Here is a 72,089-nt window from a genome sequence, read left to right on the forward strand (position 1 = left end):
CCTGGCATCGGAGCATCCAGCGCTGTTGAATGACTAGATGATGTAGCAGGCGGAGCTGCATAGGATGTCCAGCTCTGGCCAGCCGAACCCATTCCTAGCAGTTACTTCGGCCTGGTGAAGCGATTTGCAAACGCGCTGCCCTAAATTGACGTTGTCAAGCATTCGGCGTGCATAGAAGGTGCACGGATGGCCTTTTCCCGTGTCAAGATGCACTGGGCTATGATGAAGGCATAGTTGTGGCGGTCCAGGGCCCACCCGAAGGCAAGGACTACTGCAAACCAAAGCGGTATTTTGAAGATGTCTTGGAGGGTGCCCGATTAATAGAGGGCCAAGGATGTCATATTTGAGTGAATTTATCCGAGCTATTCAGACTTTGTATTATAAACCAAGGCTTTGTAATATATTTATGCTCTTATCTGAACTACTTACCTCCTATGCGGCCGTATCTTATTGTTCTGAAAGTTTGCCAGTCGTCGGCTTCAGCCCCACGTAGATGCTACAGGGGTGTTCGGAATAACGTGTAATCACTCTTGACCCAACGTCTTGGTCCATAAAGGAGGTGACTTACGTAGCGAACCAAGTAATCAGACTATGCGGCTTTAGCACTTTCACTTAGCCATAGGAGTTTGACGGTGGGGCTAAGAACTAGCCCCTTGTACGCATGCGGCTGTCTGAACTGGGATGCCTTAGGCGCGTGACCGAACCGAAGCCAGTCCTTCGTATAATATGGAAAAAATCGCAAGAGATTTATATTAAGCCGACGAATAGCTGACCAGCTCTCGCCGTACCATGACAGTCAGTTTTCGGCTTTCTCTACTAAGGTGTTTGACCAGACGAACCAGAAACACAATCGTAGTAGTTCTCCCTTTACTACTAGAGCTGAACAAGCGGAACATAAGGTGGTAACCACAGGAGCCGGGCAACCCAACTATTGACCAAAGACATGATTCGGAGCCGATGCATATAATGCCATATTCGGGACACCGAAGTATACTATAAAAGTGTTCGGAATTTTTTTAAAAAAAAATATATGTGGCCGAATAGAGCCCCTGGCAATGTAAATCGTGCCAAGGTGTATATGCCAATCTGACGTAAAGAGGGAATATAGATTAGGAAATAAGCCAATACTGAATAGGGTTGGGCGAAACTATTTCCATTATAGTCTGATTGATACGTCAAAACATGTTTATACAGAGGATGCCATAAGAATCATGGCTATTTTACATGTCGAGAATTTGTGAACAAGGGAAAATTGTATACAGGTCCTAGAAAGAAAAGGTGGTCTTGAAGATCCTTTCCACACCCTGCCGCACGTCTGCGTCGCTTTCGCCTTTGAGGGAGATTCCTTGAGAGGAACGGCCCATAGCTGTCTATACGAAACCAGGCTCAAAAAGAGTCCTTGTACGTCCGTGGAGTAGCTAGGTTTTAATGCACCTGTGGTATTGAAGAAGAAAGAGAAAAAGGATCAAAGAAAAAAGGTCAAGGTCATATAGGGTCAAACCGTACTATAGACCTATCCGTATTGTGCCTCCGTTGATGCCCAAGGCATTTTGAGCGTGTAATTATGCACACGTGGTACAAATGTCGCGGATGTGTGTGGAAATCAACGGAGGCAAAACTGCTAGTCTAGCTCTGGAGTTGCCGAGCTGTCATCGTGCGGAGTGGACCGGACTCGTTTAACATTGTCCGGGGGCTTGATGGCTGATGAGGTGTGCGGCTTGATAGGGCCGCTCTGTACCTCGGCTGCGAGGGCCGTGGTGTGATGACCCACAATTATAGGGGATCAATTGTAGCTCTTTTCGATAAGTAAGAGTGTCGAACCCAACGAGGAGCAGAAGGAAATGACAAGTAGTTTTCGTTAGGTAATGTCTGCAAGTGCTAAAACTCTAAGTAGCGAGTAGTTTGATAGCAAGATAATTTGTAACGAACAAGTAACGACAATAGCAATAAGTATGCAGCAAGGTAGCCCAATCCTTTTGAGGCAAAGGACAGGCCAAAACGGTCTCTTATGATAAGCAAAGCGTTCTTGAGGGTACACGGGAATTTCGTCTAGTCACTTTCATCATGTTGGTTTGATTTGTGTTCGCTACTTTGATAATTTGATATGTGGGTGGACCGGTGCTTAGGTGCTCTCCTTACTTGAACAAACCTCCTACTTATGATAAACCCTCCCACAAGCATCCGCAACTATGAGAAAAGTATTAAGAATAAATTCTAACCATAGCATTAAACTCTAGGATCCAATCGGTCCCTTACAGAATAGTGCATAAACTGGGGTTTAAGTTTCTGTCACTCTCGCAACCCACCATCTATTTACTACTCCACAATGCATTCCCTTAGGCCCAAATATGGTGAACTGTCATGTAGTCAACGTTCACATGACACCACTAAGGGAATCACAACATACATACTATCAAAATATCAAACACATATCAAGTTCGCATGATTACTTGCTACATGATTTCTCCCGTGACCTCAAGAACTAAAGTAACTACTCACAAATAATCAACATGCTCATGATCAGAGGGGTATTAACATGCATAATGGATCTGAACATATAATCTTCCACCAAATAAACCATATAGTAATCAACTACAATATGTAATCAACACTACTAGTCACCCCCTAGCAACAATCTATAGTTCCGGTACCAAGATTGAATACAAGAGATGAACTAGGGTTTGAGATGAGATGGTGCTAGTGAAGATGTTGATGGAGATTGCCCTCCCCAAGATGGGAGAGTCGTTGGTGATGATGATGACGATGATTTCCCCCTCCGGGAGGGAAGTTCCCCCGGCAGAATCGCTCCGCCGGAGGGCAAAAGTGCTCCTGCCCAAGTTCTGCCTCGAGACGGTGGCGCTCCATCCCGAAAGCCTTCCCTTTTTTCTAGGTCAAAATCACTTATATACCAGAAGATGGGCACCGGAGGTGGGCCGAGGAGGCCACAACCCACCAGGGCGCGCTAGGGGGGCCTGGCGCGCCCAGGTGGGTTGTGCCCACCTGGTGGCCCCCCTCTGGTGTTTATTGGCTCCAGTATTTCTTAAATAATCCATAAAAACTCTGTGTGAAGTTTCAGCCCATTTGGAGTTGTGCAGAATAGGTGGCCTGACGCAGCTTTTTCAGGTCCAGATTTCCAGCTGCCGAAATTCTCCCTCTTGGTGTGTACCTTGCAAATTATGAGAGAAAATTCATTAGAATTACTCCAAAAAGCATTATTATGGACAAAAACATTGTAAATAACAGTAAGAAAACATGATGCAAAATGGACGTATCACGGTGTCCTCCTCGGTACGGAGGGAGCGCTCCATGTTTCCATTAACTGTAATAACGCCGCGGGTCCGGGCATTTTGAGCTTTAAGTAAGCGTAATGCGGGACCGCATTAAAGTGGGCGAAGGTGGTTCTTTCGAGCAGTGCGTGATAACCACTGCGGAAGGGGACGATGTCAAAGATCAAGTCTTTGCTTCGGATGTTGTCCGGTGAGCCATCCATAAGGACTCGGGTCAGATGGAATCTGTCGATGATTGGATCAAGGACCAAGGTTGCCGAACCTCCATGACGGATACTGGTCGGGTGATCCTTGCGATCGAAGGTGATCGGACAGGTCGACTAGGGGTTGAATTTTGGGGCGACCGGCTCTACGACGTAGACGTCCCTTAGCGCACGCTTGCGCTCCCTCTTGGGGATATGAGTGACGTATATCATATTCACTATTTTGACCTCAGGGGGAAATTTCTTCTGTCCCCCTGTGTTCGGTGGGCGAGGCTCTTCGTCGTCCTCGCTCGGTGGTCCTTTCCCCTTGTGTTCGGTGTTTAACTTACCGGCCTGTTTAAAGACCCAACAATTTCTGTTGGAGTGACTGGCGGGCTTGTCAGGGGTGCCATGAATCTGGCAAGGCCGATCGAGTATTTTGTCCAAACTGGATGGACCATCTTTGTTCCCTTTGAATGGCTTCTTCCGCTGTCCGGATTTAGAGCCTCTGAATCCGGCGTTGACTGTCGTATCTTCGGTATCTTCATTGTTGTTTCGACGCTTATGTTTGTTGCGTCGTGGCGTGCCGTTGCCATCTTTGGCTTCGGAGGTTCCAGGGTCGCTGGTACTGTTGCTTCTACGAGCTAACCAGCTATCCTCCCCCACACAAAAGCGGGTCATGAGTGCGGTAAGGGCTGCCATGGACTTCGGCTTTTCTTGGCCGAGGTGTCGGGAAAGCCATTCATCGCGAACGCTATGTTTGAAGGCCGCGAGGGCTTCAGCGTCCAGACAATCGACGATTTGGTTCTTCTTAATTAAGAACCTAGTCCAAAGCTTGCGGGCTGACTCTTCGGGTTGCTGGACTATATGACTTAGGTCATCGGCGTCTGAAGGCCAGACATAGGTACCTTGGAAGTTGTCTCGAAAGGCGTCCTCCAAGTCTTCCCAGCTACTAATGGAGTTCTCTGGTAGGCTGTTTAGCCAGTGCCGGGCTGGTCCCTTTAGCTTTAGTGGGAGGTACTTGATGGCATGGAGATCGTCACCGCAAGCCATGTGGATATCGAGACGAAAATCTTCGATCCATACTGCGGGATCTGTCGTTCCATCGTCTGATTCAATGTTAATGGGTTTAAACCCTTCTGGGAACTGGTGCTCCATTACCTCATCGGTGAAGCATAAAGGGTGTGCGGCGCCTCTGTATCAGGGGACGGAGTTCGGATAGCATCCGTGTTTGGTTTTCAGTCGGGTGAGGTTATGTTGGTCGCGCCGGGCCTGGTGGCCGTCCTCTCGCGTTGAAGCATGCCCCTTGATCCATAGATTGATCTGGTCTGACCGGCTCTATTGTCCAGGTCCTTGCGTAGGTCGTAGGTGTAGCCCGGAGCTGCTACCTCCTTGCCTCTACGGCGGGGTGGTGCGGGCTGGTGTTCGGCGTAAGTAGCCGCTCTGTCCCGCCCACGTGGTGGTCGGTCAAGTTCGTCAGCAGCTTTATACTTTGGCGGTATTGGCTCAAGGACCTCGTCGTCAAATTGTGGTAGTAACTTGCGCTTCGGGTAGCTTTTTGTTGGGCGTTTGAGGCCGTATTCTTCGGCTGCCAGGACTTTAGTCCATCTGTCGTTGAGCGTATCCTGTTCGGCTTGAAGCTGTTGCTGCTTCTTTTTCAGGCTTCTCGCTCTTGCGATTTGCTCGTGCCTGAAACGCTCTTGCTCGAGGGGTTCCTCTGGCACGATGAAGTCTACGTCGTCGAGGCTCACATCATCATTGGAGATTGGTAGATAGTTACTATCTTCTGAGTCCTCGTTCCCGACCGGATCGCTGGGGTCAACTTACCCGTCCTCCCAATCGTCATGTTCGGATGTGGGCTCGACGGGGGCTTCGGGGTCTTCGGCATTCTCCGGAGTGTTATTGTCTCCGGTGCCGGTATTGCCGTCTTTGTCGCGACGTGATTTTGAGCGGCGCCGCTAGCGTTGACGCTTCGGTGGTGCCTCGACGGGCTTGTCCTCGACCGAATCCTGATTGCCATCATCGCCGTCCTCTTTGGGTGTAGGGTGTATCCACCATGTACATGTCGTGTGTGGAGGTGGTTGTCCAATGTCGGTAAACGGCGGGTTTTGGCCTTGTTTGTCTCCGGCATCGTCATCCGTGACGTCGATGACTTCGGAAGCGTAATCCAGCATGTCGGTTAAGTCTTCGACAGTGGCTATGAAGTGGGTGGTGGGTGGGACGTAAAATTCCCCGCTTTCAGCCCCTGATCTGGGTTGGGAGTAGTTCGGACGTGAATCCTCTATAATGGCGAGGGATCGCATTAAGTCCAGAGCTTCGTTTAAAAGCGAGGTTTGGACGGGGAAGCGAAACTCCGAGGAGCCAGGCACGACAAAAGCTTCCTGGGCATGCTCACTTGGCATGGACCTCGAGAGTTCAGAGCTAGCGTCCGAGGGTGAGTCCAGCTTTCCAATGATAGGGGGAACCCAGTTTGACTCCGGGCTTGCCGATGACACAGTCCCCTCTAGATCTCCGGTAATAAGCTCCATAATTGCAGAGAGTCCGGTGGGCTCCAAGATACCCTCTTCGAACCCAGTGGTTTGCTTCGGATCTAAGGCCAGAGCGGTGGTTGAGGCCGTGAACCCTTCAAAGATCAAGTCTCCTCGGATATCAACGACATAATTTAGGTTCCGAAAACAGATCTGATGACCAGGGGCGTAGCTGTCGATCTGTTCGAGGTAGCCAACCGAGTTGGCATGCAACACGAAGCCGCCGAACACAAAAAGTTGACCAGGGAGGAAGGTTTCCCCGGAAACAGCATCATTGGTGATGATTAAACGAGCCATCGAACCTTCTGCTGATGACATAGTGGAACTCTCAATGAAAGCACCAATATCGGTGTCAAAACCGGCCGATCTCGGGTAGGGGGTACCGAACTGTGCGTCTGAGGATCGAAGATAACAGGAGACGGGGGACACGATGTTTACCCAGGTTCGGGCCCTCTTGATGGAGGTAATACCCCACTTCCTACTTGATTGAATTTCATGAGTATAGGGGTTACAAGAGTTGATCTACCTCGAGATCGTAATGGCTAACCCCTAGATGTCTAGCCTGTATGATTCCACTACTGCAGGATGCTGCTAACGCGACACTACAATCAGACACCCTTCAAGAAACTGTGTGCAATGCCATAATCGCAAACGGTGGTGTATGAAAACCGTCAGAAATGTGTAAAACGTTTGCGATGACGGATGCATCAAACACGGTTCAGGTTTTAGTTGCGTGTGCGATGAAGGGCATACGGTTCAGTTAAATTAACTGTTTGCGATTAGGAGGAACAAAATAAACGGGCAGCCATATGAAGGCGTGTGCGATACACAGCATACGGTTCACTCGGATGAACTGCTTGTGATTAGGCAACACAAAAGAAACGGGCAGCCAGATGAAGGTGTGTGCGATATACAGCATACGGTTCACTCGGATGAACTGTTTGTGATTAGGCAAGAGAACAGAAACGGTTCAATATAACAAGATGTGTGTAATACGCGGCAAACAGGTCTGTAATCAGAAATGTGTGCGAAGACCAATAATAACGCAGACGATTGCTTCTAATAAGATGTATGTGATATGCTCTGTCTACACAACATCTATTGGCAATTGTGGGACGGGCGATCATCCGGATACGCCATAAGGATGTGAAGAGGCATTCATATCAGCAAGGACTAGTTGTTCCACCAGTAGCTCATGTAAGAAAACTATCAAGTTAAGTGTGCTCAGGCTGGAGCAGCCATCGGATGGGTGACTGGATTGGAAGTTGTGTCGATGTTAAATTAGCTGATGGGATGGGTCATTTCGATCAAATGACCGAAATGCCCCATTCCCTCAGCTAATTTAACCTCGAGGTCCTTTTTTATTTTTTAACACATGTTAATTAAAGAAGGTCTACCCCATTTCCTTTTGACAATGTGCAATACGTGGCATACAGTTGATCCATCCGACCTATTTGTGATGGAATAGGCCGTGTGTGTTGTGGGCAAATGCTTACTAGTATTCAACTGTTTGGGATTGATGAATTCATCACCGACGGGTTCCCTAGTGTGGTCCGTGTTCATGTGATCATCATCTACGACTTGTGCTAGCTCGATGCTAAGTTTCCATTAATTGATGGCGTTTTATGAACACGCCAACGTTTCCCGCCATTTCCTCACCTGTTTCCCGCCACCCTGCTATATTGCGCATAGGGGCGCATGACGCACGAAGGCCACAAGCGCAGCCTGTAGCACATCCACCTTTTCCAAGCATGCCAACCCACCAAAGCGCCGCCTCTGCCATCAACCTCGTCGCGCGGAAAACGAGCAGGCGCCACGGCCCGTCGAGGCCGAGGCGCTCCCCGGCAACGCAATGGATGACGCTGTGATGCGCTTCATCGCCAGGGTTGAGCAGACCTTTGGCGCATGGCGCTTGAGCGCCGCGGATCAAGATAGGCATGTCAGCGCCGACAGGCTGCAGCTCGCCACACAACATGATCGATGGCGCGCCGCAGAGCAAGCTAGGCGCGTCCGTGCCGATAGGCTGCGGCTCGCCGCACGGCAAGACCGTTGGAGCGCCGCAGAGCGAGAAGCGCGGCACGCCGCACAGCAACAGCAGATCCATCGGCGCTTGCCTGCTGTCGACTCGGCATCGCAGCTGGGTACACGTCCCGTCAGTACCACCATTCCTCGCCAGGAGTGGGTAGAGGCCCTCAGCGTCGTACTTGCACCAAAGGCCGGCCGCGCCGTACTTGCACCGGACGCCCGCCGCGCCGTTCGCGTGGGTGCCGCCGTTCGACTTGTCCGCGGCTCGTTGGATGCCAACGCACTGGTCTGTAGGCTCGACCGCCTCCTTGGCCCAGGTGTCCACCTGGGCGCAGTAGAGGAACATGGCCGTCGCATCCTCGAGCTGGTGATCTCCGATGAAATAGCCAACTTGGAGCTCGAGATCGCGCTCTAGATGTACCGCGAGCGTGTCGATCGCTTGGACGAACGCCTGCACGAGTTCAGGCAGAGCCAAGAGCTACCCTAGGCAAGGGCTGCTGGTCATGGTCTCATGGACGCGTTTTATTTTGGAAAGTCGTTTCGACGTAGATAGCTATGTATTCACAGCAATCATAGTATTGCTCTGTTTATTGCTCTGTTTCAATGTGTGTACTCTGTTTTCCATTCTTATATGTTCTGTTTCAATGTGTGTATATACGCTTTCCATTCTGTATATGTGGATGATAACACCTAGATTCAAATTAGTATACAAAAACAGATAGAAAATGGAATTCATAATATATATATATATTTATTGTTAATTAGATCATCACAGAATATATATATATATATATAATATCATCACATATACGTGATGATACTTAACTACTAGGTACAATGCATAAAATTGAAAACGAACAATACTAAAACTAATAATCCCTCCTGGGGCCAGTATTCCGGCAGCCCCTCGCCAGCAGCTCCCTGGTGCGCGGCGTCTTCCCAGTGCGGAGGTAGTACTCCGACTCCTCCGCCTCACAGCGCTTGACATACCGATCGGCCTCTTGCTAGCAGACGCGCGCAGCCGATCTTGCCATTTCGTTGGGCGCCCACCGGAGCTCCTCGTCGATGGCACGCTGGAGCTTATCGGCCCACCTCCACGCAGCGACGAGGCGCCCAGCGCCTATGACCTTTCTCGTGAAGTACCCATCTTCGTACACTTCCTCGGCACGACGACGGGCCCGCCCCCAAAGCTCCGCCGCCTCCTTTTTCCAGGCAGCATCACGGGCTTCGCAGGGCACCTGGTACCTGGCTTCCTCCTCCACCATCTCCTTCTTAAACGCCACTTGCCTGGCTTTCTCAGTCGGCGGCAGCGACTTCCACAGACAAAGATTGTAATGGCCCCAAAACCAATCCAATGTTGGGGGGTCCGGCGCAACCTCGTCAGGCGGCGCGTAGGGGTCCTCATCGCTGCTAATCGAGTGAGCGTCCTCGGGGGGCGGCGACTCCTTGTCGGCGTGTGGGCAGACCGGTGGCGGCATGGCAGAGATTTGAGATAGAGAGAGAGAGAGGGCGAGCGAGGGGAGGATGTAGATGAGAATGCAGGCAGGACGACGTGAGCAAGGTAGTATTTATTGGCGGCCGGAATCTAGATCGACGGGGACAGTACACACGCTGGTCGCCGGAATTTACGAGTACTGTAGTTTGAATTACACACAATTCCCGCAGCAAATCCGTGTGTGAACATAATAGCTGACGGTTTCCAATACAGAACTGTGTTTGATTAATTATCCCCGCCAATCACCTACCAAACCTCGAGCCGCGAGATAGAGTGCCAATCGTGTGGGGGCCGGTTGTCTTGCCAGATCTTTATATTTTCTTTTTTGAACACCAGATATTTACATCGTCTGATGATTTTTTAACTCGCACACAAGTACATAAAAATATGATTTTTCAAACCGTTTTGGTTAGGCGTTGCATGTAGATGTAGTTCAAATTTGAATTACAGTCATTAAATGGTTAGAAAATCACTTAAATGTCTTTAAAAGGTCAAATGACCCCTGAAAATTTCCAAATTTTCACATGACAGTTGTATTAGTGCACGTTAAACATAGGAAAAAATTTGAAGGCCGTAAGAGGAAGCTATCTCCCGTCCGTCAGCAAACATGCATTGTTCCCTCTCGGAACCACGAACCTTCTAGTGAGTTGCTCCGGTTTGTGAGGGGTGTTTGTCCAAACTTTCGTCAGACGGGCCAATTTTTTTTACCACATCATCTTGGTGGCATGACATTAAATCAAGCAAGGTTCCATGTTTTTCTGACCATTTTTTAATTTTTTGGAATTAAAATGTCACGGCATGCACTCTATGCATGTGCCCATGCCTTGACACCAATATGTTTGAAAATTCCTTCGAATTTACTGCACATGGAATTAACTCGCACACAAGTACACAAAAATATGATTTTTCAAACCATTTTGGTTAGGCGTTGCATGTAGATGTAGTTCAAATTTGAATTACGGTCATTAAATGGTTAGAAAATCACTTACATGTCTTTAGAAGGTCAAATGACCCCTGAAATTTACCAAAGTTTCACATGACAGTTGCACGTTAAACGTAGGAAAAATTTGAAGGCCGTAAGAGGAAGCTATCTCCCGTTCATCATCAAACATGCATTGTTCCCTCTTGGAACCACGAACCTTCTAGCGATTTGCTCCGGCTTGTGAGGGTTGTGTGTCCAAACGTTCGTCAAACATGCCAATTTCTTTACCACATCATCTTGGTGGCATGACATTACATCAACCAAGGTTTCATGTGTTTCTGATCATTTTTTCATTTTTTTTGAATTAAAATGCCATGTCACTCCATGCATACGTATGCATGTGTCCATGTCGTGAGACCAATATGTTTGAAAATTCCTTCTAATTTACTGCACATGGAATTAACTCGCACACAAGTACACAGATATGATTTTTCAAACCGTTTTGGTTAGGCGTTGCATGTAGATGTAGTTCAAATTTGAATTACGGTCATTAAATGGTTAGAAAATCACTTAAATGTCTTTGAAAGGTCAAATGACCCCTAGAATTTTCCAAAATTTCACATTACAGTTGTAGTAGTGCACGTTAGACGTAGAAAAAATTTCAAGGCCGTAAGAGGAAGCTATCTCCCGTTTGTCATCAAACATGCATTGTTCCCTCTCGGAACCACGAACGTTCTAGCGAGTTGCTCCGGTTTGTGAGGGGTGTGTGTCCAAACTTTCGTCAAACATGCCAATTTCTTTACCACATCATCTTGGTGGCATGACATTACATCAACCAAGGTTTCATGTGTTTCTGATTTTTTTTGGAATTAAAATGCCATGCCACTCCATGCATACGTATTCATGCATATGTGTCCATGTCGTGATACAAATATGTTCGAAAATTCCTTCTAGTTTACTGCACATGGAATTAACTCGCACACAAGTACACAGATATGATTTTTCAAACCGTTTTGGTTACGCATTGCATGTAGATGTAGTTCAAATTTGAATTACGGTCATTAAATGGCTAGAAATCACTTAAATGTCTTTAAAAGGTCAAATGACCCCTAGAATTTTCAAAAATTTCACATTACAGTTGTAGTAGTGCATGTTAGACGTAGAAAAAAAATTCAAGGCCGTAAGAGGAAGCTATCTCCCGTTCGTCATCAAACATGCATTGTTCCCTCTCGGAACCACGAGCCTTCTAGTGAGTTGCTCCGGTTTGTGAGGGGTGTGTGTCCAAACTTTGGTCAAACATGCCAATTTTTTTACCACATCATCTTGGTGGCATGACATTACATCAACCAAGGTTTCATGTGTTTCTGATTTTTTTTGGAATTAAAATGCCATGTCACTCCATGCTTAATTGTGTCATAGCCGTTAGACCAATATGTTTGAAAATTCCTTCCAGTTTACTGCACATGGAATTAAATCGCACACAAGTACACGAAATATGAGTTTTCAACCGTTATGGTTAGCTGTTGCATGTACATGTAGTTCAAATTTCAAGTACGGTCATTAAATAGCTAGAAAATCACTTAAATGTCTTAGAAGGTCAAATGACCCCTGAAATTTTCCAAAATTTGACATGACAGTTGTATTAGTACTACAAAATTTCTCGTTCATTTAAAACACCATCCGTTGGCACTTTATTCCAAATTCGTCTTTCACAACTTATAAAAAATATCTACAACATCACACACAGTTGTTTTCTAGGAACCGTTTGCGATGAAAATATCTGGGTCTATTTAAGTCTCCCTCCTTAAGCTTCGCCGGCTCATCTGCTCTAGTGCCGGAAACCCCCGAATCCATGAATCCCGATCCCCATTCCCGCACCTCCTTCTTGCAAAGATGACGTCGTGGAAATGCTTCGTGAAGGCCCGTACGATGGCCGCGTCCCCCCCTCCCCGAGCGCCGCCACCTGCGCCGATAGCGCATCCGCATTGAGCGCAGCCGCTTCCGCCGAGAGGGCGTCTGCGGTAGCCGACAGGGAAGCTGCAGCAGCCGAGACGGCTGCAACTATTGCTGCAACGGTGGCTGCAAACGCTGAGAGCGCTCGAGCTGCCGTCCGTCCCACTAATGTCGCCCTGGCCCAGGTCGAGGCCATCCATGCCAAGATCGAGGATGCACACGCCAAGATATTCCAGGCCACCTCGGACTCCAGCATGCAACCCACGTCTGAAAAGGCGGCGGTGGCCATGGAGCACCTGCTTCCTCATGAGGTCGCCGAGTGGGAGCTGGAGATGCAGGAGGTGGCAGAGATTGAGGAGCGCCGGGAGGAGGAGTTGCGCGTGGCTGAGGTCGAGTTAGAGAAGAGTCTCTCCGTCGAGGAATCGGCGGTGGAGTACCAACGCGAGCTCTGGCAGCCACTACTACGAGTACTACAACCTTGAGGGCGGCGCCAAGGACGAGGACGAGGACGCGGTCGACTTCAGCAGGGGGGACGCGGAGTCCACCAACGGCGACATGTCGCCAGGACAAGTCATCGATGTCTCATCTCACACCGGTGATGCATAGGCCGGCGCGGTGGCGGATTATTAATTATGCGTACTTAGACTTTGTTTTTATGCTGGTCTTTTGTTAGAGCAATGTTTAGGTCAACTGGCTCTGTGTAATTACTAAAATTGCTTGATTCAGTAAGTTTGGTCTGTCTGATGTATGCTCTTTTGTGTGCCCAAATTAGCAAGCGATGTTAAATTATGCAATGACGTACCCGGGGAAATTTCCACCAAAATTTGAATTATCAAACTCATCCCATGCGCGTAAAGTAGAAGAATCGTTTGCGATGCACACAATCGTTCAAAGTGAATGGTCCGGCGGCACCGCGCGCGTTCAAAGTGAATGTGCCCATGCCTTGAGACCAAAATTTGAATTATCAAACTCATCCCATGCGCGTAAAGCAGAAGAATCGTCTGCGATGCACACAATCGTTCAAAGTGAATGGTCCGGCGACACCGCGCGCAAAGTTTCCCTCCACATTTCTAAAATTTTGGCCTACCACCAAAATATCTACCCCCGCCCCCCTTCCCCACCCCTTTTTCTCCCCGACCATAAGTCACATTTCCCCCGTTTCCTCCTTCCTTCCTTGCTAAGCTATAGCCGCTTCCTCGCTCTCGCCATCTCGCATCCGGGATCGCCATGGTCTTCTTCAAAGACATCTCCAGCGGTTACTCCTCCGGCGACTACTCCTTCACCACCCGGGTATGCCTCTCTTCTCTCTCTCGGGCTATGACTTGGAATGAAGGATTTTTACCCAAAGGTCGATTTGAGTCATTTCTTCCTCTTTTAGCTCCCTAAGACCATCAGTGGCAACGAATGGACCGGGGTGGCTGAAGATCTATCTGCTCGTTGTCACCATCAATCTCCATGCGTGAAGCTACTTGCGTTTGATTCTGTGGACACTGGGAGGAAGTTTCTGGCATGTGCAGAGAAGGTTAGACCCTCTTCCGTTGTTACAAATCATTTGTTAGATGTGATTCAGACACTGTCACGGTCCCAACCCATTCATACCACACCTTCAACCAAATGCATCCTAAGACAGTGTCACAGTTTGTACCTAGTATCTTAAATTGTTGCCATCTCATCAGCGGCGCCATTAGAAAATTATTTGGCACCGCTTTAGTAGTTTGTGCAACCAACTTTGGTCCACACATCCGAGCAGGCATGCAGTAAAATACTAAATCTTTATGGCACGAAGGAACTGGGCATCGGAGCAACTACGTGCTCTGGAGTCCGGGTCCCTGATTTTTTTTCGCTGCATCGGCTCGCCAGTTCAGGGCACCGGTGCGAGATGTAGCAACAGTTGTCTTTACACCAGTTTTGGCATACATAGTGGACGGCCTTAGTGCTATTAGTTCTATATTACTAAATTTGTGCATGTACACACCTGTTAGTATCAATTTGCTGTCATCCAAACACTGTCGCTATGCTGTTGCAGTTATATTTACCTTCCTCATAAAATGTTCAATTTATTATTTATTGTACATGAGTAAGAACTTGTAGCGTCGTTGTAGCTCATTATAGCTTCTGATGTTCCAGAATTTGGTTGTTGTCTCAGTACCAATTATTTCATTTGCACATTGATCTTTTTGAGAAGATATGTCATAATTAACATGTTTCTTCAGTTTTTCAAAATAAGCATTGGTGATTTTCTATGTTGCTATAAACTGACTTCCCCTACAATTATTACTGATCTAGTTTTAAATATTATAGGATGAACGGAAGTGTTCTTACTTGGAGTGGGTTGATCAAGAGTGGCCAGAGTCTTTGAAGATGTGCCTAACGAAACTCAGGAGCATGTATGAGGAAGTGAACACACATAGGCTTACAGAAAGTCTTGTCAACACTGAAGCATATTTCAAGATGCATGATAAAAAGTTGAAGGTGGAGAATGAGCTCAAATTTTTTTAAATCAGACTTTGCTAAGTTGGTGTTGGCGAAGGAGGAGGCACTTTCCCAGTTGGCCCGTGCAAAATGGGTTCTTACTGAACTGAAAGCAGAGGTGGATAAGACGAGCCTCGATGATCTTGATTAGGGAAATGAATATATTGTTCTTATGAAGTTGAACTAGCTATATGTTGTATTGTGCTGTTTTCATGTAGCTACAGTACCGTGATGTTATAATATATTTATGTGCCTGATATGAAATTGGCAAACAGCTGTTCGATATGAAATGTGAATTTGCGTAATACTGGAATTATTAATTGTAAACTAATAAACCTGCTAAATGTGTCATGGACCTTTGCAAACGGTTCTAGCAGTAAAAGCGCTTGCGATGGATAGCCCAATGCCACACGGTTTTCTTCATCAAATCGTGTGTGATATAGTTGATAAAAGCAAACAGTTAACCAACGCAGACCGTGTGTGATAGTTACACCTTTCACACACGATCCTACACATAAAACTGTGTGGGATGTACGTCCGAACGGAAACGTTTTCCCTGGATTGACTGTGTGGGATGTACATAAGAACGGACACGTATTCCTTGGATTGACTGTGTGTGATATACATACGAACGGAAATGATTTTCTGGGATTCACCGTGTGGGATGTACATACCTACGGAAATGGTTTTTGGGATTTACCGTGTGGGATGTACATACCTACGGAAATGATTTCTGGGCCATGTGGGATGTACATACCTACAGAAATGATTTCTGGGATTCACCGTGTGGGATGTACATACCTACGGAAATGATTGGGTTTCGATGCCTTGCCCGATCGCATACGGCCCCAGCCTGGGTCCCAGGAGGGCCTATCCCCGACAATTTCTGGGTCGTGTGGGAAGGACCCCCCTATCGCCCACACTCACTTGGCGACGGTTCCAAATTCTGTTGCGGAAAGGGGTTAAAAACCGTTTGTTTAGGACCGACACGCACCAATGTTGAGCTAGCTTCTACGCACTAGCCCTCCGGTTTATATAGACACCAGAGGGCCTAGGGTTGTACAGAGTCGGTTTACAGAGAAAGGAAACTACACATCCGGACGTCAAGCTTGCCATCCACGCAAAGGAGAGTCCCATCCGGACACAGGGGAAGGCCTTCTACCTTGTATTTTCACGGCCCATCGGTCCGGCCCATATCATATAGCCCAGACACCCGAGGACCCCATAATCCAGGACTCCCTCACATGGTTAGTCATAATCTTTGCTGAAAACCTGGGTGCTACTTAAGCCTATTTATGTAAACAACAACAAAAGAGTTCGTAAAAGTTTTTCTTTTTCACTTTCAGTTTATCAACTGAATTGCTTGAGGACAAGCAAAGGTTTAAGCTTCAGGGAGTTGATATGTCTTTGTCGTATCTACTTTTTCTAACGCTTTTGCTCTTGTTTTTGGACTCCAATTTGCATGATTTGAATGAAACTAACCTGAACTGACGCTGTTTTCAGCACAACTACCAAGGTGTTATTTTTGTGCAGAAATAAAAGTTCTCGGAATGGAACGAAACATTTTGGAGAATTTTTATACAATAAAAGAAGAATACTGGAGCCAAGAACTACCGGAGGGGGGTCCCTGGGGGAGCACAACCCACCAGGGCGCCCCCCTCCTGGCGTGCCCTGGTGGGTTGTAACCACCTGGTGGCCCCGCAGACCCTATCTCTGACGCTATAAAATCACATTTTCGAAGAAAAAATCAGGGAGAAAGAATTATCGTGTTTCACAAGACAGAGCCGCCGCTGCCTCCTGTTCTTCATCGGGAGGCTAGATCTGGAGTCCGTTTGGGGCCCCGGAGAGGGGGATCTTTGATCTTCGTCATCACCAACCCTTCTCCATTGCCAATTCCATGATGCTCCCACCGGGACTGAGTAATTCCTTCATAGGCTCGCTGGTCGGTGAGGAGTTGGATGAGATTCATCAGGTGATCAAGTTAGTTTTGTTATGGCTTGATCCCTAGTATCCATTATGTTCTGAGATTGATGTTGCTATGACTTTGCCATGCTTAATGCTTGTCACTTTGGGCCCGGGTGCCATGATTTCAGATCTGAACCGTTTATGTTATCACCATTATATCTATGTTCTAGATACGATCTCGCAAGTTATAGTCACCTATTATGTGTTATGATCCGTAAACCCCGGAGTGACAGTATTCGGGATACTTTTTGGTGATGACCGTAGTTTGGGGAGTTCATGTATTCACTGTGTGTTAATGCTTTGTTTCGGTTCTCTATTAAAAGGAGGCCTTAATATCCCTTAGTTCCCTTATGGACCCCACTACCACGGGAGGTAGGACAAAAGATGTCAGGCAAGTTCTTTCCATAAGCACGTATGACTATTTACGGAATACATATGGCTACATTATATTTATGAACTGGAGCTAGTTTTGTATCGTCCTAGGTTATGACTGATATATGATGAATATCATCCAACGAATTCACTGATCCAATGCCTACGAATTTTCCACATATTGTTCTTGCTAAGTTACTAATGCTACTGCTACTATTACACTTGCTACAAAATCATTGCTATTGCTGTTACCGTTACTGTTACTGTTACTACTGCTATCAAAACTATCATATTACTGTGCTACTGATTACCTTGCTGCAGATAATTAATCTCTAGGTGTGGTTGAATTGACAACTCGGCTGCTAATACCTTCAAATATTCTTTGGCTCCCATTGTGTCGAATCTATAAATTTGGGTTGAATTCTCTACCCTCGGAAATGGTTGCAATCCCCTATACTTGTGGGTTATCATTACTATGGAAGTTAGTCCTTTGAGAGGCTTGTTCAGGGTATCTTCACCTCAAGCGGAAGTGGTAAGAGTTGAGCCTCCACCTATTGAAAATATTTATTATGAAATCCTTCTGGTATATTGGAAAAATTGCATGCTAATCCCTATGCAGGAGATGGAATAATACATCCTGAGATGCACTTATTCTATATGGATGAACATTGTGGATTGTTTAAGCTTGCAGGTTTATCAAGGGATGGAGTTAAGAAGAAATTATTCCCTTTATTGTTGGAGGTAAAAACATTGGCATGGTATAGGCTTTTGAATGATCCTGAACAAAAGGACTAGAACCGACTGAAACTGGAATTCCATAAAGAAATATCCTATGCACTTGGTTCATCGTGATAGGAATTATATTTATAATTTTTGGCCTTGTGAAGGAGAAAGTATCGCTCAAGCTTGGGGGAGACTTAAATACATGATGCTCAAATGCCCCAATCACGAGCTCTCGAGAGATATTATTGTTCATAATTTTTATGCTCGGCTTTCTCATAATGATAGCTTGATTCTTCTTATGTTGGTTCTTTCTCAAAAGGAAGTATTGAATTAAAATGGGATCTTATTGAAAGAATTAAATGCAACTCTGAAGATTCAGAGGTCGACAAAGGTAACGATTCAGGTATAAATATTGAATATGAATGTGTTAAGTCTTTTGTAGAAACATATGTTTTTCATAGACTTAGTGCAAAATATGGACTTTATTCTAAGATAGTAGATACATATTGTGAATCTTTTGGTGCTCATGCTGATCTTCCTAAAGATAAGTGGTTTAAATTTCATCCATCCATCATATATATTCATGAAGAACAAATTATTGCTAATACTGAAATACTTGCTTACATTGCAAATCTTGTTGTGCCTACTACTTACATCGAGAAATCTCCTTTCCATGTTAAGATCAAGGAACATTCTAAGGCTACAAATGTGGTTCATAAAAGTAATATTAAAGCACCTAACCCTCTGAACAAATTAATATAGAACCTCCTATTGCAACGGTTAAAGATCTCCTGGTTGATGGGCATGTTATTTATTTATGTGATGAAGCTGCTAGAATTGCTAAACCTATTAGAAATGAACATGATAGGTTAGATAATAATAAGAAAGTTGTTGTCATGCGTGTTGTTTCTTTTAAGATTGGAGATTATTGTTATCACGGTTTATGTGATATGGGTGCTAGTATAAGTGTTATTCCATTTTCTCTCCATCAAGAAGTCATGCATGATATTTCACCTGCCAAGATAGAATAGATTGATGTTACTATTAAGCTTGCAAATAGGGATACCATTTCACTGCTTGGGATTGTTAGATATGTTGAAGTCTTGTGTGGTAAGATTAAATACCCTACTGATTTTTTAGTACTTGGATCACAACAAGATAATTTTTGTCCCATTATATGTGGTAGACCCTTCTTGAATACTGTTAATGTTGAAATTAATTGTGTTAAAGAGAAAGTTAAGATTAAGTTTGGTGACTTATCTCATGAATTTAATTTTTCTAAGTTCACTAGACAACCTGGTGACAAAGATTTACCTAATAAATATGATATCATTGGTCTTTCTTCTATTGCCGTGCCGCCTACTGATCATACAGAGCAATATTTGTTAGATCATGAAAATGATATGCATATGAATGAAAGAAATGAAATGGACAAAATATTATTTAGGCAAGAACCTATCCATAAGCATAATTTGCCTGTTGAAATTTTAGGAGATCCTCCTCCACCTAAGGGTGATCCTATGTTCGAATTAAAGAAACTCCATGATAGTTTGAAATATGCTTATCTAGATGAAAAGAATATATATCATGCTATTATCAATACTAACCTTTCAGTGCACGAAGAAAAGATATTATTGAAAATGTTGAGGAAATGCGGTGTTGTAATTGTATATACTCTTGATGATCTTTAATGCATTAGTCCTACTCTGTGCCAACACAAAATTAATATGGAGCCCGATGCCAAACCAGTCGTTGATCACCAACGTCGCTTGAATCCTAAGATGAAGGATGTGGTAAGAGCGCAAATATTAAAGGTCATGGAGGAAGGTATAATTTATCCTATAGCTGATAGTAGATGGGTAAGTCATGTTCATTGTGTCCGTAAGAAAGGCGGCATAATTTTTGTTCCTAATGATAAAAATGAACTTATTTCACAAAGAGTTGTTAGGGGTTATAGGATGGTAATTGATTTTAGAAAATTGAAAAAAGCTAATAGGGAAGATCATTATCTTTTGCTTTTCATTGTTGAAATGTTAGAAAGATTATCTAAGCACGCACACTTTTGTTTTTTAGATGGATATTCTCGTTTTCTCAAATACATGTGTCACTAGAAGATAAATAGAAAACTACTTTTACTTGTCCTTTTGGAACTTATGCTTATAGACGTATGCCTTCTGGTTTATGCAATGCACATGCTATATTTCAAAGATGTATGAATGCTATTCTCTGATTTATGTGAGAAAATTATTGAGGTATTTGTTGGTGTCCTGGACTAGAGGGTGCTTACCACGCCGGCCCATCGGTTATGGGTCGGGCCGAGGACCCACCAATGACTGATGAATGGGCCATGCAGGATCCTTGCATAGTTTTTGACATGTGGTTTAAGCCATTATAAAACATATAAAGGATTAACCATTCCTCCATTGCATGATTTGGACAGTTCCTTATAGCTTCTTTCATCCTATCCCACGCGAGCGCTAGTGGGTCACGTTCCTCCTACTTGAAACCTATAATCTGAGAACGTAATTGCATAATCTTTGCAGGTGGAAAAAACTTGGATGAAAATTTACTGCAACAATCATCCCAAGAAGTTATATTGCCCCTAGGTACAGCTAGAAGCCATTCCTTAGCTTTTCCTCTCAGAGAGAAAGGAAATAGACACAATTTCAAAGCGTGAGGGTCATAATCTTTAATGCGTGTCATGTTGCACAATCCAGTAAAATTATGCAAGTGCATACCGGCATCCTCGGAAGTAGAGCGTCAAAATTGGTCCTATTGAACCATGGAAACTAAGTTTGGTTTGATCTCATACTCAGCAGCTGCAACCTCAGGTTGTGCTATAGGTTCATGCATGAGGTTGCTGCTGGAAGTAGAAAAACTCACAAGATTACGAGCCATAGTAATCTTTTGGTTTTTCTCAACTGACAAGACTTGCAACAAAAATAAAATTTAAACTAAAAATAGAAAAGTAAAAACAAAGGCTGAAAATTAACTTTAATAAAAACACTAAACACAAAGACTAGGAATACTAAACTCCTCCCCGGCAACGACGCTAGAAAAAGGGCTTGATACCTTCTTTTATTGATCTAGTAATGGAACAGAAAAGTGTATACCACACCTATTTCCCCAGAGGTGACCTTGGGTTATCGAACCCATGAGAGGAAGATTCCCTTGAAGTGATGGTCTCTAGCAAGCTTTTTTCTAAGTGTCAAATCCAGCTTTTGACCGAAAGCAAGCAAATAGTGATTCAAACACTAATAATAAAAATAGTTATGAGTATGAGGTCTTAGTGCTTAAAACCTTGTATTTGCGCTCGGATCAAATAAGATATTAATTTTGAAGGAACTATGCCCTAGAGGCAATAATAAAGTTTTATTTATTTCCTTATTTCATGATAAATGTTTATTATTCATGCTAGAATTGTATTAACCGGAAACTTGATACATGTGTGAATACATAGACAAACAGAGTGTCACTAGTATGCCTTTACTTGACTAGCTCATTGAATCAAAGATGGTTAAGTTTCCTAGCCATAGACATGAGTTGTCATTTGATTAACAGGATCACATCATTAGAGAATGATGTGATTGACTTGACCCATTTCGTTAGCTTAGCACTTGATTGTTTAGTATGTTGCTATTGCTTTCTTCATGACTTATACATGTTCCTATGACTATGAGATTATGCAACTCCCGAATACCGGAGGAACACTTTGTGTGCTACCAAACGTCACAACGTAACTGGGTGATTATAAAGGTGCTCTACAGGTGTCTCCGATGGTACTTGTTGAGTTGGCATAGATCGAGATTAGGATTTGTCACTCCGATTGTCGGAGAGGTATCTCCGTGCCCTCTCGGTAATGCACATCACTATAAGCCTTGCAAGCATGGTAACTAATGAGTTAGTTGCGGGATGATGCATTACGGAACGAGTAAAGAGACTTGTCGGTAACGAGATTGAACTAGGTATTGAGCTACCCACGATCGAATCTCGGGCAAGTAACATACCGATGACAAAGGAACAACGCATGTTGTTATGCGGTTTGACCGATAAAGATCTTCGTAGAATATGTAGGAACCAATATGAGCATCCAAGTTCCGCTATTGGTTATTGACCGGAGATGAGTGTCGGTCATGTCTACATAGTTCTCGAACCCGTAGGGTCCGCACGCTTAACGTTCGGTGACGATCGGTATTATGAGTTTATGTGTTTTAATGTACCAAAGGTTTTTTGGAGTCCCGGATGAGATCAGGGACATGACGAGGAGTCTCGAAATGTTCGAGACGTAAAGATCGATATATTGGAAGGCTATATTCGGACATCGGAAAGGTTCTGAGTGGTTCGGGTATTTATCGGAGTACCCGAGAGTTACGGGAATTCGCCGGGGAGTATATGGGCCTTATTGGGCTTTAGGGGAGAGAGAGAGGGGCTGCCTAGGGCAGGCCGCGCCCCCCCAAGGCCTAGTCCGAACTTGAGTAGGGGGAGGGGCGGCGCCCCCTCCTTCCTTCTCTTCTCTCTTCCCCTTCCTTCTCTCCTACTCCTACTACTTGGAGGGGGGGGGGGAAATCCTACTCCCGGTGGGCGTAGGACTCCCCAGGGCGCGCCATAGTAGAGGGCCGGCCCTCCCCCTCCTCCACTCCTTTATATACGAGGGAAGGGGCACCCCATACACACACAAGTTGATCATTGATCTCTTAGCCGTGTGCGGTGCCCCCCTCCACCATAATCCACCTTGGTCATATCGTCGTAGTGCTTAGGCGAAGCCCTGCGCCGGTAGCTTCATCATCACCGTCATCACGTCGTCGTGTTGACGGAACTCTCCCTCGAAGCTCTACTGGATCGTGAGTTCGTGGGACGTCACCAAGCTGAACGTGTGCAGATCGTGGAGGTGTTGTACGTTCGGTACTAGGATCGGTCGATCGTGAAGACGTACAACTATATCAATCGTGTTGTCATAAGGCTTCCGCTTATGGTCTACGAGGGTATGTGGACGACACTCTCCCCTCTCGTTGCTATGCATCACCATGATCTTGCGTGTGCGTAGGAATTTTTTTGAAATTACTACGTTCCCCATTAGTGGCATCCGAGCGAGGTTTATGCGTAGATGTTATATGCACGAGTAGAACACAAGTGAGTTGTGGGCGATACTAGTCATACTGCTTACCAGCATGTCATACTTTGATTCGACGGTATTGTTGGATGAAGCGGCCTGGACCGACATTACGCGTACGCTTACGCGAGACTGGTTCTACCGATGTGCTTCGCACACAGGTGGCTGGCGGGTGTCTGTTCTCCAACTTTAGTTGAATTGAGTGTGGCTACGCCCGGTCCTTGTGAAGGTTAAAACATCACATACTTGACGAAATATCGTTGTGGTTTTGATGCGTAGGTAAGACCGGTTCTTGCTCAGCCCATAGCAGCCACGTAAAACTTGCAACAACAAAGTAGAGGACGTCTAACTTGTTTTTGCAGGGCATGTTGTGATGTGATATGGTCAAGACATGATGCTAAATTTTATTGTATGAGATGATCATGTTTTGTAACGGAGTTATCGGCAACTGGCAGGAGCCATACGGTTGTCGCTTTATTGTATGAAATGCAATCGCCATATAATTGCTTTACTTTATCACTAAGCGGTAGCGATAGTCGTAGAAGCAATAGTTGGCAAGACGACAACGATGCTGCGATGGAGATTAAGGTGTCACGCCAGTGGTGATGGTGATCATGACGGTGCTTTGGAGATGGAGATCAAAGGCACAAGATGATGATGGCCATATCATATCACTTATATTGATGGCATGTGATGTTTATCTTTTATGCATCTTATTTTGCTTAGTACGGCGGTAGCATTATAAGATGATCTCTCACTAAATTTCAAGGTACAAGTGTTCTCCCTGAGTATGCACCGTTGCGAAAGTTCGTCGTGCCGAGACACCACGTGATGATCAGGTGTGATAAGCTCTACGTTCACATACAACGGGTGCAAGCCAGTTTTGCACACGCAGAATACTCGGGTTAAACTTGACGAGCCTAGCATATGCAGATATGGCCTCAGAACACTGAGACCGAAAGGTTGAGCGTGAATCATATAGTAGATATGATCAACATAGTGATGTTCACCATTGAAAACTACTCCATCTCACGTGATGATCGGACATGGTTTAGTTGATTTGAATCACGTGATCACTTAGATGATTAGAGGGATGTCTATCTAAGTGGGAGTTCTTAAGTAATTTGATTAATTGAACTTTAATTTATCATGAACTTAGTCCTCATAGTATTTGCATATCTATGTTGTAGATCAATAGCTCGCGATGTAGTTTCCCGTTTATTTTTTATATGTTCCTAGATAAAAATAAGTTGAAAAATGTTAGTAGCAATGATGCGGACTAGCTCCATGATCTGAGGATTATCTGTTGGGGAACGTAGTAATTTCAAAAAAATTCCTACGCACACGCAAGATCATGGTGATGCATAGCAACGAGAGGGGAGAGTGTTGTCCACGTACCCTCGTAGACCGAAAGCGGAAGCGTTATCACAACGCGGTTGATGTAGTCGTACGTCTTCACGATCCGACCGATCAAGTACCGAACGCACGGCACCTCCGAGTTCAGCACACGTTCAGCTCGATGACGTCCCTCGAACTCCGATCCAGCCGAGTGTTGAGGGAGAGTTTTGTCAGCACGACGGCGTGGTGACGATGATGATGTTCTACCGATGCAGGGCTTCGCCTAAGCTCCGCAACGATATTTATCGAGGTGTAATATGGTGGAGGGGGGCACCGCACACGGCTAAAATATCGTATATCAATTGTGTGTCTAGAGGTGCCTCCTTGCCCCCGTATATAAAGGAGCAAGGGGGGAGGCCGTCTGCCCTTGGGGCACGCCAAGGAGAGGGGGGGAGTCCTCCTCCTAGTAGGAGTAGGACTCCCCTTTCCTAGTCCAACTAGGAAGAGAGAGGGGGAAGGAAAGAGAGGGAGAGGGAGAGGGAAAGAGGGGCCGCGCCCCCCTCCCCTAGTCCAATTCGAACTCCTCATGGGAGGGGGCGCGCCACCTCCTGGCTGCTGCCCTCTCTCTCCCCTCAGGCCCACTAAGGCCCAATACTTCCCCGGGGGGTTCCGGTAACCCCTCCGGCACTCCGATTTTATCCGAAACTTCTCCGGAACACTTCCGGTGTCCGAATATAGTCGTCCAATATATCAGTCTTTATGTCTCGACCATTTCGAGACTCCTCGTCATGTCATGATCACATCCGGGACTCCGAACAACCTTCGGTACATCAAAACATATAAACTCATAATATAACTGTCATCGTAACGTTAAGCGTGCGGACCCTACGGGTTCGAGAACTATGTAGACATGACCGAGACACCTCTCCGGTCAATAACCAATAGCGGAACCTGGATGCTCATATTGGTTCCTACATATTCTACGAAGATCTTTATCGGTCAGACCGCATAACAACATACGTTGTTCCCTTTGTCATCGGTATGTTACTTGCCCGAGATTCGATCGTCGGTATCTCGATACCTAGTTCAATCTCGTTACCGGCAAGTCTCTTTACTCGTTCCGTAATACATCATCCCGCAACTAACTCATTAGTTACAATGCTTGCAAGGCTTAAAGTGATGTGTATTACTGAGTGGGCCCAGAGATACCTCTCCGACAATCGCAGTGACAAATCCTAATCTCGAAATACGCCAACCCAACAAGTACCTTTGGAGACACCTATAGAGCACCTTTATAATCACCCAGTTACGTTGTGACGTTTGGTAGCACACAAAGTGTTCCTCCGGTAAACGGGAGTTGCATAATCTCATAGTCATAGGAACATGTATAAGTCATGAAGAAAGCAATAGCAACATACTAAACGATCGAGTGCTAAGCTAACGGAATGGGTCAAGTCAATCACGTCATTCTCCTAATGAGGTGATCCCGTTAATCAAATGACAACTCATGTCTATGGCTAGGAAACATAACCATCTTTGATTAACGAGCTAGTCAAGTAGAGGCATACTAGTGACACTCTGTTTGTCTATGTATTCACACATGTATTATGTTTCCGGTTAATACAATTCTAGCATGAATAATAAACATTTATCATGATATAAGGAAATAAATAATACTTTATTATTGCCTCTAGGGCATATTTCCTTCATTATCCTCATCTAGATTACACAGTAATGATTCTTACACCCATGGAGTCTTGGTGCTGATCATGTTTTGCTCGTGGAAGAGGCTTAGTCAACGGGTCTGCAAGATTCAGATCCGTATGTATCTTGCAAACTTCTGTGTCTCCCACCTGGACTAAATCCCGGATGGAATTGAAGCGTCTTTTGATGTGCTTGGTTCTCTTGTGAAATCTGGATTCCTTTGCTAAGGCAATTGCACCAGTATTGTCACAAAAGATTTTTCATTGGTCCCGATGCACTAGGTATGACACCTAGATCGGATATGAACTCCTTCATCTAGACTCCTTCATTTGCTGCTTCCAAAGCAGCTATGTACTCCGCTTCACACTAAGATCCCGCCACGACACTTTGCTTAGAACTGCACCAACTGACAGCTCCACCGTTCAATGTAAATACGTATCCGGTTTGCGATTTAGAATCGTCCGGATCAGTGTCAAAGCTTGCATCAATGTAACCACTTACGATGAGCTCTTTGTCACCTCCATAAATGAGAAACATATCTTAGTCCTTTTCAGGTATTTCAGGATGTTCTTGACCGCTGTCCAGTGATCCACTCCTGGATTACTTTGGTACCTCCCTGCTAAACTTATAGCAAGGCACACATCAGGTCTGGTACACAGCATTGCATACATGATAGAGCCTATGGCTGAAGCATAGGGAACATCTTTCATCTTCTCTCTATCTTCTGCAGTGGTCGGGCATTGAGTCTTACTCAATCTCATACCTTGTAGTACAGGCAAGAACCCTTTCTTTGCTTGATCCATTTTGAACGTCTTCAAAACTTTGTCAAGGTATGTGCTTTGTGAAAGTCCAATTAAGCGTCTTGATCTATCTCTATAGATCTTAATGCCTAATATATATGCAGCTTCACCGCGGTCTTTCATTGAAAAACTCTTATTCAAGTATCCCTTTATGCTATCCAGAAATTCTATATCTTTTCAAATCAGCAATATGTCATCCACATATAATATCAGAAATGCTACTCAGCTCCCACTCACTTTCTTGTAAATACAGGCTTCTCCAAAAGTCTGTATAAAACCAAATGCTTTGATCACACTATCAAAGCGTTTATTCCAACTCCGAGAGGCTTGCACCAGTCCATAAATGGATCGCTGGAGCTTGCACACTTTGTTAGCTCCCTTTCGATCGACAAAACCTTCTGGTTGCATCATATACAACTCTTCTTCCAGAAAACCATTCAGGAATGCAGTTTTTACATCCATTTGCCAAATTTCATAATCATAAAATGCGGCAATTGCTAACATGATTCGGACAGACTTAAGCATCGCTACGGGTGAGAAGGTCTCATCGTAGTCAATCCCTTGAACTTGTCGAAAACCTTTCGCAACAAGTCGAGCTTTATAGACAGTGACATTACCATCAGCGTCAGTCTTCTTCTTGAAGATCCATTTATTTTCAATGGCTTGCCGACCATCGGGCAAGTCAACCAAAGTCCATACTTTGTTCTCATATATGGATCCCATCTCGGATTTCATGGCTTCAAGCCATTTTGTGGAATCTGGGCTCACCATCGCTTCTTCATAGTTCGTAGGTTCGTCATGGTCTAGTAACATAACCTCCAGAACAGGATTACCGTACCACTCTGGTGCGGATCTTGATCTAGTTGACCTACGAGGTTCAGTAATAACTTGATCTGAAGTTTCATGATCATTATCATTAACTTCCTCACTAATTGGTGTAGGTGTCGCAGAAACTGATTTCTGTGATGATCTACTTTCCAATAAGGGAGCAGGTACAGTTACCTCGTCCAGTTCTACTTTCCTCCCACTCACTTCTTTCGAGAGAAACTCCTTCTCTAGAAAGGATCCATTCTTAGCAACGAATATCTTCCCTTCGGATCTGTGATAGAAGGTGTACCCAACAGTCTCCTTTGGGTATCCTATGAAGACACATTTCTCCGATTTTGGTTTGAGCTTATCAGGTTGAAGTTTCTTCACATAAGCATCGCAACCCCAAACTTTAAGATACGACAACTTTGGTTTCTTGCCAAACCATAGTTCATAAGGCGTCGTCTCAACGGATTTCGATGGTGTCCTATTTAGAGTGAATGCAGCCGTCTCTAAAGCATAACCCCAAAACAATAGCGGTAAATCAGTAAGAGACATCATAGATCGCACCATATCTAATAAAGTACGATTACGACGTTCGGACACACCATTACGCTGTGGTGTTCCGGGTGGCGTGAGTTGCGAAACTATTCCGCATTGTTTCAAATGTAGGCCAAACTCGTAACTCAAATATTCTCCTCCACGATCTGATCGTAGAAACTTTATTTTCTTGTTACGATGATTTTCAACTTCACTCTGAAATTCTTTGAACTTTTCAAATGTTTCAGACTTATGTTTCATTAAGTAGATATACCCATATCTGCTCAAATCATCTGGGAAGGTGAGAAAATAACGATATCCGCCACGAGCCTCAATATTCATCGGACCACATACATCTAGAGTATGATTTCCAATAAATCTGTTGCCCTCTCCATAGTTTCGGAGAACGGTGTTTTAGTCATCTTGCCCATGAGGCACGGTTCGCAAGTACCAAGTGATTCATAATCAAGTGATTCCAAAAGTCCATCAGTATGGAGTTTCTTCATGCGCTTTACACCGATATGACCTAAACGGCAGTGCCACAAATAAGTTGCACTGTCATTATCAACTATGCATCTTTTGGCTTCAACATTATGAATATGTGTGTCACTACTATCGAGATTCATTAAAAATAGACCACTCTTCAAGGGTGCATGACAATAAAAGATATTATTCATATAAATAGAACAACCATTATTCTTTGATTTAAATGAATAACCGTCTCGCATCAAACAAGATCCAGATATAATGTTCATGCTCAACGCTGTCACCAAATAACAATTATTTAGGTCTAATACTAATCCCGAAGGTAGATGTAGAGGTAGCGTGCCGACGGCGATCACATCGACTTTGGAACCATTTCCCACGCGCATCGTCACCTCGTCCTTAGCCAATCTTCGCTCAATCCGTAGCCCCTGTTTCGAGTTGCAAATATTAGCAACAGAACCAGTATCAAATACCCAGGTGCTACTGCGAGCATTAGTAAGGTACACATCAATAACATGTATATCACATATACCTTTGTTAACCTTGCCATCCTTCTTATCCGCCAAATACTTGGGGCAGTTCCACTTCCAGTGACCAGTATGCTTGCAGTAGAAGCACTCAGTTTCAGGCTTAGGTCCAGACTTGGATTTCTTCTCGTGAACAACAACTTGCTTGCTGTTCTTCTTGAAGTTCCCCTTCTTCTTCCCTTTGCCCTTTTTCTTGAAACTAGTGGTTTTACTGACCATCAACACTTGATGCTCCTTTTTGATTTCTACCTCCGCTGCCTTTAGCATTACGAAGAGCTCGGGAATTGTCTTATCCATCCCTTGCATGTTATAGTTCATCACGAAGCTCTTGTAGCTTGGTGGCAGTGATTGAAGAATTCTGTCAATGACGCTATCATCCGGAAGATTAACTCCCAGTTGAATCAATTGATTATTATACCCAGACATTTTGAGTATATGCTCACTGACAGAACTATTCTCTTCCATCTTGCAGCTATAGAACTTATTGGAGACTTCATATCTCTCAATCCGGGCATTTGCTTGAAATATTAACTTCAACTCCTGAAACATCTCATATGCTCCATGACGTTCAAAACGTCGTTGAAGACCCGGTTCTAAGCCGTAAAGCATGGCACACTGAACTATTGAGTAGTCATCAGCTTTGCTCTGCCAGACGTTCATAACTTCTGGTGTTGCTCTTGCAGGAGGCCTGGCACCTAGCGGTGCTTCCAGGACGTAATTCTTCTGTGCAGCAATGAGGATAATCCTCAAGTTACGGACCCAGTCCGTGTAATTGCTACCATCATCTTTCAACTTTGCTTTCTCAAGGAACGCATTAAAATTCAACGGAACAACAGCACGGGCCATTTATCTACAATTAACATAGACAAGCAAGATACTATCAGGTACTAAGTTCATGATAAATTCAAGTTCAATTAATCATATTACTTAAGAACTCCCACTTAGATAGACATCCCTCTCATCATCTAAGTGATTACGTGATCCAAATCAACTAAACCATGTCCGATCATCACGTGAGATGGAGTAGTTTTCAATGGTGAACATCACTATGTTGATCATATCTACTATATGATTCACGCTCGACCTTTCGGTCTCCGTGTCCCGAGGCCATATCTGCATATGCTAGGCTCGTCAAGTTTAACCTGAGTATTCCGCGTGTGCAACTGTTTTGCACCCGTTGTATTTGAACGTAGAGCCTATCACACCCGATCATCACGTGGTGTCTTAGCACGAAGAACTTTTGCAACGGTGCATACTCAGGGAGAACACTTTTATCTTGAAATTTTAGTGAGAGATCATCTTATAATGCTACCGTCAATCAAAGCAAGATAAGATGCATAAAAGATTAACATCACATGCAATCAATATAAGTGATATGATATGGCCATCATCATCTTGTGCTTGTGATATCCATCTCCGAAGCACCGTCATGATCACCATCGTCACCGGCGCGACACCTTGATCTCCATCGTAGTATCGTTGTCGTCTCGCCAACTTATTGCTTTTACGACTATCGCTACCGCTTAGTGATAAAGTAAAACAATTACATGGCGATTGCATTGCATACAATAAAGCGACAACCATATGGCTCCTGCCAGTTGCCAATAACTCGGTTACAAAACATGATCATCTCATACAATAAAATATAGCATCATGTCTTGACCATATCACATCACAACATGCCCTGCAAAAACAAGTTAGACGTCCTCTACTTTGTTGTTGCAAGTTTTACGTGGCTGCTACGGGCTTAGCAAGAACCGTTCTTACCTACCCATCAAAACCACAACGATAGTTTGTTAAGTTGGTGCTGTTTTAACCTTCGCAAGGACCGGGCGTAGCCGCACTCGGTTCAACTAAAGTGAGAGAGACAGACACCCGCCAGTCACCTTTAAGCAACGAGTGCTCTCAACGGTGAAACCAGTCTCACGTAAGCGTACGCGTAATGTCGGTCCGGGCCGCTTCATCTCACAATACCGCTGAACCAAAGTATGACATGCTGGTAAGCAGTATGACTTATATCGCCCACAACTCACTTGTGTTCTACTCGTGCATAGCATCAACGCATAAAACCTGGCTCTGATACCACTGTTGGGGAACGTAGTAATTTCAAAAAAATTCCTACGCACACGCAAGATCATGGTGATGCATAGCAACGAGAGGGGAGAGTGTTGTCCACGTACCCTCGTAGACCGAAAGCGGAAGCGTTATCACAACACGGTTGATGTAGTCGTACGTCTTCACGATCCGACCGATCAAGTACCGAACGCACGGCACCTCCGAGTTCAGCACACGTTCAGCTCGATGACGTCCCTCGAACTCCGATCCAGCCGAGTGTTGAGGGAGAGTTTCGTCAGCACGACGGCGTGGTGACGATGATGATGTTCTACCGACGTAGGGCTTCGCCTAAGCTCCGCAACGATATTTATTGAGGTGTAATATGGTGGAGGGGGGCACCGCACACAGCTAAAATATCGTATATCAATTGTGTTTCTAGAGGTGCCCCCTTGCCCCCGTATATAAAGGAGCAAGGGGGAGGCCGGCTGCCCTTGGGGCACGCCAAGGAGAGGGGGGAGTCCTCCTCCTAGTAGGAGTAGGACTCCCCTTTCCTAGTCCAACTAGGAAGAGAGAGGGGGAAGGAAAGAGAGGGAGAGGGAGAGGGAAAGAGGGGCCGCGCCCCCCTCCCCTAGTCCAATTCGGACTCCTCATGGGAGGGGGCGCGCCACCTCCTGGCTTCTGCCCTCTCTCTCCCCTCAGGCCCACTAAGGCCCAATACTTCCCCGGGGGGTTCCGGTAACCCCTCCGGCACTCCGGTTTTATCCGAAACTTCTCCGGAACACTTCCGGTGTCCGAATATAGTCGTCCAATATATCAATCTTTATGTCTCAACCATTTCGAGACTCCTCGTCATGTCCATGATCACATCTGAGACTCCGAACAACCTTCGGTACATCAAAACATATAAACTCATAATATAACTGTCATCGTAACTTTAAGCGTGCGGACCCCACGGGTTCGAGAACTATGTAGACATGACCGAGACACCTCTCCGGTCAATAACCAATAGCGGAACCTGGATGCTCATATTGGTTCCCACATATTCTACGAAGATCTTTATCGGTCAGACCGCATAACAACATACGTTGTTCCCTTTGTCATCGGTATGTTACTTGCCCGAGATTCGATCGTCAGTATCTCGATACCTAGTTCAATCTCGTTACCGGCAAGTCTCTTTACTCGTTCCGTAATACATCATCCCGCAACTAACTCATTAGTTACAATGCTTGCAAGGCTTAAAGTGATGTGTGTTACTGAGTGGGCCCAGAGATACCTCTCCGACAATCGCAGTGACAAATCCTAATCTCGAAATACGCCAACCCAACAAGTACCTTTGGAGACACCTATAGAGCACCTTTATAATCACCCAGTTACGTTGTGACGTTTGGTAGCACACAAAGTGTTCCTCCGGTAAACGGGAGTTGCATAATCTCATAGTCATAGGAACATGTATAAGTCATGAAGAAAGCAATAGCAACATACTAAACGATCGAGTGCTAAGCTAACGGAATGGGTCAAGTCAATCACGTCATTCTCCTAATGAGGTGATCCCGTTAATCAAATGACAACTCATGTCTATGGCTAGGAAACATAACCATCTTTGATTAACGAGCTAGTCAAGTAGAGGCATACTAGTGACACTCTGTTTGTCTATGTATTCACACATGTATTATGTTTCCGGTTAATACAATTCTAGCATGAATAATAAACATTTATCATGATATAAGGAAATAAATAATACTTTATTATTGCCTCTAGGGCATATTTCCTTCATTATCCTCATTGCTGCACATAAGTATTATGTCCTTGATGCACCACTAGGTGACAGACCTATTGCAGGAGCAGATGCAGACGTTATGAACGTTTAACAATGCTCAGTATGATGACTACTTGATAGTTTAGTGCACCATGCTTTACGGCTTAGAACCGGGACTTCAAAAATGTTTTGTACGACATGGAGCATATGAGATGTTCCAAGAGTTGAAATTGGTATTTCATACTCATGCCCGTGTCGAGAGGTATGAGACCTCTGACAGTACTTTGCCTACAATATGTAGGAGACTAGCTCAACTAGTGAGCATGTGCTCAAATTTTCTGGGTACTACAATTGCTTGAATCAAGTGGGAGTTAATCTTCCAGATAAGATAGTAATTGACAAAGTTCTCTAGTCACTATCACCAAGTTAGTAGAACTTCATGATGAACTATAATATGCAAGGGATGACGAAAGTAATTCCCGAGCTCTTCGCGATGCTGAAATTGGCGAAGGTAGAAATCAAGAAAGAGCATCAAGTGTTGATGGTTAACATGACCACTAGTTTCAAGAAAAGGGCAAAGGGGTAGAAAGGGAACTTCAATAAGAATGACAAGCAAGTTGTCACTCCCATGAAGAAACCCAAAGCTAGACTCAAGCCTGAAACTGAGTGCTTCTACTGCAAATGAAATGGTCACTAGAAGTGGAACTGCCCTAGATACTTGGCGAATAAGAAGGATGGCTAAGTAAACAAAGGTATATTGGATATACATGTTATTGATGTGTACTTTACTAGTGTTTATAGCAACCCCTCGGTATTTGATACTGGTTCAGTTGCTAAGAGTAGTAACTCGAAACGGGAGCTGCAAAATAAACAGAGACTAGTTAAGGGTGAGGTGATGATGTGTGTTGGAAGTGATTCCAAGGTTGATAAGATCACCATCGCACACTCCCTTTACCTTCGGGATTAGTGTTGAACCTAAAATAAATGTTATTTGGTGTTTGCGTTGAGCATAATATGACTGGATCATGTTTATTGCAATACGATTATTCATTTAAGTCAAAGAATAATTGTTATTCTGTTTACATGAATAAAACCTTCTGTGGTCATACACCCAAGTTGAATGGTTTATTGAATCTCGATCGTAGTGATACACATATTCATAATATTGAAGCCAAAAGATGTAAAGTTAATAATGATAGTGCAACTTATTTGTGGCACTGTCGTTTAGGTCATATTGGTGTAAAGCGCACGAAGAAAGTCCATGCTGATGGGATTTTGGAATCACTTGATTATGAATCACTTGATGCTTGCGAACCATGCCTCATGGGCAAGATGACTAAGACTCCGGAACAATGGAGCGAGCAGCTGACTTGTTGGAAATAATACATACTGATGTATGCAGTCCGATGAGTGTTGAAGCTCGCGGCAGGTATCGTTATTTTCTGACCTTCACAAATGATTTGAGCAGATATGGGTATATCTACTTGATGAAACATAAATCTGAAACATTTGAAAAGTTCAAATAATTTCAGAGTGAAGTGGAAAATCATCGTAACAAGAAAATAAAGTTTCTACGATCTGATCGTAGAGGAGAATATTTGAGTTACGAGTTTGGTCTTCATTTGAAACAATGCGGAATAGTTTCGCAACTCACGCCACCTGGAACACCACAGCGTAATGGTGTGTCCGAACATCGTAACCGTACTTTATTAGATATGGTGCAATCTATGATGTCTCTTACCGATCGTTTTGGGGTTATGCATTAGAGACAGTTGCATTCACATTAAATAGGGCACCATCTAAATCCGTTGAGACGACATCATATGAACTGTGGTTTGGCAAGAAACCAAAGTTGTCGTTTCTTAAAGTTTGGGGTTGGGATGCTTATGAGAAAAAGTTTCATCCTGATAAGCTCAAACAAAAATTGGAGAAATGTGTCTTCATAGGATACCCAAAGGAGACAGTTGGGTACACCTTCTATCACAGATCCGAAGGCAAGATATTCATTGCTAAGAATGGATCCTTTCTAGAGAAGGAGTTTCTCTCGAAAGTAGTGAGTGGGAGGAAAGTAGAACTTGATAAGGTAATTGTACCTTCTCCCGGATTGGAAAGTAGTTCATCACAGAAATCAGTTACAGTGATGCCTACACCGATTAGTGAGGAAGTTAATGATGATGATCATGAAACTTCAGATCAAGTCACTACCGAACCTCGTAGGTCAACCAGAATACGTTCTGCACCAAAGTGGTATGGTAATCCTGTTCTGGAAATCATGTTACTAGACCATGACAAACCTACGAACTATGAGGAAGCGATGATGAGCCAAGATTCTGCGAAATGGCTTGAGGCCATGAAATCTGAGATGGGATCCATGTATGAGAACAAAGTGTGGACTTTGGTTGACTTGCCCAATGATGGGCAAGCCATAGAAAAATAAATGGATCTTCAAGAGGAAGACGGACGCTGATAGTAGTGTTACTATCTACAAAGCTAGACTTGTCGAAAAAGGTTTTTGACAAAGTTCAAGGTGTTGACTACGATGAGATTTGCTCACTCGTAGCGATGCTTAAGTCTGTCCGAATCATGTTAGCAAATTGCCACATTTTATGAAATCTGGCAAATGGATGTCAAAACTACATTCCTTAATGGATTTCTTAAAGAAGAGTTGTATATGATGCAACCTGAAGGTTTTGTCGATCCTAAAGGTGCTAACAAAATGTGCAAGCTCCAGCGATCCATCTATGGACTGGTGCAAGCATCTCGGAGTTGGAATATACGCTTTGATGAGTTGATCAAAGCATATAGTTTTATACAGACTAGCGGTGAAGCCTGTATTTACAAGAAAGTGAGTGGGAGCACTACAGCATTTCTGATAAGTATATGTGAATGACATATTGTTGATCGGAAATAATGTAGAATTTTCTGGAAAGCATAAAGGAGTATTTGAAAGAAGTTTTTTCAAAGAAAGACCTCGGTGAAGCTGCTTACATATTGAGCATCAAGATGTATAGAGATAGATCAAGACGCTTGATAAGTTTTTTCAATGAGTACATACCTTGACAAGATTTTGAAGTAGTTCAAAATGGAACAGTCAAAGAAAGAGTTCTTGCCTGTGTTACAAGGTGTGAAATTGAGTAAGACTCAAAGCCTGACCACGGCAGAAGATAGAAAGAGAATGAAAGTCATTCCCTATGCCTCAGCCATAGGTTCTATAAAGTATGCCATGTTGTGTACCAGATCTATTGTATACCCTACACTGAGTTTGGCAAGGGAGTACAATAGTGATCTAAGAGTAGATCACTGGACAGTGGTCAAAATTATCCTTAGTGGAATAAGGATATGTTTCTCGGTTATGGAGGTGACAAAAGGTTCGTCGTAAAGGGTTACGTCGATGCAAGTTTTGACACTGATCCAGATGACTCTAAGTCTCAATCTGGATACACATTGAAAGTGGGAGCAATTAGCTAGAGTAGCTCCGTGCAGAGCATTGTTGACATAGAAATTTGCAAAATACATACGGATCTGAATGTGGCAGACCCGTTGACTAAACTTCTCTCACAAGCAAAACATGATCACACCTTAGTACTCTTTAGGTGTTAATCACATAGCGATGTGAACTAGATTATTGACTCTAGTAAACCCTTTGGGTGTTGGTCACATGACGGTGTGAACTATGGGTGTTAATCACATGGTGATGTGAACTATTGGTGTTAAATCACATGGCGATGTGAACTAGATTATTAACTCTATTGCAAGTGGGAGACTGAAGGAAATATGCCCTAGAGGCAATAATAAAGTTAATATTTATTTCCTTATTTCATGATAAATGTTTATTATTCATGCTAGAATTGTATTAACCGGAAACTTGATACATGTGTGAATACATAGACAAACAGAGTGTCACTAGTATGCCTCTACTTGACTAGCTCGTTGAATCAAAGATGGTTAAGTTTCCTAGCCATAGACATGAGTTGTCATTTGATTAACAGGATCACATCATTAGAGAATGATGTGATTGACTTGACCCATTCCGTTAGCTTAGCACTTGATCGTTTAGTATGTTGCTATTGCTTTCTTCATGACTTATACATGTTCCTATGACTATGAGATTATGCAACTCCCGAATACCGGAGGAACACTTTGTGTGCTACCAAACGTCACAACGTAACTGGGTGATTATAAAGGTGCTCTACCGGTGTCTCCGATGGTACTTGTTGAGTTGGCATAGATCGAGATTAGGATTTGTCACTCCGATTGTCGGAGAGGTATCTCTGGGCCCTCTCGGTAATGCACATCACTATAAGCCTTGCAAGCATTGTAACTAGTGAGTTAGTTGCGGGATGATGCATTACGTAACGAGTAAAGAGACTTGCCGGTAACGAGATTGAACTAGGTATTGAGATACTGACGATCGAATCTCAGGCAAGTAACATACCGATGACAAAGGGAACAACGTATGTTGTTATGCGATTTGACCGATAAAGATCTTCGTAGAATATGTAGGAACCAATATGAGCGTCCAGGTTCCACTATTGGTTATTGACCGGAGACGAGTCTCGGTCATGTCTACATAGTTCTCGAACCCGTAGGGTCCGCATGCTTAACGTTCGGTGACGATCGGTATTATGAGTTTATGTGTTTTGATGTTCCGAAGGTTGTTCGGAGTCCCGGATGAGATCAGGGACATGACGAGGAGTCTCGAAATGTTCGAGACGTAAAGATCGATATATTGGAAGGCTATATTCGGACATCGAAAAGGTTCTGAGTGGTTCGGGTATTTATCGGAGTACCGGAGAGTTACGGGAATTCTCCGGGGAGTATATGTGCCTTATTGGGCTTTAGGGGAGAGAGAGAGGGGATGCCTAGGGCAGGCCGCACGCCCCCAAGGCTTAGTCTGAATTGGACTAGGGGGAGGGGCGGCGCCCCCTCCTTCCTTCTCTTCTCTCTTCCCCTTCCTTCTCTCCTACTCCTACTACTTGGAAGGGGGGGATCCTACTCGCGGTGGGAGTAGGACTCCCCAGGCGCGCCATAGTAGAGGCCCGGCCCTCCCCCTCCTCCACTCCTTTATATACGGGGGAAGGGGGCACCCCATAGACACACAAGTTGATCATTGATCTCTTAGCCGTGTGCGGTGCCCCCCTCCACCATAATCCACCTCGGTCATATCGTCGTAGTGCTTAGGCGAAGCCCTGCACCGGTAGCTTCATCATCACCGTCATCACGCCGTCGTGTTGACGGAACTATCCCTCGAAGCTCTACTGGACCATGAGTTCGTGGGACGTCACTGAGCTGAACGTGTGCAGATCGCGGAGGTGCCGTACGTTCGGTAATAGGATCGGTCGATCGTGAAGACGTACGACTACATCAACCGCGTTGTCATAACGCTTCCGCTTACGGTCTACGAGGGTACATGGACGACACTCTCCCCTCTCGTTGCTTTGCATCACCATGATCTTGCGTGTGCGTAGGATTTTTTTTCGAAATTACTACGTTCCCCAACAAATTTGTGCGCTGGAAGTCACCCATCGAGATGTGCTTGTTATGGATTGAAGTGCGGATGTGTCCAAATAACATCTTGACCGGCACGAGTCCTACATCAAGAATCAGTTGTCCTATCGCAGGCCCTATCCGTCACGCGAGGTTGCCTTGATAATTAGGATAATGAAATCAGACAAGAGATTTGGATGTTTAATGACTACGCCTCATTTATCCCCAAGGATATGATCCGTGTTACCCTACTGAACCTTACTGTTACTAGTGTTCAGTGTAACACTTCATGGTCTCCTTTCTCCAAGCCTCACCGGTGCTCGATCTCCATGATCTTGGGTACCTGCAGGGATGAAGATTGCGGACAAGACAAGAGACATCTATGAAACAATTTTATTTCACACATATGAGATGTTATGTCAAAGCCCTTCCATTGATCCCCTCAACAAATACATCGGGTTGCAAGGCTCATGCCTCAACCCATACCTTACCGAACTAATCACACATGGAGATCAGATCGCGAGAAGAAAACATCTTGGAGATTGATTGATTGCAAAAATGTCTTACAGTGGATGCCTTGTGTTATGGACATAAACAAGTATGAACTAGATGAGGAAGCACTAAGGTGGTGGCGATGGCTATGGAGATGGAAATGGTGGCAGCTAGGGTTTGTGGATGAACATGATGATGAAGACGTTGTGGCTGCTCCCGTGCTCGCCTTGTTGACATTTTGATGGGGTCCCCTTTATAAAAGTTGTATAGGCGGACGATCTACCTTGTTTCCATGCCAAACCGGCGCTCATATGGGCGCGTGCGCCCATATGGAATGCCGTCTTTTGCACTGCCTTCGCGCAGACGTCTCCTGTTGATTCCTTCTTCTTCCATTCTCCTTCCTTTACATTCCCACACGTGATTTCTTCCCTTTTTAACCCATTTCCTATGGAAACACATCAGATAGAGGATTTGTGGAACCCTTTGCATTCGTTAGTCATTAGTAGCAATATAGGAGCGAAGGCGGACATTAGGACATTCGGACGACGTGGTGGTCGGGTCCACCATCGCTTTATCTTACTCGGTAACCGATTGTGCTTGTCAGACGCTGCCTAGCGATGGGCTTCATGTTCTACTACCATCCTGGTCGTTGGGTACACGCGGTTTATTTGTTGGTGGGTAAGTGATTTCAATAGTAAGCTCCCAACCACCTTCTAATTTTCTAGGTGTAGAAACTTCTTCTTCATGTTTTTATTCCATAGCTTTTATAACAGCTTCATTTAAGCAGAGGCCAAACTTCTCTACCACGGACCTTGTAAAGAGCAAGATCTCGACGAGGCTCCTCCGCGTCCTACGATCTGCCCAGACGCCGCACACCCGGGCAAGTAGGTTTGTCCAATCGACGACAACACACGCGATGATAGTTGGTTTGTATTTTTGTATTTTTTTGTAGGGGACCATGACAATTTTTTGTATGTATTTTTTCTTTGCAACTGACCATGCAAAATTGGCAATCCATGTACTCCCTCCATTCAAATATATAGGGCCTAATATGGTTTTTGAGGTTGCATTTGAGCACGAGTTAGAGCAATATGATATGGCATGTATGTTACACAAAGCATACTGTCAAATTCGTATTTGAAATGAATTCTAACGATGTACTTTTTATATCATACATCTAATAATTTAATAATTAAGTGGTTGAAGGTAACCTCAAAAAATGTGTTTGGCCCTATATATTTGGATGGAGGGAGTAGGGTTCTCACAAAAACGTTGCCTTTTATTGTGGGAGAACACATTTTTTTGTAAGGTTGCAATGTTATAATTTTCAAAAGAAATTCTACGTTTTACCTTGTTTTAGAGAAATTTCTAGAATTTTTGGCTATAGTCACATGGCAATTTTATAAATTATGATCTATAGAACATGGAAATTTATGAAATTGAGTGAACCAATCACATGGAAATTTTATGCATTTCGTGTTCTCTAGAATGTGGCAAATTACATACATAACCGATGGCAAAATTGTAAGGAATCCATTTTTATTACTCAAATTGGCAAATTTTGGTGAATTATTTTTTAAATGAAAAGGTAGAGCAGTCTCTACGTTATATATTTCATAACAAGCCAAAGCCTGGAAGACCGGCAGGTCTATTACATGAAAGGCAAAGTGTTGATGCATTGTAATGCAACCGACCCTTGCAAAGCCATGAAACAAGAAGAGGCAAAGCCCTCAGGCAAAGACAGGGGGAGAGAAAGGGGAAAGTGACTAACTAAGTGAACTTATGGATTGAGTCTTCTAGCCCAATGATGAAGGATCTCTTTCTCATTTTGTAGTTTGGCACGATGACTACATAACAACAGAAGCTCGGGAGCATACTGTGCCACATATGTAACTGGCCACTAATTGTTTTCAAAAATTCTTGCATTGTGCGCTCTCCAAAGGGCAACAACCACAACTATGAAGAAGATGTTCCATCATCTTCCAAACCTCTAGGAAGTAGAGGTTGTGCTGCACAAAATCTGAAATTCCCATGGATGATGAGGTTGTAGTGGCCATCCCCATCTTCTCCCAAATAAAGGAGGTTGTCCGGCATCTAAGGATGATATGCGAGGTTGTTTCTTTGGCCTGACACACATCACAACCATCATGAGAAGTAAACTTGTGCCAATTCTTGTTAACCATGTTTCTCCTGGTGTTGAGACGGTCTTTGGGAGTAAGCCATAAGAATAATTTATGCTTGAACAGATGATAGGGTCCCAGAAAAAGTCTAAAAACTGCCAAGTAACACCTCTGAAAGTGAGTAGGCTATAGAAATATGCAGTGCTTGGGTTAGAGCCTTGAATATATGAGCATCCGCTGTCGAAAACTTCTAGTTGCACGTCGTACCCTATAGGCATGCCATCAAAGAGAGGAGCTCTCGAATGGCAATGTCGGTCAGGTTAGGTAGCAGTTGGATGAGCCGCCTATAGTTGACATCCAGCGAGGCAACATTGCAGCCTTTGTCTTTAGCAAAGGAGAACAGAGTGGAGTGCAAGAGAAAAATCTACCGCGCCCCGTCCAGTCGTCATGCCAGAAATAAATGTGTGACTCGCTTCCAGTCCTGCATTTGTGCCTTGGAGAAGTGTTGGAATCATGGATTTGATGCACTTCTAGATCACCGTGTCTTTGCTATTACTCGGGGTGGACTGTTGACAGTATCTTGCGGCAAACCATTCGAAACAAGGGACCTGACTACCCTGTAGAATCTTAGCTGCAAACTTGCAGATCATGGATCTGTTATGAGCCTCTAGGTCCTTGATCCCAAGGCCACCCTCTTGCTTGCTTAGGCAAATTGTTTCCCATGCTACCAGGCACTACCCTTCCTTGGTTGAATTGGAACCTTGCTAGAGGAAGCCCCTCAAAATCTTTGTCAAAAGCTCTAGCGACCCTTTAGGCCAAAGGAAACATAACATGAAGTAGCATGGGATGGATGCTAGGATGGCGTTAATCAGGGTTAGACGCCCTCCCCAAGAGGGAAATAGTCACTAGTACTAATTATTGACAACCCTCCCCCCCCCATTTGTTTTACATGTATCCTTCAATATGCAATTACCCGAACTTGGCAAATTTTCCTAATATTAACGTTATATACATGTCCTAAATTAGAGCATGATAATTTTATTATCGTTGATACCTTGGCACATTCATTGAATATACCATGATAAAATTTAAATCAGAGGATGGTAGTTTTATAGAGTATAGCATGTCATTTGTTCTTATATGTTTAGACCATGCCAGTTGTAAATTTATGCTTCTCTTAGTTTTATGTCAGATTGTTTTGTTGATGGCAATTTTTTTTCAAAAAAGTTAGCTAATTGAGCCTATCTTTTTCTTTTCATGCGCGTTACATGGGCCAACCTATGGTCACGCTGCAATCGCACTACAACGAACATACTATAGAGGGACGCCGGTTCGCTGGATGGAACCTTCCCCAACTAACATTTTGTTCACTCCGGAGGTGCCTTCCCTGGGAATGTTCGCCAGCTATTGCCGTATGGAGTACCAAAGAAAAGTTGGACCCAATATTACTAACATCACAAAAGTTACACTAGGCCATAATATACCAACACTATAACATACGACATAGGGACGCCGGTTCGCCGGATGGAGCTTTCCCCAACTAACGTTTCCTTCGCTCCGGAGGTGCCTTCCCCGGGAATGTTCGCCAGCTATTGCCGTATGGAGGAGTACCAAAGAAAAGCTGGGCCCCAGTATTATTAACATCACAAAAGTTACACTAGGCCATAATATACCAACACTATACAAGTATAGTATTTAAACGCATTAGCATGTGGCCAAGATAAGAAAACATTGCACAATCACGTCTGCGTATGTAGTATGAAGATAAAGTTCCATCTCCAAGAAAGTTGGCAATAATAATTAAGAACTTCCGAATTCCGACCAATACCGCGTTTGGTATGAATGAATCCTTATAAACAAATTAAATATGAAGAAACAAAACGTGGATCCGTGTCATCAACTCCACACCCAAAACCATTTTAAAAAATGAACTCTGCACCCGAAAAGTAACAAAACGCCGCCAAACACCCAACAGCTCCGTTCCCTTTCCGCACCCAAACTGGTGGCGCACGAAGCGCCTACGTGGCCCGATCGCGGTCGTCGGCTCAGCAGCCTGGCTCAACCACCGCCGGTGGTTTCCCTCCGTCGGCGTCCCCTGAGATCGCCTCGCTGACTCAGATCCTCCTCTTGGAGTCAAATCCTCATCAGCCTCGACGCATCAACGGGGGCGATTAGCTAATTATTTCCGTCCAAAATAACGCGGCCCGCTCCCAATGATTATCCCGTCCCGTTGTTCCCGTTGCCGTCAGTTGACGATAGCTGTGCACGCACTGTGCTACACGTCGTCGTCGGCTACCTTTGTCCACGACACTATATAGCTGTCGCTGAGCTCGAGACTTCCTCTCATTCTCTTTCCACATCGCCCCGAGATCCATCTGCTCCGTTTATTGGGTTTCTCGGTGCTTTGGTGCTCTGCTACGCGTTCCGTTGCCCTTGTTGACACCAGGAGAAGTCGGAGGCTTCACGAGGGGGCTAGCTAGCTGGACTTTGGAAGCGATCAAAAATGACGATCTGCGCGGGCTTCGACTCCTACCGGGCCTCGCCGGCGGACATGCGGGTCGTGACGTCGGACGGGCAGAGCATCGCTGCGCATTCCTACGTTCTTGTAAGCCACTCTGCCGCTTGTTTGATTTATGCGGCGGATCTTGCCTTGTGCGTTGTTGTTGAATCGTTGGCTAATTCCAAATCGGGCGGCGGTATGCAGGCCTCGGCGTCGCCGGTGCTGGAGCGGATGATCGACAGGGCGCAGCGCGGGTGGGGCGCCGAGTGCACCATCCCCGTCCTCGGCGTCTCCTTCGACGCCGTCCACGCCTTCATCCACTTCCTCTACTCCCCCAAGTCCAGGGTGGTGCCCGCGGAGGAGGAGGCGGTGGGCGCCAACTGGGCGCAGCTGCTGGCGCTGGCGCACGCGTACCGGGTGGGGTGGCTGAAGCGGGCGGCGGAGGCGGCCGTGTCGGCGCGCCTCACGCCGGAGCGCGCCGTGGACATGCTGAAGCTGGCGAGGCTCTGCGACGCGCCGCGGCTGTACATGCGGTGCGCGCGCCTCGCGGCCAAGGAGTTCGCGGCCGTGGAGCAGTCCGACGGTTGGCGCTTCGCGCGGCGCCACGACGCCGCGCTCGAGCTCGAGCTCCTCACGCTCCTGGAGGACGCCGACCAGCGGAGCGAGCGTTGGGCGCGCGAGAGGGCCGCGCAGGAGGCGTGCCGGCAGCTCGGCGAGGCCATGGCCTCCCTCGAGCACATCTTCCCCGGCGAGTCCGGCGCCAAGGCCGCCTGCGCGGACGCGGACGCGCCGTGCGCGAGGGCGGGGTGCACGTGCCGGGGCCTTCAGGTCCTGATGCGGCACTTCGCGACGTGCCCGAAAAAGATGGCGCCCGGCGGGTGCGCGCGGTGCAAGCGCATGCTGCAGCTGTTCCGGCTCCACGCCTCCGTCTGCGACCGGCCGGACCGGGCCTGCCGCGTGCCGCTGTGCAGGTGAGAAAACGCATTTTGAAAAAACACACTTTCCATCAAACGTTGGCGCTTTCGGCAAACGCACGGTAGATCGGCAGCCAAGAACCAGGCTGGCGAGATCGGTGCCCGGCGCCCTTTCCGGGAAAGGAAATCGGTTCGTACTTCATCACAATATACAAGGAAATTGGACGTACGTGCTAGCTTTCGTCCTCTTGCATGAAAGCGACTTGGACGGCCATGGCAACGCCGCCAATAGAGCGCCATGCAAACGCACATGACGGATCTGACGCATGCCTAATAGCTGTTTTTTTACGTCTGGTGACGAAGTGAGATCTAACGTTTCACCGTGGTTGGCTGATTTTTGCAGCCATTTCAAGGCCAAGGCGCAGACGGGGAAGGCGGACAAGACGTGGCGGCTTCTGGTGAAGAAGGTGACGAGGGCGAAGGTGATGTCCTCCCTGGCCGAGAGGAAGGTGGTGCCGGAGGTCGTGGCCGAGTCATGGGCGAGATACAACCGTAGAGGAGCCAAGTTGAGATGAGAAGATTCATTTCTCTAATTCTCTTGTCTTGGTCGTGTAGTTTAACCCTTGTCGTTAGCAACGAGGTGTTGTGAGCTCAGGTTGTACTATCTATCGTCTAGTAGTTCTAGCTAGTGATAGTCTACTTAGCACATGTCACTTATGACTTGCGATGGTTAAACTTTTTCTTTTCCTTTGCGATGGTTAAACTATAGTGTTTACCGCGCATCCATGCTGCTCTGTTCCGGTCTCATGCGCCACGGTTACCATGCGTCGGAACTGGTCCAGTACGATCCGCCGACATGCCCGACCCCACGGTGCAGTGAGTGCGGCCAGCGATTCTTCGGCTCACCCAACAGGCAAGTCACCAGAATATGCTCGCTGTTACTCTTTGTTAGCAGGAATCATGCAACGTGACTCCTACTCGCAGTTACTCTTTTGTCTGGCCCATGCATCCAAAATATGCTCGTCTCGGTGTAGGACTACCTGCTGCTGCTGTAACCTGTAAGCCTGTAGCCGTGCCATTGCCGCAGCTTGTACAAGGGTTGGCCGATCTAGTGAAACCTCCCGTCATCAAGAGGAGAGGGAGCTAGACAAAAAAAAAAGGAGAGGGAGCCAACTGGAGTCCAGAATACACACACATGTCAGAGAGACAGCTCCACCGTCCGGGTCCGTTTCTCCCAGCCAGATCCGGAGAATCAGCGTGTGCGGATCCGCCGAGGTGCGTGCGTGCGTTCATTCGCAATTTCGCATGTAAAGCTTTCATCTCCTTACGCTGCCTGCTGGTGTCAACATCTGCGGGGAAAGAAGAGCCTGACGGTGCTCCTGGCTCGCGTCCCCACATGTACTACACGCACGTGTACGGTGAACATAGTACTACATAGAACAACGCCGCACGTCGACGGGGCCAGGTTTAAGGAGCACCGCCCGCTCGCTCTACCCTACATACAGCCATACAGGAGAAAACAACAAATTGATTGCCTCGGCGGGGACGCGCACGAAAGCGAGATGCGTTCACCAGCATGACGAAGAGGTGGCACCACACCGCCATTTCGTCGCGACCTGTTCACCTCAGCATCACGATCGACCCCTCGAATGAACACGAGAAATACAAGAGCGCACAGATACAGATAGCCAGCGACAGAGACTTGGCTTCAGCTTGGAAAATATCATCGACCCAAGAAGGGAACATTGCCATGCCGTTGATAGTGTGGTACTGCACCACCCTGTCCTCTTCATCACCGCGAAGTACTCCAACAACGACGTACACGGTGCACCGAACGTCTGGGAGGAGTCGTGATCGTGCTAAGGTCGGCTATTTTCGCTGCAGGTAACCAACGGTCCAGTATATCGCGCGCGCACCCCACCTTGGTCGATCGATCAGGTGGTAACCGGTGCAGGTTGGCGCGCAGCTCTAGTTTCATGCTGTAAGAGGACGACGTCTTGTTTTCGGTCGCCGTCTGGGGGCTGGCTGGGGCCGCCAGCGTGCAGCGGTTGGCAACAGCAGGTCTATTGCCCGCCGTTCGTACTAATGTGACGCACCCCTGGCTTGATGCGCTCACCGTGATCTCGTGACGCGCACTGAAGCTGAGATCGTACGGTCTGTCTACTTATTCCAATCACGCGATGGGCTATCAGACTGTCATCTTCTCTACACTCACTTGCAGTTCAGAATTCTGTCAACGACGAGATTTACTACTTTCTTGCATATTCATAAGTCGTCAAATGCCGAGTAGGCACAAATTCCCCCAATTACTTCTCTGTTGCAATTGACATCAACTAAACAAATGAAATGAAATGGAAATTCCACTACAAAACAGTCCAACTTTACTCATCAGACACAAGAGCTCACTTTACTGCTACTGCATACTCTCCTTACACATGCTGCCACTCCGATACATACCCAATCTCCGTCAAAAAATAATGTGACGGAAGCCGTTATAAACAAACTATAACTTGGCCAAGCAATGATCGATGCTAGCTAAGTAACTACTCAAGTGGTACAGCAATGTTCTCCTACGTACATCATTCCTAGCTTACCGGTTACAAAAGAGAGATTGCTGGTCAGCTTATACACATCACCGACTGCCAAGGCGAAATGGAGGCCAGAAGAACAGCAATGACATATTACCGCTACTTCATCAAATGGGATTGAAGGCTATCTTACGACGCGCTGCGGAACGTGAGCCGAAAGAACTGCACACAACAGGCGGGAAGGAGTCAACACTAGCAATTACTACACGAGTAAATTTGTTGGCAAAAAAATCTATCAACTGGATGTTACCTTCAGATATGTTGAAGGACAGCTTCTGTGCAAAAATTTCTCTGGGGTTTAATGCTTTATTGGATAGTAAGATGTTATCCAAGTTTTCCTTTCTGCAAATTGAACATGAAGACTCTCATTAATAGGCTCAAGCTAATACGCAATACCAAGCGAAATGGAACCCCCAAAAAACATTTTTATATATTCAAAAGAAAAGTTAGCAAATGGTAGTATGCCATTTATTCAAGGACCACAGTGGAAAATACTTTCAGTTTGCTGTTCACATTGAAATGTTTATCAGTATTAAAACAGAGAGTCCTGCTGTCAGTTGTGTGCAAAATTCCCTAGTCAGTTCACGTACCGAGCCCAACAAGGAACAAATTTCCTTCTGCGCCTTGCTTCTTGTACATGTTCGTCGTAATCATCCTCATCCTCATCATCAGAATCTTTATACGGAGTCATTGTGTAGGACTGGCAAGAGTTTCATTAACATCAGAGCAGAGGATTCAAAAATTAGAGTGGTTGCTGATACTAGAGTGAAACAATGAAAAGCACTACAAACTGATACTAATGTCAAACGAGAAATCAAACAGCTCAGGTTGACAACCTATTTTTGCTTTGTCCCAACTGTGATGACGCTACATATGTTTGTGTGTTCTAACAATTTTGCCGCATTCTAAGAATTATTGCCCCAAATGGAGAGAAAAATATTTAGGGTGCCGTTACTCATGTCTTCCAAAGTCTTCTCTTAGCATGTTAATAACAAACTGATGAGCATGCATTATGGAGTAGAAGCCACTATCATGTGACCATTCCAAAAGAACTTCCATTAGTATATCTGTATACAAGTATATTGACTACTAATAATTGTTTATTATTTGCAGACATGTAACATAACAGCCATGTCAATATCAAAGATGAATTAGTACCAACATATGCAGATTTACAGACGACAACATTCTGCATGATGAAGTTAAATAAAAAGGCATACCTCGAGACTGTTCAGGATATTTTCCTTAGCATCAGATCCAAAACTTGCATTCCTGTCATCTACTGCAACACCTTTCTCGTCCTTACTTTCATTGGCCTTGTATCGAAGGGCATGTTCGGTAGTCTCATCAGGTTTAACTTGGTTTTTGCCTACATCAACCAAATTCTTCCTTGGCTCCATATTATCCTGCCATGATATTAATTAAATATCAAAAAACAAACCCCCCCTCTGTTCGAGTATATATCACATACATTTTGAAAGCCCTACGTATATCTAATATTACAAATTCCATATGATCAACCAGAGAATTTTTCCACTCAAATTACAAAAAAAACATATATTTCTAAACAGAGTACTGTTTGAGGGGGGAGGGGGGGGGGTGCTATAAATAAGATATATATACATTATATATAGGGAAAATGCATCCTACCACTAGGTGGTACTTATCTCCATCTCATCCACCGTGCATTTATTCCAAGATTCATGCAACCTCATTACCCTTTTGGAGCGCATGAAGTAAGCGGGTTCAATAAAAAATCCAACCCGCAAGGGCGAACTACTCAGACTCTTTCTCTCTGGATGCACGGATGTTTCTTGATTCAGAGTTCTGGCCATGCCGTCGCCATAGATCAGAGACAAACTGATTGTCGGCGTCACATTACTCGGCACCATTTGCCGTCGGCGCTGGCGGCTACGTTGTTAACACTCCAGGTCTGTGCTACGCGCGTCTACTACTAGGCATGCATCGAAAAGCATATATGCATGAAACTATGCACTTGAGTTTTCTTTCTACTACATGTTCCAATGATACATCGCTTCAGTTTGAGGTTTGAACTCTCATCTGGTTCATGTAGATCAAAAGGCTATGATGCCAGGTTAATCCGACGCAGTGACTGCACCGGTGACAGCAGCGGATACTACCAGGAAGGCATGAAAAAAATATCTAATTAACAAAGTACATACATAAAGAAGATATGGTGCATGGTGGATCATGATTTGCTGATGATAACGACCTTGCAAGCATGATACGCCATACTACTTTTTCCACATACTCCATACTTCTTTTTCACATAATATACTTAAGTTAAATACACCATACTATTGTCTTGTATATACTTCATACTACGTACTTCCCTTTTACAATACTTTATTCCTTTTTTTGTGTGGCACAACGACTAACTTTACTTGGCCTCAATGTGCATATCACCTTCTATAAGAATTACAGGAATATATATTCTACACATGTTTAAAAAAAGAACATATATTCTGCACTACTTGCCCGCGAAAAACAGCTCCATACTACCTTATCATACTCTATACTACCCTATCAAAAGTGATGTGTACGTGCATACTACCCTATTTAAACAAAGTAAAATATAAAAATTATATAAGTTGCTCCATCTAGACAAAAAAAACCAGTAGAAGGTTGAACTAGCACATACATTTGTTATTAGATTAAATCACATGATATATATATGTAGCTTATACTCACAGAAGCTTTTTGACGAGCATCTTTTTCATCCTTCGTGCCTCGATGTCTATCCATAGGCTGCTTCTGTTGCTTTCGAGCTTCATCCATGCATTTTCTTCTTTTCATCGTTTCCCTCTTTTCCCCTTCTTCTCTCTGCCGCTTCTTAGCGGCCGCATCAACTTCTCGTCTCTTCTTTTGTTCCTCTTCAAGTTTTTGTTTTTGTTCCTTCTCTTGCTTCAGTCTTTCACGCTCTGCTTTTGCAGCCGCTTTGCGCTTTTCTTGCTCCTTTTGTTTCTTCTCTTCAAGACGTTTTGCAGCTTCAGCAGCCTTGAGTGCCTTCACCTTAACATCTTTTTTAACTGCAACACAGCAACCCCATTTGTAGAGGCCATTTATGAGCACCATCTAACAGTTTCTATAAACATCATTAGTGGATTTAGCATGTAGTTCGAAATAAATAATACAATTAAACAAATAAAACTTACCGCACACTGTTGTAGATTGCAACTTTTGTTTTACAAGAGGTACAAAAGATGTCACATTGGCAACAATATTGCTAGGCTTAGATTGTCTGTCAACATTTGCTTCACTCCTGTGTCTTCCATTTTTGCTATTGAGTAGTTCTGCCGTGCCTTGTTTGTCAACATTTGCTTCACTCCTGTGTCTTCCATTTCTGCCATTGATTATTTCTGTCGTGCCTTGCTTGTCAATATTTGCTTCACTCCTGTGTCTTCCACTTCTGCTTTTGGTTATTTCTTTCGTACCTGATCTGTCATGAAGAGAACGGGATACTTTTCCTTCTCTCTTAACTGAAGTAGGGTGATTGTATCTTGGCTTAATGCTATCATTTCTGATATTTGAATGATGAGTGAGCTCACTACTGACAGATTCTGCACTCAAGTCTATGTTACCTTTATCCATGCTTCTCATCGAATGAGACGGAGAATTTCCATTGTTTTGCCACAATCCAGTAATATCCTGAAGTGCTGTTCCCCCAGATTGTCGCTGGCATGAGCAATTCACATCTACAGATCCAGGAGCCATGTCTTGGTACTCATCTTCTTCCGGAATGCTGTTGTCTTCATCAATTCGGAAGACTTCAAGTTCAGGAATAGAACCCATATGTTCTGAACCAGATCCAGATCTTAATGAAAGTTTCTGGCTATACTTTTCAACAGATGGAGTCAAAGGAGTTTCATTGATTTCTTGTCTGCTGCTAGCATTTGAAGAGCAAGAGGCTACACCATCAGAAATAAAAAACGAATCAAGTCCACATCCGAAGGAGTCCATACCGCTGTGACTGTTACTAGCACTGTATTGTAGATCATCAGAGAGGGGACAGTTTCTGGGTTTCCCAGACATAGTGGTTGTCAATAGCGGATGCAAACTACTCGCTGTGTTAGTATTATGCTTGTTTGGAGGATCTGAGCAAATGGTGTCTAATTGGTGAGAATCGTGAAGGGACTCAAATGACCTTTTTCCGATAATTGGGCTGTCCAATTGGTCAGAGACATCAAAGATCTCCATTACTGGCATTGAACCATCACAATCAAAAGATTCATCACCCAATTGTCCCTTTGGATCATAACTTTTATATTTCCTAACACATTCATTCGAGTCATACCATAATTTCTCATGAAACAGTGCATTAGGAGCAGATGCTTGTTCATAACTCGGGAATCGAGTAAACAGTTCTGTTCCAGAATAATTTTCTTGATGTAATATTGCAATTGGAGATGATAAGTCATCCATCTCAGGAGCCATTTCCTGGTCTGCCACACTCGCAGCCGTGACATTTAGGTTCTGACCTTCAAAGCAAGTACCTTCCTGCCAACAGAAAGAACAATAGTAAATACGCTAGGACTCACTGGCACACATAAAATAGCAAGTGCAATATAGACTGAAGAGTGGACATTACCCAACTCTACCAATTATAAATGCCAATAAAGTCATATCTAATACTAACAGGTAGCTTATTCCTCTGGCCACTGCACCGGAGCCCCGGCAGCTAAGCATGCAGTGGCACAGCCATTCCCTCCTCTTTCTCTCTCTCTCTCCCGTGCCGCCGGCCTACTCCCTCATCAATTGAGTCGGCCTCGGTTCACCTCCATCCGCTCATCGCTTCTCATCTTTGTCTCATGGATGATAGCTTCGGCTGCAGGAGCGCAAGGTCTGGAAGGCGACTTCCTCAAGAATCTTGCCGAGGTGAAATATTGTTTAAACTAAAGTGCCTTTGTTTTTTGCCATCTTCAAAGTATTGTTCACACTACTAAGCCTTCATCTGCAAATATCTATGGGTCTAAAGTGAAACCTTGCGCCATTTGACCAAGAGTTTTCTTAAAGTGTAAACTACAAGAGATACTAAAATGTTGTTACAAGTACCAGAGCCTAAGTGATTGCTAAAACCAAGTTTTACCAAGAAAGTCAAATTGTTTCAAATAACTCCCGGTGTGAATTTAGCCTTGCGCCATTGGCACAATCTAGTTTGTATGTTAATCACTCATCAGTACAAAACGGTGATGAAATACCCATGAATATTCCCATCGGCTATCCCATAAATAAAAACAGGAAATAGAGAACCTACATGACTGGATTCGAATTTGTCAGACCAAAGCATCCAAAGAAAAGGCTCCACCAATAATGCAGCCAGACTGAGCATTACCACTAGTTTACTACTTCATGACATATAATTTTGCAATAAAAAATACAACTGGTTCTTTTGGAATAAAAAAAACTTCAGAGAGGAAAGGGAACTGGTAGTCTGGTACACTTGCTGAGCACATACCTGCTGTGTGCAGTTTTCCTCATTACGAGATAGGATGCCAGAGCAATAAGGCAAAGCAGCAGTTGTCAGAAACTCCACTTCCAACTTATTTTGTTTCTGTTCTTGAGAATTTTTGAAGACCCGTCCTTCCAATGCACTCCTGCTGGTGCTTGCGGTAGGAGATTTATCAAGGACGCCACTTAATAGGCTAGTTGTATTTCTTCTTCCACGTGAAGAATTCCCATTTCCATAAACATCACTTGCAGCATTCCCCCCCTCTGACACCAGAGACATGCTCTTGCAGGATCCTGAACTCCTTGTGAAGTAAGGACCTGAAGGATGGGATTTCTCTGAGAAATTTGTCGCGGTTAACATATGGCTAGAAATGTCAAGTTGGTGGTTCAGAGACAATGAATTTGTGCAAGGAGTCCCGGAAAGGTCAAAGTCTGACCGGTGCCTTATTCTTCTCCTTTTAGATGACAAACTATCACTTACTTCAACTCCATCTTGTACTGACCTCTTCTGGTCACAAGCAGCACTGCTTCTGTCTGACTCGAGTAGAATATTTTTCTCATGTGATGCACTAGGTAAGAAGTATTGAACAGAAGGTTGTGGAGATTTCCGTTTATCGTTTTCTGCTGTACATGAATTAACATTTTCTTTAACAGCATTCTCAATAAGAGAGGTGTCTTGTTCTGTTCCTGCAAGATAAGAAACGATGTAAGGACATGGCACAATAACTTTTGCTACAAAAAAACTAGCAAATATATTCTACAAATAGCAAGCATGGTACCATCTGGTTGCAGATCTTCGGCTGAAGTCATACTGTTCCTTTCAGTTGAGTGCATTTCGCTGGTTCTTCTAGCTGAAACACTGCTCATAACTTCTGGCACTGCAGACTCGTCCTTTTTGTTGCTGACAGAAATGTTGCATGCTTTGGTCAAAGCTGATAATTTTATCTGAACATCGCCCAGCTTTCCTGAATGGCAGTTGACCGCATCATATGCTGCCTTTCCATTGAGCGTCTCGTTTTGTGTAACCGGGGAAGTGGGGCCCAAGGGAGTCTCCGCATCGGTCTCCTTGAATTCTAAAGATGTTCTGGCCAACAGATGTCGCTCCTGAGGAACTTGAGAATAGCTGGTAGAAGACGGGTCTTCATTAAAGGGATGTGCCTCAGCAAGATCAAGATTGGCACCTTCCAGGGCACATACTGGTTGCTGCATCGTCTGTTCACTTGCAGGATTCATGCAAACTGATTCAACACCATCGAATTGAAGTTTTTTCGGCTCAACCGACAGATAAGTTTCAGGGAGTGCATGGCACACAGAGCCTGTAACTTGCACTCCAAAAGAACTTCTAACAGAAACCTTGACATTATTATCAGAATTGACAATCTGATTTTGAGAACAATCTAACTTAACTCCTTGATTTCCAAGATCACCATCTTTACTGCACTTGACGAATTCAGTTGATCTATCCTGATTGGCATAAAAACCTTTCTCCAGACCTGGCAAAGAGGTCGTTGTTCCAGCATTGTTTTCACCGTCACCACATGGTTTGGAGGATAATGATGCAGTTGTTTTGTTCGAACCTGCAGTTGCAAGTTCAGACCTCTGCATCCTGTCTTGCATAACATCCCTGATTCCACTATTTGTCGCTTGACCCTTCTCACGCGACCGATCTTCAATATGCCGCTGCCTTGACCTGGAACGCTTTACCACAGAGAACATGTTGACTTCAGAACTAGGCTCAAATATCTCCTGGTCAACTGAAACCTGCTTTTGCTGAGGCACTTCATGTTGGTTAGTATCCACGGTGTCACAAATAGAGTCTAGACCAGCATATCCATTTGGAACCCCCACATTTCTGAGTGAAATGCTAGGAACAACTCGTGGCTGAAAGAAGGTTCTGTTCGTTGCTGGTGTAGTAATCTGGCTTCCAGCGAAAAGTAAACCCGGAACAATAGGTTTGCCATTTAGCTCTACAAGTAAACAAGCGGTTCAGTTAACGAATAAAAGGTGTCAAAAGCAATGTGCAAGGGAGTAAAATCAGATATCAATGATGAACAAAAGGCTAAATAAACAACGAATCGGTGTATTTCTGAATCACTGACAACCAGTTAGCAACTCATGAACGCTTATAACCCGCACCCTTAAGGTGTGCCCCTCTTGGGTACTAATAAAAAAACAAGATGTAGGATCAACAGCACCAAATTGGCACTCTCAAAATTCCCCAATGCAACACCTAAAAAAAATTGCCCAGCAAAACAAAACGGCTAATCCTGGACGACATGTTGAACAACACTGTCTACTATTCGCAGGATTTACGGTGACATCTCGGGTAACCCAAATGACCAAGAGAACTTGAAAATGAGATTTGTGATGGGTCTAAGATACTGGGATCAGTGATGAACCTGTCTTAAGATGTCTGACTCTCAACAGGAATTTCTTTCCAAATAGATTTGCTTTCCTTAGTTGTCTTTTCAGGTACACATATTTGCCTTCAAAGTGTTTTAATTACATTCGCAAAGTTGCAGGCTTGCAGCACATTATAGCATGGTATTTTTCCAACAGTGACCAAGCATACATTTCACTGTTTATCAAATAAGCCAATAATATTACAATTACTGGCAGGTTTTTCTCTTCTTTCTTTTTGGTACTTATCTTTCACTCTGCTCCGTGCAACTGCAGTATATGTTGCCAAGATAACATATCTATACCTACTAATAAAGGGGTTAGTGCTTCTGCCCGTCCGTCATCAAATTGCCCTTGAAGTTGGAAAAAATTACCCCCCATTGCCCGTGGTAAGTAAAACAACGTTTCGTGGCGGAAGAAAAGAAGACCCAGCCCAAATCCCCAACCCCGTACTGGTCCATCCCCCACCTACCCATCGTCTCCCTGCCCCGACCCCTAGCCACCCTGTGCCTCCTCGCGGCTATGCCGCAGGCGATGTGCGCTGCCTCCGGACACACGCCCCTCGCCTCCTCCTGTCCACGCAACTCCTCCCGGCTCAAATCGTGTCGCGCCGCCCCGGCCACGTTGGCATACACACCTCCCGGCTCCAACCCAGTGACGAGCGCAGCTCCTCCTCCCCATCTACTGCTGGTGAAAGCTCCGGTTGCTCCTTTGGTTTGTTATTCTACCCAGCCATAAGATATTTGTTTTTGCATCAAGTTGTAGGACATCTGTTTGATAGAATGTCCACAAGAAATATTCATGTGTAGCGAACGCTGCAGCCCCATCTCTCTCTCTCATACAGTATGCTACGTTTTGCAAGTTTGTGCTGGCCACCTATTTGTTAATATGCTTCTCAAGGTCTAAAAATATTATCTCTCTCATATGTTCTGTTTTGCAAGTTTGTGCTAGCCACCTATTTGTTAATAAATATGCTTCTCATGGTCTAAAAATATTTTGTCAGATTTCTCACATTGTACAAGGGTTATGGTGAATAAATTTTAAAGAGCGGAATCACATATCCAAAAGGCCAATTCATATAGAGGCAATGAGCTACTGAACGTTGCTAATAATGATGCTACTATTTTTCAGAATAAAACCGAACTTACAGGAACCATATAGTTGTGGTGAAAATTTGGATAGAGTGATAAACAACTTCTATATTTTTCTTATTCAGATTGAAGGAACCTCATTCCCCCAGCTACTTGACAAAAAATAACATGTATGCATGCGCCAATGAAGTCCAAAAATTAATCCTTGTGTGGGTCCAAATATTTTGTCATGAGAAGTCTGGATGTTCAGTTTTGGAAAAGTATACCTCCCGCTGAAAGAACAAGGGAAAGATCATTTCGTTGACGGCGAGTTCACCCTGATGCTGATCACCAGCACTCGTTGGCAGTGTCATGCTGCCTGGCCGGCGCTGCAATTGCACTGTTAAGCAGGAGGTACGTGAAGTGAGCCTGAGATCTGGAGCATCCATGGCTGCGTGGACATGACGGCGGCCATGTAGCTGCGTGTTGATTTTTGTGTGTGTAGGTTTTTTCTGGTAGTGAGACCTATGAAGAAAGTTAGGCAATCAAGAACATGTGGTTGTGGTGCTTCATCTTCCTTGCATACAGTTTATATCTTAAGCTTCCCTTGCTGTGTGTAATATGGCTAGGTAAAATCTGCATATGACAAGACACGCATATCAATGGATAAGCAATTGACGTTACTTGCCAACCAATTGATGTTTGCAAACTCATCCTGATAGTAACTTCTGTTTCAATCTTAATTGTTCAAGAATCAACATTTGCACATTGAGGTGTATTCGTTGACCTTTTTTTTAATATGTTCTTGCAGATTAGTTGCTGAGAAATAACCCAGCAACCTACATTTGGCTTGACCATCTATGTTTGATTAATGTTTAATGAAACGGTCCATGTTCCAGCAGATCTTTGCATTTTGTGGCACCTACAATACTAGGAACTGCAATCCGAGGGGCATGGGAGACAGCGGCGGCGCTGGAGCAGCTGCATCGTGTGATTTGGGTGAGACGCACATAGCATTGTCTGTTCGTTTGTGTTTCTGATGATGTGTCTACACTGGCTACTACCTGCTGCTCTCCAATCTATACACAACAAAGAAGCAGTACTCTGAAGCAGCTTTGTTGAGGAACGAGGCCAAGAGCAGGAAGCTGGTGAAAACACCAGGGTGTACTCTAATTGAGATAGGTGAAAGAACGACATTTCTTCATGGCTGACATACTTCATGCTTTAGTTTGATATTACCATATGGTTTAGTTCATGAGTCCACAGGTTAGGTTCATGATCATCTTTAGTCTCCGGTGTATTTGGCTAGCCTCACTTATGAATTAGTAGTATCGCTCAACATCATGGCCACACTACGTGATATGAGCTTAGCTTTTTCATATTGAACACTTCACTGGATTAAAACTATAACTGGGTTTCTGACTATTTGTCGGTATACCAAAGGTAAGGCTCTCGGCAGTAAAACCAACATGCATCAGGTTCTTAAGGCATCACTACATTTCTTACAAAATGTGTTTTGCTTATTCACAACACTTATCAAAAGTTTGCTAATGCCAACACAGATCGGAAGATCAAATCAAGCAACGTAGCTAACTGAGGCAAAGTCACTCTGTCTTCATCATGCGAGTAGGCTAATGTGGCCAGAAATTAGATAATAGAGGAATGTTAGCAAGTCATCAACTCTGAAAGCACACAAAATGTTTCAGTTTTCAGGCCACTACTTGGTTTTGAATAGCTATTTATGTGAGCTTTTTCTATAGCGTGGGACTACAATGTAACACTAAGTAGCATATTCACACACACACCCAGAAGTAATAAACATTAAACATTAGCTTTCTTCCACTGCGGACATGAGTGCGGCTTCTTGAGCTCTAGGATCCATGGTTCATACAACCCGTAGCATCGCACTGGCTCCATCAATATCAGCACTGCATTTATAGTTTCCTCGATGTCCATGATCCAAGAGCATGATTTTTTTTGTCTCCGTTGCAAGGCATGGCCATGTTTGCTACAAGTAATATACTAATGTGCTTACGCGGAGAATAACAAAGCAATTAGCACAACTGTATTATCCAGTTTTATGAGCTAATTTGGAGTAGCTCCTGATGTCCTCTGTGAGGTTAAATTATGTTTCTGTTTCGAGGAGAAAAAAGGCTCCAACAGGGGGGGGGGGGGGGGGGGGGGGGGGGGATAAGCACCTTGCAGACCGGCGGCGCAGGAGGGGAGGAGCCACGGTGGGGGGCGGTGGCCGGCAGCGAGGAAGGCGCAGGCGAGGGACTCGGCGTGGGAGTCGACCTGCTGGCGCATCTGCCCGGTGACCCAGTCCCGGCGCTCGAAGACCTGCATGAAGAGGCCCTCCATGGCCGGCTGCCGGTGGTCGCGGAGGTGGCCGGGGGAGGAGAGGGGGGCCTAGGGTTTGGGCATGGAGGTGGGTCGGCAGCAGGGTGGGGAGAGAGATGGCCACCGAAAATTTTGAATCCGGGAGAGGGGGAAGAGGAAGATCTGAAGGTAGTCGCCTATCCGCCAGCGCCAGCAGCCAGGAGCGAACGATCTCTTTTTTTTTTTTGAGCGAACCAGGAGCGAACGATCTGTTCGGTGCAGTGCCGACGAAGAGCATATTGTGGCCCGTTTGATTGGCCCCGTTTGTCTGTGGCCTGGCCACTGGTGGGCTCGTATGTAAAGGCTTTCATTTATTTTTTCTTTGCTGGGTCCTTTTTTTTTGCGGGGTCCTTGAAGTAGCAATTGATGGGTCGGTTCGGTGGTGAGAGATGGCCTTTTTTTCACTGCTATTCCGATTTGTGTGTTTACAGAAGCAGTTTTAGCTTTCCACAAAAAGAAGAAGAAGCAGTTTTAGCATGTACAGGGAGCATTCATAAGGGGAAAAAACCGTACTTTTGCAACTACATAAATTCTGGAACAAATATGACAATTTAGATCATGGTTGTTAGAATAAATCCGAGGCATACCGTTGATCATCCGAGGACCAAGCAATCACACTAGCCACAACACCGAGATTATGGAGCCGACGATGCTCCAGTACAAGGTCCTCATCCACATCGCCGAGGTCTATGACTACACCGCGACGGAGGAGCCAGCGTTCCTAGGCGTCTCTTCTGGCAGCGGCCAGAGTGGCCTCCCTGATTCCAGCAACAGCGGAGGTTTGAGGGGCGGATGGGGAGCCACGTCCGCGCGCAGAGACTGGAGGTTCAGCGTTCGTGATGACAGAGGCTAGCTCGTTGCCGGTCATGGCGGCCAGGACGCCGGCCGCAGGGTTGCAAGCAATCCGGTGCCGAGGAGTGGGGAGATGGACTGGAGGTTGCCATGCATGCCGTTGGCGTCAGCTATGGCCCCGGCCAGCTGGCCCAGCGTGGTGCGGGACAGGATCACGGTCAGGCCGTCAGCCTTTGACCGCTTGACCAGACCAGATGGCGCGCATCCCATTGGTGGTAGTCCAACGGCTAGACCGGCAGGGAGGGCATCTCAAGCAACTACGCCCAACCGTCAGGTTTCAAATTTGGACCGGAGCGGAGTTCTGACGAGCCCTGGGCATGGGATGCAGATGGACGCGACCGTGGGGGACCCGCCTGTCGTCGCCCCGGCAGTGGCTCAGAAGGAGGTGACCCCACCACATCGCATGGAGCTAGAAGTAGCCAATCCGGAGGCGGCTTTGGGGCAAAGCCAGAGAGTGGGCCCACCTTGGGTCGTCTGGGGTGGTTCCGGCTCCGCCGGGGCCACTCGTTTGCCCTGCGCAGTCGGTGGAACCGTCTGCGCCAATCCGGAGGGACGCGGTGGTGGCGGGGCCACTTAGGAGGGAGCCAATACGCGAACAGGGCGCGGATCCCGATAGAGTGGAGACGGCTATCCAGAGCAGGGAGGAGATTCACCATGCAGCAATGATTAGCTGCGGTGCCATGGGACAAACAGAGCCGGAGATTGAGCTGATGGAAACCGCTGATGGTTCTCATGCACCTGCAGGTCCGCTGATTGGTCAAGACGATGGCGCGGAAACTGCTGATGGTTCTCATGCACATGCAGGGCCGCTGATTGGCCAAGCCAATGGCGTGGAAACCGCTGTTGGTTCCCATGCACATGCAGGGCCGCTGATTGGCCAAGTCGGGGTGCCCAAAATATTTCTCCCCCCGCTCCTATTCTGTCGTCGCCCTGCATGCAGTTACCTGGCCTCGGACTTGCGGGTCAGGAGGTTGAGTGTGTGCATAGTGTCCTGGAGCCGCAAGACACATTGGAGGTGGCAGACGTGCACGCGGTGGGAGGAATGACTGATCAGGAGGCGATTGCATATGGGAGGCTCAAGGCGTTTTGCACCAACATCATGAAGAAGCTTGCTCCACCACTGCTGAAGGAAGTCGAGGCGTCCTCTCTTCGCCCCGATGCTGAGCCTTTCACGCCGAAGCGAACGACGAGGGCGACCAAGCGCAACGCGGGGACATCCACGGCCAAGGCCAAACCTGCTGAAAACGTGTTGTTGCGCACTTTGGGTCTGGTCCCTGATGACATGGTGCCGAACGAAGAGGCAGTCACTGTCGGCGTTCTGGGAACGGGGGTCCCCAGACTTGCCTGCCTGCGGCCCACAACGTGGCTAAGCTAGCAGGCCGTACGGCCCATCTTCATCAACAAGGCATCCAAGACCCTCACGAGGGTCCGAGCCTCGCGAGGCGGACAACGCAAGCCCTCCTCTGGAGTGGCCTAGCCAGGAAGGCTCACGAGGAGCGGAGATATCAAGGCGGGGCAAACCTCACGAGGCCCTCATGACGTGAGCCATGACGAACGGCACCAGGCGGGCGCCAGGCGGGCGCTAGCGTGCGCAGCGTCCTTATTTCCTCTTTGGTGCTAAGGAGGCCAGCGCAGGCAAAGAGTACCGAGGCATCAGGCAAAGGTTGCTATATTGGTGCAACGAGACCAAGACCAGAAGGACGACAAGACTGAAGGAAATATGCCCTAGAGGCAATAGTAAAGTCATTATTTATTTCCTTATATCATGATAAATGTTTATTATTCATGCTAGAATTGTATTAACCGGAAACATAATACATGTGTGAATACATAGACAAACAGAGTGTCACTAGTATGCCTCTACTTGACTAGCTCATTGATCAAAGATGGTTATGTTTCCTAGCCATAGACATGAGTTGTCATTTGATTAACGGGATCACATCATTAGGAGAATGATGTGATTGACTTGACCCATTTCGTTAGCTTAGCACTCGATCGTTTAGTATGTTGCTATTGCTTTCTTCACGACTTATACATGTTCCTATGACTATGAGAGTATGCAACTCCCGTTTACCGGAGGGACACTTTGTGTGCTACCAAACGTCACAACGTAACTGGGTGATTATAAAGGTGCTCTACAGGTGTCTCCGAAGGTACTTGTTGGGTTGGCGTATTTCGAGATTAGGATTTGTCACTCCGATTGTCGGAGAGGTATCTCTGGGCCCTCTCGGTAATGCACATCACTTAAGCCTTGCAAGCATTGCAACTAATGAGTTTGTTGCGGGATGATGTATTACGGAACGAGTAAAGAGACTTGCCGGTAACGAGATTGAACTAGGTATTGAGATACCGACGATCGAATCTCGGGCAAGTAACATACCGATGACAAAGGGAACAACGTATGTTGTTATGCGGTCTGACCGATAAAGATCTTCGTAGAATATGTGGGAGCCAATATGAGCATCCAGGTTCCGCTATTGGTTATTGACCGGAGACGTGTCTTGGTCATGTCTACATAGTTCTCGAACCCGTAGGGTCCGCACGCTTAAAGTTTCGATGACAGTTATATTATGAGTTTATATGTTTTGATGTACCGAAGGTTGTTCGGAGTCCCGGATGTGATCACGGACATGACGAGGAGTCTCGAAATGGTCGAGACATGAAGATTGATATATTGGAAGCCTATGTTTGGATATCGGAAGTGTTCCGGGTGAAATCGGAATTTTACCGGAGTACCGGGAGGTTACCGGAACCCCCCGGGGGCTTAATGGGCCATAGTGGGCCTTAGTGGAAGAGAGGAGAGGCGGCCAGGGTAGGGCCGCGCGCCCCTCCCCCTAGTCCAAATAGGACAAGGAGAGGGGGGTGCCGCCCCCCCTTTCCTTCCTCTCTCCCTCCTCTTTCCCCCTCCACTCCTAGTCCAACAAGGAAAAGGGAGGGAGTCACCACGCCGTCGTGCTGACAAAACTCTCCCTCAACACTCGGCTGGATCGGAGTTCGAGGGACGTCATCGGGCTGAACGTGTGCTGAACTCGGAGGTGCCGTGCGTTCGGTACTTGATCGGTCGGATCGTGAAGACGTACGACTACATCAACCGCGTTGTGCTAACGCTTCCGCTTTCGGTCTACGAGGGTACGTGGACAACACTCTCCCCTCTCGTTGCTATGCATCACCATGATCTTGCGTGTGCGTAGGAATTTTTTTGAAATTACTACGTTCCCCAACAGTGGCATCCGAGCCTGGTTTTATGCGTTGATGTTATATGCACGAGTAGAACACAAGTGAGTTGTGGGCGATATAAGTCATACTACTTACCAGCATGTCATACTTTGGTTCGGCGGTATTGTTGGATGAAGCGGCCCGGACCGACATTACGCGAGACTGGTTCTTCCGACGTGCTTTGCACAGAGGTGGCTGGCGGGTGTCAGTTTCTTCAACTTTAGTTGAACCGAGTGTGGCTACGCCTGGTCCTTGCGAAGGTTAAAACAGCACCAACTTGACAAACTATCGTTGTGGTTTTGATGCGTAGGTGAGAACGGTTCTTGCTAAGCCCGTAGCAGCCACTTAAAACTTGCAACAACAAAGTAGAGGACGTCTAACTTGTTTTTGCAGGGCATGTTGTGATGTGATATGGTCAAGACATGATGCTAAATTTTATTGTATGAGATGATTGTGACACCCCAAAATTATGACCTCGTTTTATTAATTAAAATTTTGCCAGGAAATTAAAACTTTTATTTTTCTGGATTTCTCTTTTGATTTCAGAACCCCTCTTCTCTTTAATGTTGTGGTTTTTTTTACCTCAAGTGGAAACTTTCCAAAAGTATTATTGGACTTGTATGCTCTCTCAATAAAACAATTCCTTATCAGTGGATTTATTTGCATAATTGTTTTTCCTGAACTTTATTATTTTAAAATGATTTTTCATAAATTTGGAGCCTCTGTTGCACTGCAACCATTTGATAAATGCATTTAAAATTTTCACCAAAATTTGGGGATGTCATGTGATGTTTCCACATCACTTTTATGCAAGAACATATTTTGGTCATTGGAGATTTTGAGCTCTACATCAACTTTTCAAATCTGGTCCAGTAGGTATTTTTGCACTACAACCTATTTAAATTTTCTTTTAAAAATTCTTCCAAGTGTTTGGAGATGTCAGTAGATGCACATGATTCAACTTTATGCTAAAACCCAGTGATGTTCTTTGAAATATTTGAGTGAATCAACCTCATCTTCATTCTGCTCCAGTTTGGTGATTTGTACTGCAACCCTATTTTATTTTGCTCTAGTGCCCATGAGCTTTTTCCTGCTTGTAGACCACCCTGCAAAACCCTTAAGTCCAGGAGAGTGGACCCATTGGAGGATTTTAAGTGCATGCAATGAGACCTTTTTCTTTCTGTCCAAAACTGAAGTTTTGCAAAACTTGCACTAGCAAGTTTCTGGTTTTGGCCAAATGATCTTGCCATCATCACCTTCATCTAGAGAGACCCTGATCTGGAGATTTTGGCCACTCCAAGAGTTGCCTAAATGCACTTAGCATTCTGTCGAACACTTGGTGTGCACAGTCAGTTTTGACATGAGTTTTAGTTTGCACTGTGTACTTGATCCACTGACCCAGCAACCTTGTCCACTAAGCTCCTAGCTACCCCTAACCCTGTCCTGTTAATTGCCAGCCTCGCTCTAGCACGCTAGGCTGCCCTAGCATTACGTCGAGCATGTCCCGTGCGTGCTCTGGGCGCGCCCATAGCGCACGTTTTGCACGCGCGCGCACCGAGCCGCCGCGTCGCACTGCCGCCCTCGCCGCGTCCCGCCCCTGGCCCTTGCTCGCCTGCAGAGCCACGCACTACCCTCGCCCACTCGCCAGAACCCTCCAAGCCACCCCTGGCGCCCTACAGCGCCGCCGTCAGGGCTCCCTTGGCGGCACGCCGGCGTCGGCAGCGGGCTCTGCCATGGACGGCGCCGCCCAAGCCACCCGCGCGTGCCAGCTGCCCCCGTGAACAGCCCGAGCTCATCCACATGCTCGTCGGCACGCGCTCGTCGCCGCCACGACGCCCTGCAGCTACAGAACGGCGACTCGCCGTCGTTCTTATCCACCACCGCGGAACCAGCCCCGTCGCGCTATAAAAGGAGGCCCCCGAGCCCCTCCGAGCACTCAGACGACCCCAGGCCACCACCATAGCACCCCCACGTCCAGCATTCGATGGATGGTAGCCGTCTTCCTCGACTCTGGTCGGTTCGGCCGCCGCCACCTTCCGGTGCCATTCATCGCAACCAGACCCTCCCCCATGCCTCCAACACCACCATCCATTTCCCCTCGACCTCACGGAGTCGCCCATCCTCTTAGCTTCGATCGAGAGCCACCACAGCCCAAACCCCCAATCATGCCCGAAACCTCCTCCGCCGCGGAGCTCGCCGCCGGCGACTCCCTTCGCCCCCACGGCCCCCTCGACCACCGGGAGGACCGCCCTGGAGCCACGGATCCATCCCTGCCCTCCGGAGCCCGCGAGGAGCCGCCAATCGCCGGCGGCGATCGCCAGAGTCCCGCCTCCGTTCGGGCAGAGGAAGAGGAGGGAGGAGAGACTAGTCAAACCTGACCAGTGGGCCCGCTGGACCAACTGTCAGTGACCCAGCCCCGCCACCACGTGTTTAAGTGGTCGCGTAAACGCCTGAGTACGTTTCCTCTGCTTCAAAAGCGTATTTTCCCCCGGAACGTTTTCTTTTTCTGGTTTTATTAAAAACAGAACTTTGACTGGCTATATCTTTTAAAATAAAACTCCAAATGAGTTGATTCTTTTTCCTACCTCTCTCAAATTTCATCTAGTTTATTTTAAGATTTATTTCAAAAATATTTGGGACAACTTTTTGTACTGTTTTGAACTATTTGTTATTTGAATATTTTTCAAAATAGGAAGTGGAGAGAGAAGAAAACTTTCGAAAAAGTGCACCCCCTTGCATACTCTTGAAGGCAAGCATTCTGAACTCTGGCATGATATTTTTGTGAGGTGTTTTGATACGGTTACAACACTACCTTGACTTGGAGCAATACGTTATTTTTATGTAACGATAAAGTCACACGCATGAGTGCATATTGGAGATGCTTTACTGTTAGAAATGGATATGCTGGTGATAGTGATCATCCTCGCGAGCTTTTCATGCATACCGGCAGGAAGCCGGGAAAGTCGTGGTCTTGGGTAGACACGAGCTTGTCCCTAGTTCCTCATCGAGACGAGTGTGTCCGGTATGGCATGATGAGGTTTGATGAGCGGTGATTCTGTCTGTTAATGGAAATATATTGGTTATGCTAATCATTCGGAGAATACTTGGACCTCCTGAGTCGGCCGTAGGTCGAGTCTTGTTCAGTAACTTCCCCTACTTGTTTTGTACTACCACTTGTCCCTGCCGCAGGTAGGGTACGGTTCAGTAAGTTGTCAACCCCTTACCAAAGCACACACCGTACAGAGAGGCCATGGTGGAAGATACCGGAGGCCTCCGGTAGGCATGCCACCTGGTCCGGGGGCATGGGTGTTTCCGGTTGGGACCGAGAGGGGGGCACCCCTTAGAGCGCGCGATATAAATTTGATCCCATGCTATGTCGAGGTTGTAGCCTCCCCACTTAGAGTTTTGCTTGACAGGTGTCGTGGGTGATTCCAAACACCGGTAAGTTAAGCCGGTGTGTGCAGGTCAGGCGTGTTTTCAATTAAAAGGCCGTAGGCGGAATTAGTCCCGATGGACTAAATAAATCCGTTACTCGTGGGTAAAGAGTACACCCTCTGCAGAGGTTATATCTATTCAGATAGCCATGTCCATGGGTAAGGACTACAGTCTGAGATGGGTCTAGTGACGGTTTTCGGATGGAGAAACGGCTAGACTGGAGCATAGTAACGGTATTCAGATGGAGAAACGGCTAAACTAGAACATAGTAACGGTCTTCGGATGGAGAAACGGCTAAACTAGAGCATAGTGACGATCTTCGGATGCAGAAACGGCTAAACTAGAACATGGATTATGACCTGTGTCATGTGAGGATTTTTATTATTATTGTGGACTAACCATTTACATTATTTGAATTAGTGAGTATCCCTGGGACTGTTCTACCTCCGGGCTACTCACTGCGATTATCATTTATAAGCCCTTTATGTGGTGTCGCTCAGACGCCCGACTGCGGCATGCTTGTTATTTATTTATTTATAAGCCCTTTATGTGGTGTCGCTCAGACGCCCGACTGTGGCATGCTTGTTATTTATTTATTCTTTATAAGCCCTTTATGCGGTGTCGCTCAGACGCCCGACTGTGGCATGCTTGTTATTTATTTATTCTTTATAAGCCCTTTATGCGGTGTCGCTCAGACGCCCGACTGCGGCATGTTTGTTATTTATTTATTCTTTATAAGCCCTTTATGTGGTGTCGCTCAGACGCCCGACTGCGGCATGTTTGTCATTTATTTATTCTTCATAAGCCCTTTATGTGGTGTCGCTCAGACGCCCGACTGAGGCATGATTTTATCTTATTATCCTTTCGGGGCGTCGCTTCAGACACTCGATCGGTGCATTCTATTTCTACTCTCGTATTGCACATTCATATTTTACCTGCACGCGTGCATCTTGAATTTTTGTTTATTTAGTGACAGACGTTATGATCGTAGAATCTTTCGGAGTATGATTTCCCACTATTATATTATACCCGTGTTCATAATGTTTGCGAGTACATTCAAAGTACTCACTGCCTTGTCCCTGGCTATTGTCTTGGCCAGATTCCTCGCATGGAGATAAGCATTGCGGTGACAGCCCTGGAACCTACGCAATGATGATAGCAGCCTCACGAAGATAGGAGTTATCCTGGTCAGCTGTTCCTGTGGGAAATGGAGTTCCATAGACGCAGATGAACCACAAACCGCTTCCGCCATCAACCACTAGAAACCAAGTGTTGTACTCATAGGCCACAATGGTCTTGTACTACATATTTTGTACTTTGCTTGGAATTATTGTATCAAGTTGGTGCCTCATCAGCTAACAGTAATCCTGGGGATGGTGGGCACAAAGGCCATTTTCTGGGAAATTAATATCCCGAAAAAACGGTCCTGACAATGATCATGTTTTGTAACCGAGTTATTAGCAACTGGCAGGAGCCATATGGTTGTCGCTTTATTGTATGCAATGCAATCGCCCTGTAATGCTTTACTTTATCACTAAGCGGTAGCGATAGTCGTAGAAGCATAAGATTGGCGAGACGACAACGATGCTACGATGGAGATCAAGGTGTCGCGCCGGTGACGATGGTGATCATGACGGTGCTTCGGAGATGGAGATCACAAGAACAAGATGATGATGGCCATATCATATCACTTATATTGATTGCATATGATGTTTATCTTTTATGCATCTTATCTTGCTTTGATTGACGGTAGCATTATAAGATGATCCCTCACTAAATTATCAAAGTATAAGTGTTCTCCCTGAGTATGCACCGTTGCGAAAGTTCTTCGTGCTGAGACACCACGTGATGATCAGGTGTGATAGGTTCTACGTTCAAATACAACGGGCGCAAAACAGTTGCACACGCGGAATACTCAGGTTAAGCTTGACGAGCCTAGCATATAACAGATATGGCCTCGGAACACGGAGACCGAAAGGTCGAGCGTGAATCATATAGTGGATATGATCAACATAGTGATGTTCACCGTTGAAACTACTCCATCTCACGTGATGATCGAACATGGTTTAGTTGATATGGATCACGTGATCACTTAGAGGATTAGAGGGATGTCTATCTAAGTGGGAGTTCTTAAGTAATATGATTAATTGAACTTAAATTTATCATGAACTTAGTACCTGATAGTATCTTGCTTGTCTATGTTGATTGTAGATAGATGGCCAGTGTTGTTGTTCCGTTGAATTTTAATGCGTTCCTTGAGAAAGCAAAGTTGAAAGATGATGGTAGCAATTACACAGACTGGGTCCGTAACTTGAGGATTATCCTCATTGCTGCACAGAAGAATTACGTCCTGGAAGCACCGCTGGGTGCCAGACCTGCTGCAGAAGCAACACCAGATGTTATGAACGTCTGGCAGAGCAAAGCTGATGACTACTCGATAGTTCAGTGTGCCATGCTTTACGGCTTGAAACCGGGTCTTCAACGACGTTTTGAACGTCATGGAGCATATGAGATGTTCCAGGAGTTGAAGTTAATATTTCAAGCAAATGCCCGGATTGAGAGATATGAAGTCTCCAATAAGTTCTACAGCTGCAAGATGGAAGAGAATAGTTCTGTCAGTGAGCATATACTCAAAATGTCTGGGTATAATAATCACTTGATTCAACTGGGAGTTAATCTTCCGGATGATAGCGTCATTGACAGAATTCTTCAATCACTGCCACCAAGCTACAAGAGCTTCGTGATGAACTATAACATGCAAGGGATGGATAAGACGATTCCCGAGCTCTTCGCGATGCTAAAGGCTGCGGAGGTAGAAATAAAAAAGGAGCATCAAGTGTTGATGGTCAATAAGACCACTAGTTTCAAGAAAAAGGGCAAAGGGAAGAAGAAGGGGAACTTCAAGAAGAACAGCAAGCAAGTTGCTGTTCAGGAGAAGAAACCCAAGTCTGGACCTAAGCCTGAGACTGAGTGCTTCTATTGCAAGCAGACTGGTCACTGGAGGAGCTTGCACGTGTGAGGAACGAGGCCGTTCCAGTCATCTGAGGTGGACAGGTCGGTGCTGGAGTACGCTCATGATTTATTATGGAGTGCAACCCTAAGATTTTATGTTGGAACGTCCGCGGGTTAAACAATCCCGCGAAGAGAAAGGCGGTTAAGGAGTTCTTGGGCTCGGTCAAAGTCAATGTAGCGTGTCTCGAGGAGACCAAATTGGATGTTGTAGATCCTTTCGTGGCTATGCAATGTTTAGGCCCGTCTCTGGACGGTTTTGCTTACTTACCTGCTGTGGAGACCCGTGGTGGTGTGATCCTCGCTTGGGACACCACGGTGATTACCTTGGATCAGATCCAGCTAGACACTAATTTCCTAACTGGCCTAGTCCACAACAAGGTTGGCACGGAGTGGTGGATTTCCATGGTTTATGCGCCACAGGGGGACGACCTCAAAACCCAGTTCCTTCATGACCTAAGCGCTAGGCGCGCCATTTGCCTGGGACCATGGATGATTCTCGGGGATTTCAATATGATCCTTCGCGCGATGGAGAAGAACAACACTAACATCAACATGGCAATGATGGCTAAGTTCAGAGCTTTTGTGGACGAACATGAACTTAAGGAGCTTTACATGCACGGTCGAACATTCACATGGTCCAATGAAAGGGGCATCCCGACGCTAACCAAAATTGACAAGGTGCTAGTTTCGGTTGACTGGGAGTTGGCGCACCCGGAGAATTTGCTGCAGGCGCTCTCCTCAGGAGTTTCAGACCATGCACCTCTACATCTTTCCACCAATGCCTACTTCCATCAGAAGAAGAGATTTAGATTCGAGGTGAATTGGACTAAACTTGATGGTTTTGATGATGCGATCTGGGACGCGTGGGTTTGCGATGAGGCCATCGTGGACCCTTTCAAAAAGCTTGATGCCCTATTCAGCAACGCAGCGGCATATCTCCAGGCATGGGGCCAATGGAAAACGGGCAACATCAAGATCCTCATGGCGGTGGCTAACTGGCTGATTTTCAGATTCGATCAAGTGCAAGAAGAGAGGATCCTTACTGACATGGAAATTTGGTTAAGGAGAACCTTGAAGCTCACCCTCTGTAACACCCCGGATGTAACTTGCCATATTTGTAACTCCGACTCTTGCCATTTTCGGCCATGTGTTATGATATTCCCTTCGTGGTCGGGTTTTGTCTTTCGTTTTGCATTTTGTTCATGTCGTGCATTTCATATCATGTCATCATGTGCATTGCATTTGCATACGTGTTCGTCTCATGCATCCGAGCATTTTCCCCGTTGTCCGTTTTGCAATCCGGCGCTCCTATCTTCTCCGGTGCACCCCTTTTGTTTTCTTTCGTGAGCGGGTGTCAAACGTTCTCGGAATGGACCGAGGCTTGTCAAGTGGCCTCGGTATACCACCGGTCAAGTTTCGCTCCATTTGGAGGTCGTTTGGTACTCCAACGGTTAACCGGGTAACCGCAGATGCCTTCTGTGTGTTCCAGCAAAAAACCCCCTCAAAACCAGCCCAAAACCCACCAAACTCTCTTCCATGCTCTAGGTCGTTCGATCACGATCGTGTGGGCGAAAACCGCACCTCATTTGGACTCTCCTAGCTCCCTCTACCTATAAAACTCCTTCCCCCTCCGAATTTTTCCACAGATCAAACCCTAACCTTCGTCCCTCCGCGCGCCGGACACGTCCGCCCGGCGCCGGACGAAGTCGCCGCCGCCGCCCGGCCAACCGCGCGCTGCCACCTGTCCCCGCCGCCGCTCCACCACCGCCGGCCCGCACAGCCCGTCGCGAGCCCGCGGGCCCGTTCGCCGCCTCCCACCCGCGGATCCCCGAGCCGCCGCCCGAGCCCGTGGCTCCGCCCGCCGGCGCCGCCCCTCGCCCGGCGACCGCCGCCCGCCGGCGCGCCTCTCCCTCCGCCGCCGACTTCGGCCCGCCGCCGCCTGGTCGGATCTCCGCGCGCCGGCGAGCTCGTCGCCGCCCCGTGCCCGGCGCCTCCCTCCGGCCTCTCCTTCTCCCTCCGGTCGCCTCCTCTCCCCCAGCGCCCTGAGCTCCGGCGAACTCCGGCCGGCCCAAGCTCCCTCGATCTCGATCCAGATCCACAGTACGAGGAGGTTGACTTTCCCGAACCCCGAAAATTTCCAAGTCTTTGATTTTTAACAATAAGTACCCCTGTTCATCATGGCATAACTCTCTGCATATAGCTCCGTTTCGTGCGTGTAATATGTCAAATTGTTCGTCTCATGATGCTCTACACTTTGTTCTATTGCACCATATTCATTAGAGGCCATCTTGATGCCCAAATCTCTGTTACAAGAGTGCTAGTTGCTGTTATCTGCTGGTTCTTAGTAGAACTTGGAGATTTGTTATTTTTGTATCATTTAACCTGTGCATCTTATGGGCATGAGCTCTACATGTGTTTTGTTTTTTGCCATGCCATCTTTCCAAGGGTGTATGCCATGTATTTTTTTGATCTCTGTGGTGACTAGCACAAGCATGCAAACTAGGCTCCGTAATGTTTCTGATTTCAGGGACTTGGTGATTTCTCAAAGTCCTTGTCTGCTGTTATTTTGTTGCATGTAAACTTGATGCTGCAGAGAGATCCATGCATATTTTGGAGATGTTCACTAAGGATGTTTTGTAGATATTGTTGTAATTGATCCATTCCTGGCCTTGTTTGTAATTATGGAGTGCCATAGCATGACTCAATCTTACTCTGCTTTTGCTATAAAATATTTCTGGCAGATTGTTTACGTGTTATTCAATTTTGCCAAGCTTGTTGTAGTTGATCCATACATGATATGCTTTTGTTCTTGCCATGGATAGCTTCATAAACATGCCATCTTGCTGTAGGTATGCTATTTTTGTCATGCATTGCTTTTTGGTGAGTGCATCAAGCTCATCAAGATGCCTTCATATTATTGTTTCTGCCATGCTCTGTTTTCTGCTAAGTCTGAAACCTGATAACGAAACTTGCTATGTTTACATGCTTGCCATCATATCTTCTGGTCCTTTTTGGCTTATGGTCAGTAAGGGACTTTTGTCATATGCATTTAGTAGAATACTTCCATGCCTTGTTTTGCCATGTTAAGTTCCTGTAGCATGTTGATAT

The 72,089-nt window shown here is 45.7% G+C and overlaps 2 protein-coding genes across 3 annotated transcripts; one reads left to right on the forward strand and one right to left on the reverse strand.

Annotated features, from left to right (window-relative positions):
• Positions 1-43,468: 43,468 nt before the first annotated feature.
• On the forward strand, positions 43,469-45,344 carry LOC109748520 (BTB/POZ and TAZ domain-containing protein 2). 2 transcript variants are annotated; one of them, XM_020307544.4, is made up of 3 exons: positions 43,472-43,751; positions 43,851-44,617; positions 44,964-45,344. In XM_020307544.4, the coding sequence occupies exons 1-3, from the start codon at positions 43,650-43,652 to the stop codon at positions 45,133-45,135; spliced, it is 1,041 nt and encodes a 346-aa protein (XP_020163133.1). In that variant the 5' UTR covers positions 43,472-43,649; the 3' UTR covers positions 45,136-45,344. The 2 variants fall into 2 exon arrangements, with proteins under 2 accessions (XP_073364852.1, XP_020163133.1); XM_073508751.1 differs by having other exon boundaries at positions 43,469-44,617.
• A 1,596-nt stretch (positions 45,345-46,940) lies between these two features.
• Positions 46,941-58,689, reverse strand: LOC109748518 (uncharacterized). The gene is made up of 9 exons (XM_040399336.3): positions 58,286-58,689; positions 53,397-54,584; positions 52,625-53,304; positions 50,325-51,666; positions 49,861-50,198; positions 48,369-48,554; positions 47,739-47,848; positions 47,399-47,490; positions 46,941-47,310 (listed from the first exon to the last, which is right to left on the reverse strand). The coding sequence occupies exons 1-9, from the start codon at positions 58,446-58,448 to the stop codon at positions 47,273-47,275; spliced, it is 4,137 nt and encodes a 1,378-aa protein (XP_040255270.2). The 5' UTR covers positions 58,449-58,689; the 3' UTR covers positions 46,941-47,272.
• Positions 58,690-72,089: the final 13,400 nt, after the last annotated feature.

Source organism: Aegilops tauschii, chromosome 2, assembly GCF_002575655.3.
Source record: "Aegilops tauschii subsp. strangulata cultivar AL8/78 chromosome 2, Aet v6.0, whole genome shotgun sequence".
Taxonomy (NCBI): Eukaryota; Viridiplantae; Streptophyta; class Magnoliopsida; order Poales; family Poaceae; genus Aegilops; species Aegilops tauschii.

What these genes read in the sequence shown, in the direction of transcription:
- LOC109748520 (XM_073508751.1), top strand. Translation starts at nt 43,650, where the DNA reads ATGACGATCTGCGCGGGCTTCGACTCCTACCGGGCCTCGCCGGCGGAC. An exon ending in TGCCGCGTGCCGCTGTGCAG is followed by an intron (nt 44,618 to 44,963) that starts GTGAGAAAACGC and finishes TGATTTTTGCAG; the next exon opens with CCATTTCAAGGCCAAGGCGC.
- LOC109748518 (XM_040399336.3), bottom strand. Translation starts at nt 58,448, where the DNA reads ATGGAGGGCCTCTTCATGCAGGTCTTCGAGCGCCGGGACTGGGTCACC. An exon ending in CTGCGCCGCCGGTCTGCAAG is followed by an intron (nt 54,585 to 58,285) that starts GTGCTTATCCCC and finishes GTTTACTTGTAG; the next exon opens with AGCTAAATGGCAAACCTATT. An exon ending in GTCCTTCAACATATCTGAAG is followed by an intron (nt 47,311 to 47,398) that starts GTAACATCCAGT and finishes TGTTGTGTGCAG; the next exon opens with TTCTTTCGGCTCACGTTCCG.